The sequence below is a fragment of the Camarhynchus parvulus genome, chromosome 1 (assembly GCF_901933205.1).
Source record: "Camarhynchus parvulus chromosome 1, STF_HiC, whole genome shotgun sequence".
NCBI lineage: Eukaryota > Metazoa > Chordata > Aves > Passeriformes > Thraupidae > Camarhynchus > Camarhynchus parvulus.
In genome coordinates this window covers 29,710,264-29,782,352 of record NC_044571.1, presented here as the reverse complement: position 1 = coordinate 29,782,352, position 72,089 = coordinate 29,710,264, and the positions used below count along the sequence as shown (strand labels likewise).

The 72,089-nt window shown below is 39.9% G+C and overlaps 2 protein-coding genes across 2 annotated transcripts; one reads left to right on the top strand and one right to left on the bottom strand.

Annotated features, from left to right (window-relative positions):
• The first annotated feature begins 17,578 nt into the window (after nt 1–17,578).
• SLC9A2 (solute carrier family 9 member A2) lies at nt 17,579–50,256 on the top strand. The gene is made up of 12 exons (XM_030950458.1): nt 17,579–17,848; nt 23,299–23,762; nt 28,929–29,179; nt 35,738–35,955; nt 37,302–37,504; nt 40,073–40,162; nt 41,449–41,519; nt 42,959–43,120; nt 43,682–43,778; nt 44,675–44,806; nt 46,723–46,813; nt 48,839–50,256. Exons 1-12 carry the CDS (start codon nt 17,707–17,709, stop codon nt 49,207–49,209), a joined length of 2,292 nt encoding a protein of 763 aa, XP_030806318.1. The 5' UTR covers nt 17,579–17,706; the 3' UTR covers nt 49,210–50,256.
• A 5,225-nt stretch (nt 50,257–55,481) lies between these two features.
• MFSD9 (major facilitator superfamily domain containing 9) lies at nt 55,482–64,613 on the bottom strand. Its single transcript, XM_030960351.1, is given in 8 exon segments — nt 55,482–58,367; nt 58,892–59,101; nt 59,495–59,624; nt 60,847–60,890; nt 62,162–62,249; nt 64,157–64,311; nt 64,314–64,431; nt 64,434–64,613. Coding segments are annotated over 8 exon segments (1,713 nt in total). The 3' UTR covers nt 55,482–57,579.
• Nucleotides 64,614–72,089: the final 7,476 nt, after the last annotated feature.

Below are 72,089 nucleotides of genomic sequence, written 5' to 3'. Positions count from 1 at the left end.
CTTAGAGAACTTAGCAAGAAGTTTGCAGCAGCAAGTGGAGTGCCAGCAATCAGACAAGATTGTGCAGGGAGCGTCCAGGTGTGATGGATGTTGGCATCCAAGTTAACGGGGTGCACTGGAAGAAGGCATTGCTGTGGTGTCTCTTCAAGGGACAGTGGTGCCCACCCCTGAGCAGTCAGGGCTGCTGCCATCTGTACAGCACCCACAGGAAAAACGGCTGCTTATAGGATAATGCCAGCAAGCAGGATAGGCTGTGAAAGACCCAAAAGTTTCTGAGTCACACCAGGGGAGGACACTGGCAAAGGATGCAGAGCCAGGGGCTGGGGGAGGCAGCTCCCCTTGTAGCACAGCTCAAAACCCCAGTGCATGGAGCAGGCAGGTGTCTATTGAAGCCAGAGAGAAGAAGCTGCAGAAAGGAAAAGAGCAAATGTCCTGGTGGGAGCTCTGGGTGGACTGATTTAGTGCTGTGCGTGTGCCAAGGAGGTACACTGGCTTAAATGGCAAGAGTTCAGATGTGCTCATAGCAGCAAAGGGAAGCTATACGAGATTCAGGAAAGCAGGTCAGAGTTCAAGGCTGGAGAAGCTTATAGTGATCATGTTTAATGTGAGAAGGATAAAACTCATATTTATGAGAGAGGTAGTCAAAGAAAAAGGACCAGTGATATCTCTAGGGGAAGCCATCAAAGGGCTGTGGATGCAAAACACAACTTTTAAGTAACAGAAGATGAAACAATTGTGAAATGTTCATTTTCTTGCTGGTGTCAGTTTTGAGAACTACCATTTTCAAGGTTTTTTTCTGCAGCCCAAAAACTTAGATCCCAAAACCTCATATTTTATTGTCATATATGAGTGGAAACTACTATTTAAAAGCCTGTGGGTGACTGGAAAATAGCAACAAATATTTTCTGTCTTCCTTCTTTCATATGTAATCTTATAAAATTTTCTATTTACATATGTGCATAAAACACTAACACTGAGAGTGGAAAAGCAGATTACCTTATCTCTATATTTTGTTTGCTTTTTAGGTAGGACAATTGTATTTACTGTTTAGCCAAACTCACTATACTTTAGAACCTTGAAATTAAAGATGTTAGGTTTATGAGTAATATTCAGAACCAGTTAAAATAACTGGAAGTCTATTGCGCTAAGTTGCCTAGTTAATTTTATTTTGAGAATCTGTCTCAGTGTTAATCACAAGTGAAGCTTTCCTTCCTTCTTTGGTTTTCACAGGTGTTACATTTCAAAAGCTAATATTGATTCTTGTTTATTTCTAGTCCACCCATTCTTATGGAAAAATTTGACTACTTTTCAATCATAAGAAAAGTGACATGGACTGAAGAAAACAATGTCAAGTTCTGATTTTCAGAGTTTTCTTTGGCAAGGCAGATTGCAGCCACACCAACAGTGAACATCTGGTCAGAAGTAGACAGCCAATCTGAACATCATACCTTACTTATTTTTCCACCATCCTTCTGGGAGAAACATAGAAAAGAAGAAAGATCTGTCAAGAATAGCCGCAGTGAGCTGTGGGCACAGGTATTGGTCATCTGCAACCTCCCTTTTACATGGGCAAACACAGGTCAGATTATCAGACTATCAGACAAAGCTCAATGCTTTCTCACCAGTAACATATTCGGCTAAATATAAAATTATCATAAAAAATGCTTGAAGTTAAACTGCTGGCACCTGTGTCAGGTATTAATTTAGAGTCATTATTTGGTACTAAGCCTAGGACCATTTGCTCCTTGCTCTAATGAATCATCAGCAGTGATACGGGGTGAAAAAAAATTAAAAAAAGAGACTTTGGTTCCTTGACCCCAAGTCTATCTTTACTTCCCTTTGGTTTTCAGATGACTGAAACCTACAGAACGGAACAAAAGAACAGGCTGAAGCTTTTCATTCATCTCACACCAGAAAAAAGGAAACAATTCACACAGAAATTGTTTGCGCACTGCTTCAAGCCAGACATCAGGACTTGCTGATAACAAACACCCAATGTCCTAAAACATGTCATAAAATTTTGCCGTACTTAAGAATCATGTACAAAATATATGCAATGTAAAAAAATATTTTCCACTCATTTTTCCCTTGTACATTCATTGTTGTTCCTTTCAAAAAACTATGTATGTTCTGTGTTTTTTGCTCAGTTCCAAAAGCTGGTGACAAGGTAGGAAGTGAATATACTATGGCAAACTCACTTTTTTCTTGAAAAATGGAACAGAAACTCTTGGAAGCTGCTCCTCTTCCCTTTTGGTCTGATGGGGATGGGAAACTGGAGATGTTTAGCACAGGTGTTAGAACTAGGACAAATCTCTTCGGGCTAAAGGCACTCAGGGCTAAGGCATATACAGATGCCACAATTCATCTTTGGCCACATTTGGTAGAGGAACCACAGCAGTTCTTTGCTCCCTGGATCAGCAGCCAGAGCTTAGAGAGGCCCCTTGGGGCACCTTAGGGCAGCTGGACAGAACCCCTGGGGCTGAAATTGGAGGGGATCTGCTCAAGGCAGCCAAGGGCATTTAAGGCATAAATTGATTGAACATGTGGATGGCTACCTTGGTCACTACCTGATAAACAGCTCTGCCTCCACTGACTCCAGTGATTGCTTAGACACCTTAGTGGGGAATATATGAATGCAGCTTACTGTGCCTGAATCAGTATTCCACTGACCTGATCCTTTTGGCACTCATGAAAGAAAAGTGTCCTTTCAAAGAAAGGCATTGTGACTGCTTTATCTTTGAGACAAATCTTTTCCTCCTCAATAAATTAACCTATTTCTATATGTACATAGAGCACATATACCCAGATTTAGATATACATATATATATATATATATATATCTTTAAAAATGTCTCACTGTGTGAAACTCCCAGATTCTCTTCATTTCTAAAAGAATCTGCAAGTGTATTTGACTCTGTCAGCTGTAATGCCTTTAGTGATAGAAAATTGCAAGGCTCACATTATTGCAGCCTCAGATGGACCCTTTGGCTTGAACTCCACTTAATGATAAATATTCCAAAATCATTCCTCATCATTTTCATAAGTACACAGACAGATTCAAATGAAAGTGATGACTGCTGACAAAAGTCTTAGCAATGTAAAGGCGCTTTTTTCTTGTTTTTCCATAGTGTAGAAATGCCTGATACTGATTTACCAAGAGCTGCAGAGCAGATTTACATGTCTTGTTCCTGGGTAATGTAAAGAAGGATAGATGTAGTGACCAAGCACAGAACTTCATATAAACAAGTTTGCATGAATTAGGTTAAGTTCCAAAGCTCAAAGGAGCTCATTTTATTATCATTGTTGTTGTTATTGGCGGGGTTTTGTTTTAGTTTGTTTTGATTTCTTGGCCTTTAGCCTTCCACTATGTGCAAATTTTCCTGTAGTAATTTTTCTGTCTCTGAAATAATGGATAAACTAAACTTCTGCTAGATGACAGCATTAATTATGCTTTATCTGCTGGAAGAGGAGCACTTTCACCAGAGAAGAAAGGAGCTGCAGTGACCTCTGTTGATGGAATTAAGCAATGTGTTTAAAGAGCAAAAAAAGGAAAGGCAATGCATTCAAATCCTCTGCTGTAAATCAATAGAACAAAAGGCAACTGTGCTAAGAAGAAACAACTTTCAGGCTGAATATGAAAAAGATTGACATGCACAAGTAACACCCACAGAAGCCAGAAACCCTATCAAAGTATTCTCCTTTTAAAAATTATTTTTAGAAATTTTGTTCAGTGGTTTTTTGTTTTTGTGTGGGATTAAAAACCATTGGCATAAAGACAGAGGGTGTAACACAGAAGGGAGATGTGGGGTTTTTGCAGTGCTATAGTGCATTCCAGGAGTTTATATCACCAAAAGAAAACATTGTGCCTCTATGTATTACGTGATCTTAATTTAGTGACCAGTTCCCCATGCCAGACTGAAACACGGTATTCTTGAAGTTTTGAGGCAAAGAAGCTTCCCAGTTGGCAGGCTGCCTGTGGCAGAAAGAAATATCTAGGAACTGTCATGCCTTTATGACCAAGAATTTGGAACATGTCTTTATGGGCTACTTCTGATACAGGAAAATAATTAAACACGTAAATACCCACAAAGATCTGGACTTTAATGCTTAACTTCAAGGTTTGGACGAGTCTCATCAGAGCCAAACATTTAAGGATTCATCCCATATGAATAAAGTTATTGAAATCAATAAGAAATCTTCCATTAAGAGCTAAGTAGTTTGTGGAAATAGGACTAGTATGTCCTTAATTTTTTCAGACTTGGGCCTTTGCTAAGGACTACTCAGTATTAAACAGAGGCATAATTGAGGGGCAGGGCTTTGTGCTCTTAAAGTTATTTTATGTTTCCAAACTGCCCAGTAAACAATTGGTACCCACACTCTTTGTCTTTTCCAGGAGTCACAGGGATAGAAATTGGTATTGGTTTTCTTCAGTGTCAGGTGTTATGGTAGGTCTGACCCCATCATCATCAAGATGGAATTCTTCCCAGTTCAGGAATTTCAGTTTGATAATGCCTCCACCAGTGCCTGAGAAACTTGTTTTTTTAGCACACTTCACAGAACTACTGCTGTGCCTAAAACATCCTTCTCACAAGAGACAAATGGATATTGCTAATGACTTTTTACTAGTATCTACCATGGTATTCTTGTTCAGGATTTGTAGAGAATGATTTCTTCAAGTGTAAGGAGGGAAAAATACCAAATTCATTCTGGTTTTTATAAAAAAAATACTAGAAAATCTACATAATGAAATATTTTATTTTGGTATAGATAAATATAACCCCCAAAATAATAGATCAGTGCACTATGATAGGATATCATTAACTAGATATTAATTGTGTACTTGGTCTGTCAGTCTAGGAATATCAAGATACACAAAGTGTAAAGAATTAAAACCTATCCCAGTTTGCATATGTTATAGAGGCCATAAATATTATGGTGTCTTTATACAAATTTCAGAGTAAAGTCAAATATTTATAGCTGCTTCTTTGAGACCTACATGCTGCTGGTCATGAAGGAAGTATTGATGTATCTTCTATATATAATTAATTATCCTGGTGAAGATCTTAATTGACTGCTGGGAAATTATGTCTGGATGTTGTCTCTACATGAGTCTGACAAATTTTTGTTCTCAGTGGTCAGGATATGAGGTATAGCTGGGTGGTAGGTTAGATCAAAGATTTATTTTCCTCACTATATTATCATCCTACACAGACCTCTACATGTTAAAGGACACCAAATTCCCACTCAACATGCTAAATATAAACCAAAAGACTATTCCTGGAAGAGTTTATATATATTTGTATTAAGTAAATAAATTCTATGTTAGAATAGCACGTAGAATCATTCTGTATAAAGAATGATTTTTTTCTGCTGATTGGTATCCTACTTTGTGGTGTGAAATTTTTTAATGTTGCTTGACATAATTGTAAAAGGAACTTTCGTAATATTGTACATAGTTACAACTTTTGCACTGAGGCTGAAATCACTGATGTTCTGGCATCTAAGCTAAAACTGAGCTCCATTTCCACACATATTAGTTTTGTGACCTCAGATATCATTTTAGGAAACAGGTTGTGACTTAAAAGGAATCAAAATATCTTATTGCTGCTTTCAACTGTGCATTCTTATTACCCAGCATTCAGGATTTATAATTTAGTTTTTTTCCATTTTAATTTTGTAGTGCATTTATGAACAAGTTTCTGAGCTGTTATTTATGTACCAGTCTTTAGAGGTCATTTCTCTTGGCTTATCTTATAGAAGAGAAAGGAAAAAGTCAGCAGTCATCTTTTTTTATATCTGCAAAAGTATCTTTTTCATACAATTATAACTGTTTGACAGGAATTTGCTCAAAGTTAATGAATATCTTTGGATAGAGATTAAAAATGGAAAATTACATCTTCAGAGATGTACTTTTCTTTAAATTACTAGTATGTGAAAACTGTTTTGGAACTTTAATTGCTGCTACAGGCTTACTACAAAATAAACTTTGCAATAAACCCTGGCTGATCCTTATCTATAACCAAAAAACCTCCACACTGGCAATAGCATAACGTAGGGTGAAATCATATTTGGATTTGGATTTTTTCTTGCAACTGAGTTCAAAAAAGCAGGATTTTCTCTTCAAAAAGCCCCAAACTTCTCCTCTCTGTATGTAGAGATTATCTGGATCCTGCAGTAATTGCTGGTTTGGTCAATTGCTTGATTTTCTGCAGTGAGCAGACTTACATACTTTCTGGTTTTGGCCTTATACAGAAGCATTCGGGTATGATTTCTCAGGGTAAACTGGACAGTTCAAACCCAGAATTTGAGTGACCTTCTGAGTTGGAGGCCAACTTCTCTGCTCAGTGCCAGCTCTGAATCATAACAATTATGTCCGTTTCCAAAAACTGCATCTGAACCTGCCATTCTTTTGACCCTTGTGATTTTGGCAATTTGTATCTCTCTGTTCATCCTATTTTAGTGTGATACAGGTGAGAGAAACCTGAGTCTCAAACCCAGGAGAGAAGGCTTCATCTAATCCTCCCAGAGAGGCAACCACTACAGAGGTGATAAGTAAAATCCCTTATCATCACAGAATCACAGAATGGCTGAGATGGGACCTCTGGAGGTCATCTACTCCAAACCCTCATCCATTACTTCTCTCTAGTAAATTGGAAAATATCTGGAGAATGCACACACCTATGAGTTTCTTAGCAAGGGTCAAAACTCATATTCCATCCCAGCACTCTAAGAAAAACTTCAGGAAAAGAGGTACCTGCAACGAGCCATGAAGGAGGAGGCACCCTGCCTAGGCCAGCCTGTGAGGTTTTGATAGTAGCTGTGGGCAAATGTGGGATTTGAATCCACCACATTTGGCTTCAGATGTGTCCTCAGCTTATCAAGGTGGGGCATCTTCTGTGCTCAGCTCTAGGAGGCAGCATCTGCAGGCAGTGATTGATGGGCCTGGGGAGCAGCAAGCTGGCCTTTCTGAAGTGCCTGCTGCTTTCCAGGAGCCCCAAATAAATCCCAAGGTGCCATTGCTACAGGACAGATGAGGACACCCTAAAAATAAAATTATGATTTTATTTTTTTGAGGAGCTTAAGGGTGTCTAAGAGATTTTGGTCTTTTTTAGACCAGCATCTGAACATATTTTATATGATGCTAGGGCTGAACCTGAGAGCAGTTGTTAAAAAACATGCTGTTACTTTTAATCTAGTTCTATACCAAGATACTTGCATGGGCTCTAAAAAAGCAGCATCTAGAATCAAAGCAGCTGTATCATCATCTGTATCATGAGCTCCAAGCCCAACTATTTTGCCTTAAGAATGCATCTGCTCACAAGTGTGTGGCACTGAGCCAGTCTGGGAATCCTGCTGCTGGGACTGTACTGCATGCAGGATCAAAAATTTGTTAGCTCTTCACTACTGGACTTCATATGGCTTTGAGTTTCAAGGTATTTGACTTCTGCAGTAGAAAACACAGGTCACACAGATTCCTCTTTTCCCTCTCTAAGGTTATTTTGTTAAACTCCTCTGGTTTATTTCAAACACTGTGTTTGCTGCCATTACAGGACTGGCACCAACATGCTGGTCTAGCTGAGATGAGAACCAAATGACAACTTCACCGCAGGACAAGCAGAGGTTAATTGCACAGGACAGATACACAGCCTCTGCTCCTCTCCTCAGAACTGGCATTTCCCAAGGCACCTGCAAATGGAAAAGGGGATTTACTTATTTCTATGTATCAGGAGGTGATAAACCTTGTTGCAAACGATAGAAATTTTGCTAATTCTGTATTTTGGCAGGGTGTTCCTTCCTCAGTAGGTATAGATGGAGTGTCAGGCAGGAGGAGTTAAAAACATACTGGTAGTTAATGACTATGAATATAACTGCTCCACCTTTTTTTTCCATGACGCAATGTTCCAAGAGAGACTGTTGCATAAGAAAGTAATCAGAGGCAGGTTAAATTACAAGGAAATGGATACAATCTTCTCAATAAAGTAATGCTATCCTAACATGGCTTCTGTGAGCAAATTTGTTTGTTGTTGGCATTGGACAAGCTTTACCATTCCTCTGCACTTTTCTGCTAGGGTACTTAGGATGATTTTCTTCAGGGTGTAGGAGTTTCTGTTGTTGTAGTTGTTGGGGGTTTTTTGCTTGTTTTTTTTTTTTTTCTTCCTAGGGTTTTTTGTTTGTTTGTTTGCTGTTTTTTTTTCTCTGTGCAGCCTTTTCTCTGATCAAAAAGTTTTTTTACATTTTGCTGCCCATGTGTAATTAATTGTGGGATCAAATCCCACTGCTTTTTTATCCCTTTTAAATGCTTGCAATTAAGTAGAGAACTCTAACATTGAAGTATCAATGCCTAGCTGAAATGATTTATAAACACAGCAGCAGATTCTACTTGCAAGATTTGCATTCATGGAAAAGGGGAAAAATAATTTCAACCATTAGACTGCTTATTAGAGCTAATTACATGGAAGATATATAAAATATAAATAAAATCATACTCATATATATGTGCAAGTGTATGTGCATGTGTGCTTGTGTGTAAATGTATTGATATAGATACTGAATATATATAAAAGGAAAAGAGGCTGTCTGTTAGTCACTGAAGAGGCAGTAAATTTGTTCTCTACTAAACTATTAGCATTTGAGTATAATCAAAACCAGGGTATAGACAGATGAAGAGGGTATGGGAGACAGTGATACTGTGATTACCAAAGGATTGTCAATACTAAAAATGTTGATCAGATCTTTTCAGTGGTATGCTATGTATATCTTGCATTTTAAAAGTTTGTCAAATGCTGAGAAAGTTAACTGAAATAATTTCAGTGAGACAAAGAAAATCTGGCATCTTCCTCAGTATGCCAATGTATCCAATCTGTTTCTATACCGGTGAGCAACCATTAGTTTGTTAACAAAAATTTCCACTCTTCTCAAAGCTTTCCAAAGAAGTGTCCACATTTTCCATTCCTGAAAGCTCCTGTATGCATCTTCCCAGTTTAAATTGCCATATAAATTCCTTCAGAAATTTTAGAATATCAGCAATTTTTGCTGTTACTTTTCTTTTTTTCATTTGGAAAACTCTGATAATGAAAATGTCGTAACTATTTTGTAATACTCTTTTGGAATGTTAAATGAGTCATAGGGTTCAATAATACCATCTTTGAAATAATGAGAAGGCTCTTTCTAGGAAAAAAAGAGATTTTGATGCCTGGCTGCTGTGTGCTCTAAGCACTGTAGCTTTGCTCTCTTAACGCCACACACTGCTGCTATTCCACTTCACAAGTGCTAAAATCCAGGCTGTAGGCCGGGGAGGGTTTCTTGTGCAGCTGAATGTTGTACCCTTTGTCTCTGGAGTGCAGAGGCAGAATTTAAAAGCTGCAGTTCTTTTCACTCTAAATTTAGGGTGTCTTCAAATCAGAGGCTTTCTTCTAACTCTCACAGACTCACTGGCTATTCTACCAAACACACCTCCTCTTCACAAAGCAATGGGAAGGATGGATTTTCCCATGATATGTCTTGAATGAATGAATTATTTTCTTTAATTTCTTATCTGATTGTTTTGTGCGAACTTTCCCAAGGACAGGATTATGTGAAGAGGTGAAGAAGATTTATTTTTTTCACATGAATCATAGGAACAATGAACTGGACTAATTTTTATTTAAAACAAACCACACATAACATTCTGTATAAAATTTAAAGCCAAACTCCACCAAGTCAAGTGGAAAACCTATGTTCACACCAGCTGCCTATTGGTCATAGAGCCAAGCAGCTGAGATAAGCACTTACAGATTCTGCAAGGGTTTATGAATCTTCTGCAGTGAAAATAGAGTGACATAAGAGATGCAAGCAATGGCTAAATGACTTCAGTGGGTAGGCTGGATAAAGAGAAATAATAAGTAATGGCAAACTAAGTAGAGATAAACAAAACATAAGCCAGTGAAAAGAAGAATTAATCAACTCTTGAAATGCAGCTTTCTGAATCCTAAAATAAAAGTTATATAGAGTCTATAAAATTACCAGCTATTCTAGGTTAATTCTTTTTTCTGGATAACAAATGCTTACTACTAAAGTTTGGCATACACAGTATTAGTGTACAGACACTTAATTCATTGGCAGCCCACTGCAGCAATTCACAAACTACCTTTCAGTGCAATTCAAAATTCAAAACACCTTCTTGATATTGGGGCTACTTCAGCTGTCAGGAACATTTCCCTGGCTCCAGTGGGACACATACATCATCACTAAAGACAGAGTAAGCTTTGAGGTTTGTAGAGAATCTAAGGTAGTTTTTTATGCCTTTGCTAAAGGATGGCTCCTTGTAGCTAGTGACGACGGGAGGGAGCACTGGGTGCATTTATTTGTATATTGCAGGTGGGTTTTTGGGATAAGGAGGAGAAACAAGAGGGTGTCAGAAACGAGATATAGATGAGAAAGGGGCCATGAGATGAACAGCTCCCTACACCACATATTAATGCTGTTCCAGCTACTGTTGTTAACTGACCTTCATCTTTGCTGCAGGGTGGTGTTCTGTAGGCATCCCAGAAGACATTTCTAGATTCCTGCTTAAGATTTGAGTCTTCTTAGAGAAGTCTTTATCAAGGGCCTTAATGTGACCTACTATACCTATTCAAGCCAGCTCATTGTTGGTGAAAGGAAGCGGAGATTAGGCTGTGCTTAGCTGAGAATAAGGTGGTACTTGATTCCCTACAAGACCCAGCACAGTCTGGACACATTTTTTGCGTGCTTTAGAGCCGCTTGGGAAACATTGTAGCATTTATTTTTAAATGAAACTTTTTCAGGGAAGAAATCCTCAACTCCTCAGCATTTTTGAAAGCCACACTTGGCCAACACACTTGTGCCATCAATCTAGTGGCAAAGAGTGAGTCAGAAATGTAGATTAGCAGGACTGGGTCAGTCTTCACCTTGCCCTTTGCAAACAGAGGCTACACCTCTATGCTTCAAAGGTTGTCAGAGTTGTAAATATGGGTTACAGCACTAAAGGAATCACTTTACCCTCCAATTTCTGCCCTCCCAACTTGAACTCATGGGAAAGAGTTAAGAAATATGTTTATCATATCTGTCATAATATATCAAACTCTGTTTTCAAAGGAAAATTCTCATTGTTGTTGATGGCGTTGTAAGGCTAAAACTGGAAGTGTTCTTTTAGTCTTTGCCCCCGAAGTTAAACATTTAAATTAGTATTTCTGTATTCATGGCAGTGACAGGTGCTAAGCTTGAGAACAGTGGCTACTTTTGACAGCCAGCATGGGGACACAGCCTCTGAAATCATTCAATGACTAAGTGTCCTGGAGCAGAGTGAGCTAAAGAGGGGATTTACTGTTTAAACATTAAACATGTTGCTTAGCTATTAAGCAATTAGATTGTTCTAAGACTTAAGAGAAGGAGACCAGCCTGTCATGTTGAATTCTAGACTTTCAGCAAATGTGTCCAACAATGTAATTTTTCAGTGATACCCAGATCACCTCAAACAGAAGTAATAAAAGAAAAAACAGTACAATCACTCTCTGGGTGACTCTTGATTTTGCCTGTCTTATGAACAGAAGGGCACTTCACTTTGAAGCAATAGCAAAAATTAACTTCATGGGTTATTAGTCTTCCTGGGTTATATATGTCCCTCTGGAGCTAGAAACATCACTTAGCCCTCCTGCAGTAGTTTATGACAGGTCTCTTTTTGTTCTTTGGGATGATATTTAATTCTGATGCCCTGCAGTGCTGCTGAAACCTCTCAGTTATTTGGTCTGAGGCACAAAAGGCTCTCCAGAACTTCCTGGCTGAATCTGCTGGAGATGCTTACTCATGGTGAGCAGAGTGGTGTGTACACAGCTGCTGGCTGGGGAAAGCCTTAGGAAAAGTCTTTAGGAGAGCGTTCACATGGATGCAATTACTCTGATGCCCAGATTAGTCCTGGCTTTGGGGAGGTGGTTGCCTGTAATCCACAGAAGCAGCAACATGTTGCTCCCTCAGGGCTTCACACTGGAATAACTGTGCTGTTGCTGTGACTGCTGCTGAGTGTGGCCTAAGGAAACCCCAGAAAAGCAGAGCTCATCACTCTGAATTCAGCACTTCATTTATGGGGCTGCTTTTGAAGGCTAAAAAAATAGTTATGCTCCTTCCCTCACTCATGTTCTGCATCTATTTCCAGGCAATCTGCTGCTTCTACCATTCCTAGAGTCCTGGAATATTAGAAAGCTGATGGTACCTGTCCCCTTTCTTCACTCTTTCCAATTAAATAAAACAAGTTGTGCAGACACAGCTGCTAACAGAACAAGGGCCTTAAAATGGCTAACCAAAGTTCAGACCTGCAGAGCTAAATTGCTGCCATTAAAGTGCCCACATGAGCAAGGTATAATGCCTCTGGTGGACCTGGTTTATGGGGATGGTTGCTAAGCAGTCCTGGAAAGGTCTGTGGAAAAACACATCCTCAATGGAGTGTTGATTTCAGATAATAAATAATTTGATAGTTGAGATATTAATTCATTAATTAATGGATTTAGAGATAGAGTTATTCAGCCAAGGCCCTGATGACACAGCCCTTATAAAAGAGTCTAACCCCTAATGGAATAGGTTTTGAGAAATGATTGTCAACATAACACATGTAGGTGAGTGACCAGCCCCCACTCCTAGAGAAAACTACTCTCAGTCAAGCATGTTTATAATCCTTAAATCTTCAATGAGGCTGCTTCTGAACAAGTGAAAAAAAAATCTATGTTCCCTCTTTGATGTGTATTTTCACTTAACTCCAGGAACATCATGGTTGCATGCACTACGGGCACAGGCTTTCCTTGTGTAATTGTGATTCCCATACAGCTGCAGATGTCAAGATGAGCCACCTCTCTGCCTGATATAGGCCAGAAACTTCCTTCCTTTTTCTAATGGAAATACTAGACTTTTTACAAATTTATTTTAGTAACACACTAATGTATTTCAGAAAGGTGGTCTGTGTTTGTCACCTGTGCATTAGGGGAAAATACTTTTGGGGAAAACTGGAAAAAGTGTTTGGCTGTTTTGGAGAACTTACTAGGAAGAACGATGAAATTTATACTTTTCTTGTGAACAAGGAGAACAGATTTTACAATACTGCTATGTGGGCTGTGTCAGGCAAAATTCAAGAAGTATGCAAGAGTAAAATTCTCTGCACAGGGCTAATTTCCATCAAAATAAAACATCAGCAATAGAATATAACTTTTTAATTTTTTTTTTATCTGCTGAAATTTTCTGTCAAACTAGAACAACAATGAAAAGTACGGACAAATATTTGTTATTATATCTATGATTTCCCCTCCAACCATTTTGATTTTTGATCATGTTTACAAGAGAAGACCTAAATAATTTCTTGTGGAGGATCCAGTTAGTGAAATAGTCACATTAACATTCCAGAATGCTTCTCTGATGACCAAGACAGGTCAGAACATCAAATATGAAAATATCACTTCCTAATTTTTAGGGAATCCCTAAAATATGGAGCTAAATTTATGATACAGTGAAAATTATGATTTTTTTCAAATTACTTATATTTCTTTTTATTGTGAAAGCAAAGTTTTTATAATAGCAATAGACTGATCTTTGCTACTAAAAAGATAAAGCTGGATTAATAAACACAGACCACATACAATCCCATAACTCAAAGCCATGCTTAGAATGACAAAGTCCCAGTGCCTACTCTAGCAAAAGTAAAACTAAACTGTCCTAACACCTGTACAAACCACTCAAGCTACTCCAAACTTGTGTGGTGTATCTGCCAATGCCTCCCTTTCCCAAACAGCGCTCTGTGGGTACCCTGGGCAGTCCCTTGCTCAATAATAATCAATAAAAGGATTAAAAGATAAACAAACTGAATCATGTGAGTTAGCATCTTGATGTATGAAATAACATGCACTTTGTCACGTGAAATGCTGTTAGCACTGTATCTGGTAAACCAGACAATGCCTGCGAGCAGAATTAAGGAGATGAAAGCGCACCGGGCGCAGCGCGGCCAGGGAGGCAGCGCTGGGGGCTCTGTGGGGAGGTCCTCTATGGATCAGCTGGAATCAGGCAAGTGCAGCGTACGTGCTCTCTGTTTGTGCTGTCACTGAAATGGTGCGGAGCGACCTGACAGAAAATTGTTCTGAAGTGGAAGCAGATGCATTGAGCTGTCAGGTGCAGAGCCATGACGAGACACCACGGCGCCAGCAACACACCTTCACGTCTCCCCTGTAGCTCTCCCTGAGCCCCCTCCCTCCCCTTCTTGGGCAGCACTGAAGCTCAGGGATATTTTTCTCTGTATGGAGAGCTCCCCAGTCATGCCTTCAGGAGAAGCTGCTTCTTGCACAGACACCTGCAGGGCTGGGCAGAGTGCGAAGGGCAGTGCAGGGAAGTGAAGCTGTTGGTGCTGTCTCACACAGCCTACCTAGGTAAGGCAAAGGTAATAGGAATATCATACCCCATTCTGCTGTCTTAGGCAAAGGTCTGCTTGGATTCAAAGACCTTCCACTCAGCATCGGTGGGACCAGGGTTGGTGGCAATGAAAAGTGGCATGTGTGAAAATATTGCCAGAATCTTCACAAGCGCCTCAGTACCTCATACCATGCTGAGCTTCACTGCAACCATTTCAGCTGGGTCCAAAGTCAAATAGGGTCCACTCCCCTGCTGCATCATTCTATTCTGTAAGGGCAATTCCTGTTCAAATGGCGGATAGTCTCATTTATACAATCCATCCATAAAATATATTAGTTTGGTTTAATAGACTATCATCTCTAATTAATCTCAATACCCGTTTTCTTTATTGTCTCAAGTGTTTTGGGGTCAGTGTCAATGCATTATTTCCCTTTTTATTACTGGCATGTAAGTCTCCAGGCTCAAGATTAATGACATCTTTCCCTCATTTTTTTATTCCCATTTACCAACTTCTCATTTTCTTAATATAAAAAGAAAGTTAGCCTATTAACCAGACCCACAGCAGTGTCAGAGCTAGAGGGATTTCTGCTGTCTGCGCCCTTTTATTTTTGGAGTTGAGGAGGGTAAGAGGACAAATAATGGCAAATATCTGAATAGTGCCCCAAGGAAGGGTCCGTTTTCCCGTGTGTGAGTGAAACTTTGTGACTAAAAGCACATGACCTGGGTGCTGAGGCATCTCTCTGTCTCTGCCAGCAAGCAGCACTGTGTTCTGTCATCCCTCACTGCCTGTAATGAACAGGGCAGAAATGACAAACATTTTCCATGAGAATGGACCTTCCTCCACTTTTGTATGACTCAGTCTTTTCCCACTTATAGTCTTCCTTCCCCTCTTATGGCAAAGTGAAATTCCTCAGGCCATTCACAAATGTCCAAACATTGGTCTGGTGGCTGGTGCACCAGCAGGGCTGCTGCACAGCAGCTCAGTTCCCCTCTCTACAGCGTATTTTGGCTGTGTTGTTGGATGGGGTATGAATTCCAGCATAGATCAGAATTATGAGGTGATATTAGAGAAAAGGGTCGATGGGACAGCTTGCTCTTGTCAATACTTGACAGCACTGAAGAAAAGTCTTAGTTCAGTGCAGCATCCTGCAGGTAGATAACTAGAAGGGATCCTAGGAAAGCAGGTATTGATGCTTTCATAACCTTATTTTTCAGAAAGGTTTTCTTTATCTGCAGAAAAGGTCATAAAATGAAACATGTGAGTACCGTTACAGATCTTGCAATTTTAGACTAAATTAAATTTATTATTTATAATAGATAGTGCTATCACCTTCACCTGAGGGTTAGACTTCTCTTCTTATGGATGGTCTGACTGGGACAAGGAGATTCAAAAATCAAAGACCATTTTCTTCTTGTATTCCTTTTCCATATAAAGGAAATGCCCTCAGAATTGGCAAGGTTTATGTGTTTCTCTTAGATCAGAAAATCTAATAAAACAAATAAAAGAAGATATGAAGACATTGCATCAAGCTAGAGAGTTAGATGATGTATATACTGGTTTGATATTAAAAGATGTATTCCTGACTGAATTGTAGATAAATAAAGAACAATTTTCTTATTAATATAATGTCTTAAAATTTGTCATTAAAACTCCAGGCTTAGTGTCCCTTTTCTCAGCTTCTGAAGGTAAATGACAATTACAGATATTCAGCTAATTGATTCTGAACTTTAAGACCCTACAGAAACAGTAGCCACTGATAAATTTGTGGAAAAAAAATAACTCCTACTTCCTGCTTTAGTTTTATTGGAAGCCAAGAAAGACATGTTTTGCTATAGAGGCATGCAGAATGGTGTGCTCTAAAGATTTTATGAGTTTGAGCTTTGGAATACTGTCTTACTCATAAGTGGTGAAGTCATGAGTAAATCACGGGTGAGATTCATTCTTTCAGGAAATACAGAAACCTGGTGCTCAGCAGTATCTGATGGAATCAGATCGCAGTGCCTTTAGAAACAGGATTTTGCCAGCCACATGTTCAATATTTAGAACACACACATACATATATTGTCAGTCATATATTTATATACACATATGAGAATATATGTACGAGCAATCATATATGCTTATACAGTGTGTAATTTTAACTGCCTGAATTAATAGAACGTGTATCTCTTAATTAACAGAAATCAGATTGTGCCTATCACATGTTTGAGAGGTGGAAACATATGGACAATATACTATATATTAGTTTATATATTGAATATATAACATACTAATATAATATAATATAATATACTTATATTCTTTATTAGGCATATACATATATATATATCAACCTACATACATATATGTATACAGTGTGCATTCTTTTAACTCTCCAAATTAACAGAGTTTTAATTAGTAATTCTGAACAGTATGCTATCTTTTGTATATGTGGTAGAGGCACCTTTTCTGCATTTGCTAATGGCAAAATACATATGTTTATACACACATACATATGTAAACATTAATGTATATCTAAAAACATTCATATACATATATATATTTGTATATACATATATATACATTTACACGTACGTGTACAGATGTACATGCATACATATAAAGTCCATAAATTGCGTTTAGATACATGTATTTAAAGACGCTATATGTATCCACAGGCGTATCCATACAGAGTGGGTTAACACTTTAGATTAGTTTATGTAACTATATATGTATGTATTTATATGACTGCATATATATCTCAGGGTAACCGGCAGCTAGAGGAACACCCCCGCCTCTGCCTACACCTGCGCAGCCCCGTTCATCCCCGCAGGTGCTGGGGCGCGGGAGCTGCTGCCGGGGTCCCCGCTCACGTCGCAGCGCCAGGCGGCAGCTGGGACCCGGGACACAGGGACAGGCAGTGGCTGGGACCCGGGACGCAGGGCCAGGGTGCCGCCCGGGCGCTGCCCCGCCGGCGGTCAGCCGGACCCGGGGGCGGCGGGGGCGATGGGGCCGCCCCGCAGCTTGGCCCCGCGGGGGCGGCCCCGGGGGCGGCCCGGGGAAGCGGAGCGCCGCGGGCAGCTGGAGGCGCCGGCCGGGACTCGCCCAGTCACCGGGGAGGAGGCGGGGCCGCGGCGGCGGCAGGTGCCCGCGGCGCGGGATGGTGGCGGCGGCCGGCGCGGGGCTCTAGGGCAGCGCAGCGGGGACGCCATGGGCGGCCGCGGCCCCCGCGCCCCGCCGCGCCTCTGCCGCCGCTGCCCGCGCTGCTGCCCGTGCTGGCGGCGCTGGCGGCCGGCGCGGCGGAGGCGCGGGCCACCTCGGAGGGGCAGCTGCCCGGCGCCGCGGCGATGGGCACCGGCACCCCTCCGAGCCCCAGCGGCACCGCTTTCGAGGAGACGCGGCTCCACGTCTTCACCCTGGACTACCCCCACGTGCAAATCCCCTTCGAGATCACCCTCTGGATCCTGCTGGCCTCCCTCGCCAAGATCGGTGAGCGGGGCCGTGGGCGAGCCTCCCTCCGTGCCGGTGCCTGGCCGGGCCGGCGCGCAGAGCTGCGCTGGGGCGGTCCGTGCCCGGGGCGGGGGGCGCGGGGCGGACGGAGGGGCCGATGCTCCTCCGCGGAGCGGGATGCCCAGGCGGGATTTGGCTGGAATAAGTCGGGGTCCTCCCAGTTAGGAAAGGTGCGGAGGAGAAAAGAGTCGAGTAAACCCCGGGCTACGAGGACCGTAAATCCCGGAGTTCACCCGGTGCATGACTGACTTTTGCTTGATCGCTCTGCTGTCATTTGAGCACGGTCTTCTTTTTCTTAAAATAACGCCGGGTATAATGATAGTCTCAAAGCAGAAAAAACGGATCGATGAAAAGCAAATATTTATGAGGGTAGAGTATGCCTCTTCCTTACTCTGCTTTTCCACCATTCACTTACGTCCCGAGAAAAACATAAAAGACAGCACTGTAAGAGTAAGGAAGGCCACCTCTTCCCTCATGTGGAAAACATTTGCACTGCATAGTTTCACTGAGTTTTGTGCAGCTTATATGTCATGTTTTTAGTTAGCTTCTATGTCCCAAACAGAGAAATGAGTACAGCATAATAAGCTAAAAACTGTCAGGTAATGGTGTGCTGGATAGCTATTTGAAATCCAGTAAGTCTCTGTGAATTGTGAACTTTGTATCTTCTTACCTAGAAGATCATGTAAGGAGTAAAGTTCTGGGAACAAAATAAGTAAGTTTATCCACACTACAGTTTCATTCAGAACTCTGACTTTGCAGCACAGATTATCATAAAAAACACCATCATGCTCATTCTGATGAAACATTTTTATCGAAGTTAAAACTTTTAACCTCTGCTTGTGACATTTAAATAGACTGTCACAATTTGGTTAGTGATCAGGTAATTAGGATTCTGAAAAAACAGAAATTTATACTCACCTCTGCCATCTCTAACATTGTAGCTGGGGGCCTGATCCTTGACCCAAGTAACCTGGTCTGCTACCATAACTTGCTGCAGAAATAATGTGCTGCAGCCATTAAGCAGGCATGCATCCCGATGCATGTGTCTTAATGCATTAAAGGTGCATGCTTTGTCTTAAGTATTTAGGTGTTGGCAGAATCAGAACAGAGTTTAAATATGATACACTCAAATATATTGTAGACTGTAATGACCAAGAAATAGGGAGTTTGGTAGAGAATTTCGTCCTGTTGAGTACTGAAAATTGCTCAGGCTTCTGAGTTTAGATAAAGCAAAAACTCTCGTATAAGCTAAAACTATTGAAAAAGTTTCTGTTTTATTAAAGGTTTTTATTAAAAGGGAAGCCATTTCAAACATGTAAATACACATACAGACACAATAATATATAATTTCTGTAAACCTATACCTTCTGACTATAATGGTATTTTGCTATGCATAGGCATCTGAAAAGCTAAAAAAATTGCCTGACTGCTTTAATTTTCCAGTCTGATTCTGGTAAGTAAGCAAGCAAACAGCACAGGTGAAGAAAAACATGTATAATATTAAAATCCTTTCAGTTTCACCACGTGAAAGCAAGTGTGGCTAATCTAGGGCATGCTGTTGTCAGTGCGTGTGCGCAGAGCAATGAGGGCCAGATCCAGGAGTGGCCCTAGGTGTGGCAGTGCTCAGCTTCACCACACCTATCTGCAGGCGCCCTGACTCCAGGACTGGAATTAGGAACATCCAGTTCTTGCTCCTGGAGCTCTGTCTGTGCTTCCTTATCCAGTGAGTGCATCAGGTAAACCTTCCCAGGTCAGGCTCCCATCACTCCTAAGTCACATTCCACATCAAATTTTCACTGGTTTATGGCTTCTTTTCTATTGAAGGTAGCCCAGATAGGCAGTTTTGAACCACCAGTGATGCTCTGCCATGTCCTACTGGTTACTAGGAATGAGCCATGTCTCGATTCAAAAGTATGGAGGTGGGTTTCCCAGCCCATCTCACTGCCTGTGGCCCTAAGAGGGGCCCTCTGGGAGGGGAGGCTCTCTGAAGCATTCCTCTCCTGATCATTTCCTTCTGGGCAGCACGGGCATCTTGCCCCTGCCATGCCAGGCGGCGCGAGATCCACCTCGAACTCCCGCACTGCCCAGGAAACTTTGGTGCTTAATCTGGCATCACAAATTCCTTTCTGGGGCTAGGCACTGACTGCTTACACTTGGCACTGCCAAGTATCAAACGTTTATGAACAGGTCCCTAAGGTCTTGTCAGCTGTGAGGAGCTCAGAAGATAGGGTCCTGTGTAACAACAGCTCTCTCAGTGTGTGAAAGATCCCAAAGAATACTTAAGTTCAGTGCCTGGTTATGAATCTTTTAACAAATGTGTTTTCACAGAAGTGAAGTTTCACCAGGGCTGAAATGTTCCAGAATTTGCTAATTTTTATAGGGAATTTACCTGAAAGGTTTGTCTGATCCTGCTGTGATCATGTCACTGTAAGCTTGGTTTAGAGGGAGCAAGAAAGGCAGCATAAGAAAGGAAAGCCTGAAGTTGTCAAGCAGAACTTGAACATTTTGACAAGGTACATTTTCACAAGGGTATCAGGAACATGGTGCTTTTTATTCCAGTATAGGACATGAGCACAATTTGAAATCTAATAAATTTTCTTGAATGGAATTATTTTATGACTACCTCTACTTATTTCTTGTTTTGTGTGTTGATACCAGAGGTGTTTTACTCACATGCTGATGGACTCCATGAATTGCACCTCAGTATGCTAGAGTCTCTAAGCAGTGAGACTAGTCTACCTGATCCCCAGTTTTGCTTAATTTTTATGCTATTAAACCTACAAAATATTGTGTAACCAATCCACTTTCCCGTTATTTCTATGCTTAATCACAAATGCACATTGAGAAGTGTTTCTTCTGGCAATTGAGCTGATACTCTTCCAAACCTGCTCTCCTGAAAGAAGGTTTATGTTGTTCAGAGGTATTTACCTCAGTGGCATTTCCAGTATCAGAAAGCACTGGAATTGACCCCAAAAAAAGGAAACTGAGATTCTAAGGACTTCTATCTTGAAACATACTGAACTTGCCTCTAGATAAGTATCCTACTGTCATTTTTGCCATGATATATGGAGGATGCTTACTCAATAAACATCTTCCATGCTGTTGAAGCTGAGTCACTGCATAACCTGAAGCCCAAGGACAGGGTCAGAGGAGAAGAAAGGAGCTGTGGTCTTGGATTCAGCATGAAAGTCTGAGTATTCGTGTACTGCGGGGGATCTGCTCCCAGGGTGATCCTGACCCTGTGGCTTTGAATCTATCAGAGCAGGAAAGATGTCCCTCATTGGGCAGAGAATCTCCTACTGACTTGACATGCACTGGACTCTAAATCCTAGCTCTCTGCCTTCAAATCAGGAACCACAGCCTGTCCCTAATCACCCTTGAATACTTTTCATGTAGGCAGAAAGTCTTCCAGGAGTTTTGATGCTGTTTATGTTAGTAAAAAGCATATTTAACTTAGTGGGAGGCTTTCTGTTATCTTTAAGAATGAGGTGGAATCCCAAATCTCTGAGAGGCCATGAACTTTCCAGAGTAATTTGTAAAGAAGGAAAGAAAAGATTTTAATTATTTTTTTTTTCACAGTAGACATTTCACTGCCATTGTATTACAATTGGTGGTATTTTTTGTTTTTGTTTTTGTCAAAAGCTGCATTTACAAAATTTCCCTTCTCTTGAATTTTTATTGAGGAAATGATTTAGAATTTACTTTTGAAGGGTTTAAAAAAACTTCTGGCAAAACCTACTTACTCAGGGGAAACTTCCTGACCATTGTATTGGAATTGTATTTCTGCCAGTACAGAAACAAAGATGAATCATAAAATGTTTATATGTAAGCAGCTGAAAGGTAAAGCGTCAAATCTCCAACTGAAAATTCTTGATTTTTCCAGGATTGTATCCTGTTCTGCCAATATAGGGCATTGGTAATTCTGGTTTTGAAGAATGGCAATGAATTTGGCAGTCCTTCTAAAGAGTCACATAGGCTGTGTTTCTAATTATTTAAAGCAGTCTGTGTTCATTCAAAAAGGAAAAAAAATGCAGCTTGAGCTGCTTGCTTTTAAAAATAGCTCTAATAGTTACAGAATATTGAAGTAAAGAGTCCATAGATTAAAACAACTTTACTCATGCTCCTTCTTAACCATGTGTTTTCCTAATTATAAGTTCAGGCTTTCTTTTAACTGGATAAAAAATCCATGGTGAAAGGAGAGTTAACAAAATAGGTGTTACAAGATATATAACCCTGAAGCTGGGAAACTTGGTGTAAACTGTACCAAGATTGCAGAAATTTAACTGTTTTAACTACAGGTGTGATTTTTACTGAAATAGTTTTACTGAAATAGACGCCCGTTATTACCGCACCCAGTGTTTCCGTGCAGCTCTCATTTAAAATAATTTAAATGCTTTTCAGTTAGGCAGGGATTGTGGGATCTTGTGGGTGTGGATCAATTTCTATATAATTATGTGGGCCAAATATAGATAAGGAGGAGTCTGGAAAAGATTGGCATCGCTGGGACCTGGAATGTGACCTTGGAGCATAAGGTTGATCATTCCATTAGATTGGCCAGAGTAAGTTCCTTCAAAGCTTTTCCCATTCCTTAGCAGAATTATCCTTAAAACAGCCCACTTCTATAAGTAATTGGAATCTTTAAATCAAAAAAGCATGGCTTTGAGAGTATTAGAAGGCTAAGTAACATTCAACCACTAAGTCCTCATTCAGAACCTTTTAAAATTAATTTCTTCAGTACTTTGCACAGATTTTTATGAGAGAATCCCGACTCTACTACAATTCATATGATACAGAAAAATGAACATAATAATACAGGCCACAACTTATTGTCACTTTATGGAAAATCTGTTGACTTTTGTGAAATTAATTTGGAGGCTTCACTAAAAATAATAATTGTATCTGTAAATGCTTCATTCTGGTTGTGGGGGAAGTGATCATGGATGACTGGGTGGAAGTCACATGTGCTGGTTCCCCTCACTAACTTTGAGACTCTAAAACTAAAAAATAAAATTTAAGTACTCTTTAAACTCCTTTGTGAAGCTGTCCAGAGAGAAAGCAGTGGTTAGTATGATATTTTTTTTTCTCTATCTAGGTGTAATTTATCCTAGAGAAGTGTTTGGATTGTGTTTCTGGAGGATTCCACATTTTAAAAAAAACCCCACAGTTTCACAGAGAGTACCCTTGCGCACAGCTGATAAGTGGAGTGTCTAGCTATCAATGTCCACTGAGTCAATTGAATTAACTATGCTAGCCAACATATTTGCCTTGACCCATTGTGGATGTCCAGTTCAGTCTTTGCAATTAAAATGAAATTGCCCTGCAATCACTGTTTGTTTAATATAGAGATGACAATAACAGAATCCAGAATTATCTTATGGATTCTGTACAAGTAACCATCTCCCTTTCTTGTGTTTGAATTTCCTTTGAAGGCTTTCATCTCTATCACAAGTTGCCCTCAATAGTACCTGAAAGCTGTCTCCTTATCCTGGTTGGATTGCTTCTTGGTGGGATTATTTTTGGAGCAGAGGAGAAGTCCCCACCTGTAATGAACAGTGATGTGTTTTTCTTGTATCTGTTACCACCTATTGTACTTGACGCTGGATATTTTATGCCAACTCGTCTTTTCTTTGAGAACTTTGGTACCATATTCTGGTATGCTGTGGTGGGCACGCTCTGGAATGCCATCGGCATTGGAATTTCCCTGTATGGAATTTGCCAGATCAGTGCATTTGGTTTGACTGACATCACTTTGCTGCAGAATTTGCTCTTTGGCAGCCTCATTTCAGCTGTGGATCCTGTGGCGGTGCTGGCTGTCTTTGAAAATATCCATGTCAACGAGCAGCTTTATATCCTGGTCTTTGGAGAGTCTTTGCTAAATGATGCTATAACTGTGGTAAGTTACTTGATAAATGATTAATTGATAAAAATGATGAATGATTGTTTACATGCCGCTCTGTTGTATCTCCTTGTATCTGGTTATTACAATTTGCTACTAGATGGAAGTCAAGGAGTGCTAGTGTGTCTAATTCTTGAAACTTTAGATTTAGAAATCACAGTAGTCTTACTACTTGAGAGTAATGGTAGCATATTTACTGTAGGGATTTTACTACTGATCACTCTAGTTTCAGTATCTTTGCAATTCTATTACTTCTGTAATCTGAAACTGTACATTTTCCTCACCTGCAGAAATGTTGTTGGACAGGAATGGGAAAGGGCCCAGTGTGGGGTGTTGTAGTGTGTTAATGGGGAGGGTGGCAAATTATGGAGATGGCACAGGACCTTGCTGAGGTTAACTTCTTGCATATGCCCATCCACTTGGAACTGCCCTCAAACCAATACATGTATCCCAGGCTACAGATGAGATAAGACAGCCACCTGGAGGCAATAATTTCTAATCATTAACTGGCTGAATTGGGGTTGTGGTGCTGACCTGAGGACAGCAATCTGCAAATTCCATTATCCCCCCTCAGTGTCCCTCATTTGTACCTGATGACACTGTCTGGGCCATTACTCCCATTTATTCATGCCTTGAAATCCTGCCCATGCCAGCCATATCCTAGCATGCGTTCTGTTTTCTGAGACATAGAAGTACAGTTTTTCATATGCTGGAAGGATCAGAAAGATTTATGAATTGGGTCTGCACTTTCCTGTTTCTGTCCCTGACTTCTTATTCCAGTCCCATTCTATGCAAAATTGTCCTGTTTTCCCCTTCTCTCGGACTTTGCCTTACCTGTTTTTCCCTTTTCATGGACTTTCCCTCACCTGCTTAACACATTTATGTGTCATAATTTATTTTGAGCCTTGGTATTGATAAATTCTTGTGTGTCTGTGGGAATACTATATTATTTCTTTACTTAGACTGCGTGCTTTATCTGAATCTGTTGCTATCCAGTCAGCTGAATCACATCTCCTCTTACAGGCTTGCCTTAAAACCTAGTTTTTCTCATTAGCTTACAGTTGGAACTGCCTCCCAATGCTAAGCTGGTACTTTAAGCCAGTCCTGTAAATAATAGGTGCACATACTGAGTTTCAAAAGGCTTAGCAGTTCAGCCATGGCTGGGTCTTTCTCTAGTCACTCTAATGGCCACTTATGCGGTATCTGTTCATACTTTTTTTTTTGAGGGAAAAGAATCTGGTTATTTAAAACTTGTTGTTTGGTGGATTTTTCCGAGCAAAATCACTTTTTTCAATGAAAGTCAGCCACTGAGGCAGCAGTTAATACAGCATGATTTGCTGGGAAATCTCTGCATCCTGATCACTGGCATATTCATATGTGCTATTTCCCAAAGGCAGATTTCTCTAAACCACCATTTTTTATAGGGGCTGGCATGGCAACTTAATGTGTAACTTCTCTGTAGGCATCATTGTTGTCTTTGGAGGTTTCCTTATGGCCTGCCTCCCCAGATGCCCTAACAGAGCGAAGATAATCTGAGGAGTCTGTAGGGGCAGTCCAGTAATGCACTGGCCTTACATATATTTATGAAGGAGTGAAAGGAATGTGGAGTACCTTTGGTCTTACTTCCTATCATGTAAAGGTAGCACTTGGACAGAGATCAAGTTGTTTCCACATGCACAGAAATGGTCTGCTTATGGTTCCTTGTTATATTTTTGCACACCTGCAATCATGTGATTATACCTAAAATGTGACCCAGGCTGTCACACAGATTCCTGGGGCTGTCCTTACAGGACCTTACCTTCCCTGCCCAAGCAGATGCTGCAGGAGCAGCCCTTGCCAGGCTACTCAGCTTGGAGGAGGTGGTGCTTTGTACTCTCCCTTCCTCTGTCCCTATTATATGGGGAGCTGACAAGACCAGCAACCAGCAGAGCTCAGAACTTGTCAGCTTTCATCTTCTGGAGCCCTTGAGTCCCACCTGCCCTGACAGGGGCCTGCAGTGGGATGTGGCGATGAGGTAGGAAGGGAGTTGAATGCAGGTTGGCCATCCATGGAAGCTGCTTTAAAAAACCTGGGGCTATGGAGATAGGCAGTGCAAAACACAGTAGCTAGGTGTGTTTTCTCAGGAGTTATGAGTTCTACTGCGTTTTTCAGGTTGTCTTCCATGCCTAATAGTTTTTGTGATATGTCTGTGCATTTGAATGTTATTTTTCCCCCACTGGTGGAATTTTGGAGCTTGAATTTGACAGAGGACATCGTTTGGCAATTGGATTCTTGATCAGAGCTGGTACTTTATCAAGAAACTGAGTCAGACATAATAAGCAAGGTGATAATAAATTATAAGATCCCAGCTGAGTGTTAGAAGTTCAAGCTCCAATTCTGAGCTTAAAATCAGAAAGAAGGAGCCAATGTCATTATAGTAATATTATTCCCATGTTAGAAAACATTACAGCAGTACTTTGTACTCTGCATCTGCTGACAACATTATTTTAGAGTGCTCTAAAGTAATTTTAGAATTAAAAACTTAATAACTGAGAACTGGTGAAAATAAGCGATTAGTGTTTCAGAGATACTCTGAGACAAGATTAAATAGCGATCAGTGACTAATATTGCTTGGTGTGACCTTCAGTGAGTTCAGATGAAGGCTATTGAGTAAATAAAAATCTTGAACTTCAAAAAATCCCTCTGTTATCACATCAGATGCATTAAAAACATGACCAGAGTTGCTGTTTGATGCACCTGGAAGTTTAGAGAAAGCTCAGTAAAACTGAACTGCTGTAGAGTAAAGGGAAGTGAACCCGATTTTGATCTCATTTGCAACAGTGTAAATAAAAAAACAATAGGAATGAGGTTTAAATCCTGTTCATGACATTCCATAGTTGTAGCAGCTGCTTTAACCATGGATGAGGTACAAAGGAGAAAATGGCTTTTCTTCTTCCAAATAATTTATGGCATTAGACTTGAGATTTATGAGGATATCTCCATGTGGGGCAGCAGGCTCCATTCTATTTGCAGGGTGAATTCTTTGCTGGGAAGTGACATTATGGAAAGGCTTGGATAGATCAGAATTCTCTGCTTCTTTACAAGAACCTTGTAAAGAACCTCTACAAACTAGCCCTGTATATATTTATATAGTTACTTTTTAAAATATAAAAAATACTATTTAAAATGGCAATTTAATAAAAGAATCAGCTTCCCTAATATGTACCAAGACAGTATTTTGCCAGGTCTGATTCTATAGGTGTCTTAGAGAAAAACACAACTCTGGGATCATCCCAAGTTTCAACAGGTGACTCAGGGAAACTCTGCACACAACACAAGTCAACAGTATTCTTCAGACTGTGATTAATGGAGTCCTGGGAGTGTGCGGAATGTGAGGTCCTTGTAAAGTGACCAGGAAAGGCACTCCTCCTGTCAGTAGGTTTAATTCTGGTATACTTTCTCCATGCAAATCCATAGGGTCTGCAAATCAAAACAGATGGAAGAACTGTGGAGCCTATGACATTGTTTCCCTTCCTGCACAGTACATAGTAACAAGGAATGGGAAAAGAAGGCTAGGAGTCTGCCTCAGAGTAGCAAGAGGTTTGTGCAGATGAAAAAGGATGCTTCTCCCAAATGGACTCATCCCGAGAGCATCATTGCTATCTAATAAATAGTTCATGATCCTGCTCTTATTGTATTTGCTTCTTTGTAATGAAAATTACTGGTGACCATTCTAGGTTCGATTTAACCTTCTATTTTCATGCTTGCTCTGGAATATATTTTCTCTTTTCTGTTTCATTTCTTTCCTTTCACTTAGCCCAAAGGACCCATAATAAGCCATGCCTTTGCATTAAACTTTCAGTTCTGTAAGACTTACCCAGTTTTGACTAGGAAGGGCTGAACAGCTTATGTTCTGTCCTGTGAGAGAGAACAAGAGTGCATACATGAAAAATCCTTCCACAGCCACTACTCAAACACCTACTTTGTTGGCACAATGCAAGTACTGATAAAACATTGTGATCTCAAATAGCATTCCTGATAGAGAAACCTGTTTGGTGTACTAAGAAGTCTGGAAAGCAAGCAGAGATTTAACTCCTGCAAGCTGTCTAAGATGACTGGTCTTTGCTGGCTTAGTCTGTGAACCAACTGTGGTAGGAGCAGGTGCCTGTGACCAAAGTTAGCTCTGTACAAGAGGACAGTGTAGCCACCCTGGCACTGCAGGGCTGGGAGCATACATGCAACACCAGGCAAGGGTTAAATCTCCCAAGTGGATTTGCAGATGGGGCAACCCTCTAAAGTTTTTTTAAGAGTAACTGATTCCATTGGTTTCTGTTTTGGAGAAACTAAAACACTGTATATTAGCGAAATGTGGTCTTCAGATTGTTCTGTTTCCTGTATAAAACAAAAAGGGTCTCTGGCTAAGGAAATGTGATAGTCCCATTGACCTAGTTTGTTTCGAAGGATGGTTATAAATGCTTTGAAAATTAAACTGGGCAAACACATGGCAACAGGTTTTTTTAATGGCAACAATATCCAAATCTCTAGAAATACTCAATATTTTGAATATTATTGAACGTCTTTAAAACCACTGAATTCCTAATGGTCAAGAATTTTGAGAAAGAGCACTGACTTAATAAATACCATGTTTCTTTTACTCCTTGAGGTGGTCACTGTCCATCCCCAGCTGCCTCTACATCTACTCCTACCCCCAGTTTAGATGAATCCGTGGCCTAGTTCAGTACTCTACCTCTCAGTGTCATGTAGATCAAACAGATTTGAAATAAGCTGATTTTTCACTGGTTATGAAACTATGGGTTTTTTTCTCCTTCTGTTTTATTTCTTTTAGTCTGGGGAAAATCTGAAATGTACATTAGGAGCTCTGTAAATAAATGATTTTAAAGAAGAATTAGATAGATTTATACTCCTGGCCCCCAGAGTGGCATGGGTGAAGAAATCTGTCCCATTTGCAAAAATGGGAGTAATTATATTTATCTGTCTTTTTTTATCTCCCTGGTATATATGGATGATAAATAATATGCCAGATGTAAATAGCTGTATCTAAAAAAAGCAAATTCCAGGTAGATAGAGAAACTCAAAGTTCAACATTTAAGCAGAGGAACATAATGGCATGAAGGGAAATTAGGAATAGTTCACAAAGATAATGTGCTTTCTTTTTCCTCATAGGTCCTGTACAATTTGTTCAAGTCTTTCTGCCAGATGCGCACAATTAAGGTTATTGACATATTCGCTGGGATTGCTAACTTCTTTATAGTGGGGATCGGTGGAGTATTGATTGGAATCCTTTTGGGATTTGTAGCAGCCTTTACCACCCGTTTCACCCATAAAATCCGAGTGATTGAGCCACTCTTTGTCTTCCTGTACAGTTACTTGTCATACATAACAGCCGAAATGTTTCATCTCTCGGGCATCATGGCGTAAGTACCACAAACTTCAGTACTCATAGCATCCAAGTAAGAATGCCAAAGGGAATTGGAGAGAGGATCAGCTTTTGCAGATCCTGCCATGTGGCATTGCTCCACAGTGCATGGCAGAGTTGCTGGCTTGAGGATTTCCGGCCTCTTCCCTCCTGCTTCCACCCCATTCTCTCAGCTTGCCACCACACCAGCTGTGTCCCTAAAACTGCTCATGGCATCACATCATAAGCTGTATCTTTGAAATGTTCCAAGTTAAAAATATTCACTTGTATTTTCAGTGGGCTTATTTTTAACCCAGGTCACTTTGGTGACCTGTGTCCTAATGTGACCCTTCAACTATTCAAAAGGGCATGGGTGTGGAGTGGCCCATGGTGACGTAGGGGCAATGGTGGCAGGGAGGGAGTGGCAGTGATAGCAGGGAACTTCATGAGCTGCCTTCACTTTCGATGCCAAGATATTGTGAAAGTGTGTTTAACAGTCATGTGAGCAGCCAGTAAGTACCATTCAATGAAGACAATGTATATATCATTACGGCAAACTTCTGCTGGATTACAGGCACAGTAAGGATTGGGTGAATTTGCAGTCCAGTGTGTAAATTGGGTGTAAAATTTGCAGTCCAGTGGTAATATAACCCTATAGTTTAGTATCTTGTACATGTGCCTGTGTATTACAATGTTCTCTGTATAATATATCATTGTGTTTAAAAGAATATTTTTCTTCCCGCTTCCAACAGATTCAAATATTTTCACTTCTGGTTTTTCACTCCTCATCTTCAGTAAAAAAAGAGCACAGCCTTTCGCTTCACTCTGTTTATACTGTAAGAACTTCAACATTAAAAAGAGCCTTTATGACATTTGATATAATTAAATATTTTGCTCTGGTTCCAAGTAATATTTTTAAAGTCAACTTTCTTTAATGACTTTTTATTGTTCTAGTGGCAAATATGAGTCATTCAGGCACGAGGAGCAGAGCTTTTTGTGTAAGCTCAGGTGTTACTGCTGAGTGTCACTAATACTCGATAATACCTCATCTGATTATTATCTTTTAGGCAAGTGAAGATAGGTTTACTATCTCAGTCATGCCAGTATAAGGTTTTCTGGGGCTGGGAAGGGATTTGCAAGGAAACTTATGGGTGATGATTTCAGTAGTATAAAAATAGGAATATGCCATGAAACAACAGGGTTTGGAACTTTAATGTAAGTAAAGAGCTAAAGATTACATGGGTTTCTTTCTCTGATACGAGCCTAAATAAAGCAACATATGCATCCACTTTGACCGAGTTCATAAATGTGCCATCTCTTTCCATAGCTTCTATTCATAGCATTTGTGTGGTTTCTAGTTTCCTCCACCTCTAAAGCCAAATGTCCTTGACATCCTATGATCAAATGCTTAAAGGGTTTCTAAACCAAAAACATGTGGCTAAACTGTACATGGAAAAAATTGAGGCAGTGTTTATGAAAATACTGATTTGGACCTGCTGCATCCAGGACACAATGAATAGGCCATGGTGGGTCTGCTGGTTGGTCAAGGGACCCACCACATGCCAGTGCCTGCTGCCAGCACACCAGTGCTTCCCACAGCACTAACAACCTGTTCATTTTAGTTTCTGCAGTGGCCCCTGAAGGGGTGCAGAACAGAAGAGGAAACACAAAGTATTTTCACCCTCAAACAACACAGTAGAAAATGAGTTATCTTTAAAATGTTCTGTCTGTTTTTGTCTCTAAGCATACTTTGTAATAGCTGACAGAACAGTGTACAGCAGTAACATCCCAGCTGAGACAGAAGGGCTCTCTGCTGCCATGTAGGGTCTCAGCTGCTATAAGCCATAAAGCTTGTCCCCTCCCAGCAGTGCTGCTGACAGCCTTGGAGCTCCTGCAATCTCTGCATCCCCTTGGAGTAAATCTGCCCTCTTCTTGTCACATTTCTTTGGCCTTTGAACTACAGAAAGTAATTTGCTCTGTGTCACATTACAAAAACACACATCAGTGTTAACCAGAGTTCCCCGTAATTTTTTGCAGTGAGTGACTCATATAAGGATTGCTTGGGTCTGATTTAAAAGTCAGCCCTCCTTTGAGCAGGTAGTTGAAGCAAATGACCTTGGAATGTCCCTTACAGCCAAGATTGTTTATTCATTATTTGCTTCTTTGGTCATTTACAGTTCCCTGTGAGGGATCATTACTTGGTCTCCCCTTTTTCACCCACATCCACATGAGCTTGTTAAACTACTGATTCCCACTTCTTTCATAACCAGGTTTATAAAGATACTCAGTGAGACCTTGTGGTTACATGCTGTACCATACTTTAGGGGAAGGACATGAGCAGGAACGTACAGTGTTACCAAATAAATAAGATACTTAGATTGCCTCATTCCTGGGCAAGTAGGAATTCACTGGCAGAGGAATAGAAGGGAATGAAAGGCACTTGTCCCTCTTCTGATAAGTTTGTGTACTCGTTCTAAGGATAAATGATTCTTCAAATGTCCGTGCATAACCCCTGCACCAGGTTACCTGGCTGCAACAGCAAAGGGACTGAACCACGTCCCTGGGAGCTGCAGGGAGAAAATCTCTTCAGAAGGAGGGAAAGAGTTTCTACTGTAATTAGAGCTGGGCATGAATGAGGATCACAGCTGTAAAACATACAGATCCGAATCTGAACTTTATTCACTTGCTTTCATGCTGCATTTTCTGCTTACTAATTTCTCATAAAGGCTGTGAAGCAGCAGAACTTTTAATAACTTTTAATATAGGTTTCTCTTTTTTTCTTTTTCTTTTTTTTTTCTTTTTGCAACAATGAATTAGCAGGCTGAAAGGAGCAAACATTGAAACTACTGTAAATTTAGTAGGTCAAGGAAACTTGAGGATTGAACCCAGTGGCCTAGTTTATTGCAGTCCTGACAGAAACTGTACTGTTTATACAGTGAGACTTTTATTCTTCAGAAGTACAGAATGTTACAGGTTAATTGCAATGAAGTACATTTCCCTTCCCCTTCTTGACCAAGGCAACTACTCAGGTCACAGAATTGGAAGCCAAAATTAATGTATGTGGGTAAAAAACGTAAAATAAAACACATCTAAGCTTTGGCTTTGATCATTGTGACAGTAAAAATTTAGTTTGTGAAGAACTTATTATAATAATGTATATAAAATCTTGCATAAAGACATTGATTTTATATTAAATTTTAACACTGTATCCCCACACAATTTTCAAATGAAGGAGACATCAACATTTTTTCTCATATAAATAAATACTCTAAAGAGATACCTGATTCCAAGTGAGCAGTGATTAGGTGTGGAATATTACTTATCTGAAGAGTAACAAATTGTGTGCAGCTCTATTCCTTGTAGCGTTGAACCAGCTCCTCAATTGTTTGACACTCATTGAATGAATGCAAAATGTGACTGAAAATAAGTGTTGTCCCTTTAAATTCTAGTGGGTAAGCATGGTAGGTGTTTTAAGTTACAGCTTGCAAGGATTCTGATTAATCTGGTGACAGATTCTTATCTTAGACATCCATTTACAGTGTCTCCATTACCTCAGGTTCCAAAAACAAACCATGCCCAGAGTGTGATTCCCTGCTCCCTATGCTGCAGGGCTTTCCTAAATTACTATAATCATGAAAACGATTTATTTTAAGAAGGTAATAAACAGTACTGCATGTTTCGTTGTGCCTTTGATGCAGACCTGACAGTCCTAATGCTTCAGGGCACTAAGCTGCTGCTTTGGGACTCTGAAATGACTGTGGGCCTAGAAATGGCTGTTTTCCAGCCCACCCACTGCCTTCTTGCTCTTTTGCACTTGCTGCCCTGCACTTGCCAGCTCCAGTGAGTGCCATCGGCTGGAGCAGCCGGGCTGCAGCAGACTGGTTACACTTGTGCAGATAAGCACTGTACACACAGGAGAGCTGCCACAACCCAGCACAGCTGACATCTTTGTGGCTGTGGCAGTGCAGTGAAGAGCTGGTTTGCCACTGAGTATGAGGCTTTTGGCAGATCAAAGTGTTAAGTGGATTTGAGAAGATTTCTGCATGTACTTTTGTGGTTGATCATCAGAACTGTGCACAAACTGCTGCTTCTTGTCAGGACAAAATCTATGTGTGTGCCAGGTCCTCTCCCACTTTATTGCTCAGGCACATGATGTGGGATCTGTTTTAAGTCCTCAGTCCTCAGTCTGGGAAAGCTGTGAAAAGCATAATCAGTTTGTCAGTATTGGCACCTCTGTTATCCTAATCATCTGCTCAAACTAGAAATGTTACCTTAACCACTGAGTATTTCAGGGAGAAAACTTGCATGCTTATGAAATCTACATTATATCTTCCACAGTGGAGCCTGTGTAGTCAGGATGAGCTCTGCTTCCCAGGCAGCATGCTACCTGTGGACCACATAGGATATTTCTATTCAGGACTGTGGGGAAATCAGCTGACCATGAGGAGAGGGCTGACAATTATATCAGTACTAAATATAGATGGGGGTCTGGGATAGCCTTAGTGAGGCTTCCTTCTTAGACTTGGATTTTGCTTAGGGATGGAGCTAGTCTTTGCATGTCAATGGGCATTTTATTTTGTGCTGACTAGATCCTTCTCCATCACCAAGTACAGGTGGGCAATAGTGCAGGGTGAAGGGCAGGGTAGGTGCACTGTTCTGCCTGTATTTGTAAGCCACTATCTGCCCCATCAGACTGCATCTGTCCCCATACCACATCCTCTTCCTTGGGTTTTCTTCACTTTGATGTATATTCAGGTACTCTGCTGCCTGGGAGAGGTCAGCAGAGTACACTGTGTCCTCTCCCACTGTCCACATGTCCTCCCAGACTTGTCCTGCAGAAGTATAGTTGCCCAGCCACTTTGGGGATGTAGATGTGTTTCCATGTAAGAGAATGAAACTTCTGGACAAAACTAACTTTAATTAATCAATGTGTCCAGAGTTGTCCAGTGACTACAACCTGAGCAGCTGCTACAGACTCCCTCTTGCAAAATGCAAAGAAATTCACTGTATGGAGGTCCTTTTGAAGTTACTGATGCTTCTAGGATTCCTCCTGCTTTGCAAATTTTTTTTAAATCCCTTATTTAGAAGAAAGAACCTAGGCATGTGTGTTCATAATGTCAGAGGTTTTTTGAGCTCTGTCCCAGTCTGCCTTTCCATTTATATTCACATTCAGAGATGTTTGGTTCAGAGTGGTTCAGACATGGGGTTCTTGGCTTAGTGGCAGAAGAGGCATGCTTAGCAGAAGAGTTTCTGCAGTGAAATCTCCACAAGATTTGGGAGATTTCAACAGAAATTTTCAGAGATGCTAGCAAACCTAACCTCCTGCCCCATAAGAGAGAGAAGTGTAGAGATTTCAGCATGAAGAAATATCCCCTATATTAGCAAATATGAGCTTATATCTGAAAACCTGGTGTAACTTGAATAAATAACCTAGATGAGTTCACTATATTCAGAAAGACAATGTAAATACAGCTCTCTTTCTTTGTTTAGATTTAGTGTGCTAAAACATTTTAGCACAAACTTTGATGGGTTTGACTGAGAATCCATACATGGATGTGTATAATGTTTTTCACTGGGAAATCAGAGCAGATGTTGTTGCCCTAGACAGCTTTTCCTAGTAGAACCAGGAATGACAGTTGTTTCACAATGTATCTTGCCTTAGTTGTCCTCCCTGATAATTATTAGTCAGCTCAGACTGTCTTTCCCTACACTGAGACACCACCTTGGAGTCATCCTCCAGCCAGCTCTGCTAACTACCCTTAAACCTGTAAATGTGCAGCTGAGTGATCCTCAGCCATCCCTGTACTGTGGGCAGCCACACTGAGCAAGTGATGTACAACCAGTAATGTCATTCTTTGCTTTTCGCAAGAATTAACAAACTCTGTTTGCTAACACAGAAAATGGACTTGTGCATACATTTACAGTAAGCCCTTTCTTTTCTCTCATGTATCAGCTGAGATGCCCATTTAATTCGTTTGTAGACGCTTTAAATGTGCACAGCAGCATCAGTGTTATTTCTGCTGATGTTTTTCTCCTATTCAGCCCTATGTGCAGGCAGAGCAGGGCTAAACTGGTGAAGGATGACAAATTGTCTCTAGCTTGGAAAGAGGAGCTGGCTACTGTCACTGCCACTGAGATTGGACAGCTGCTGGTAGGGAAGGAGGGAAGTCCTGCCCTGCCCCAGGATATGCAGTTTCCACCCTGTCTGATGTCCCTCAGCAGCAAGAGATGCAGCAACTCCTGTTTTCCAAGGCTGTTCCTGTTTCTCCTCATCTTTGCCCCTTTCAAAACAGAGTTGGAGTGACCCCTGCACAATTAATGTGCAGTTAGTATGTGAAAAACTCTCCATGCAATGATGTCTGCTCAGAAAACTTCCCATTGCAGAAAAAAAATATTGTGCCCAAAATTGTAGGTTCACCAAGGTTCTGTAGGTTCTGTAAATTTGAGATTGGGTGGTATGAAATAAGTTATGCTTTTCATTTTAAAGAAAACTATGGAAAATGAATAATATTATATAGATATAAGAGGGGCTAAAAAAAAAAAGCCAATGAAATATGGGATAATGTTTGCCTTTCAGGATTACAGCTTGTGCCATGACCATGAATAAATATGTGGAGGAAAATGTTTCTCAGAAATCCTACACAACGATAAAATATTTCATGAAGATGCTGAGCAGTGTCAGTGAGACTTTAATCTTCATCTTCATGGGTGTGTCTACAGTTGGGAAGAACCATGAGTGGAACTGGGCCTTTGTTAGCTTCACCCTCCTCTTCTGTTTAATCTGGAGGGCACTGGGTAAGCAAGTCTCTGACTATGGGTCAGTATTCTTTGCAAGTGAAATGTTTTATTTCTTGTCAAGTAGAAATTGCCAAAAATTAGACAGAGACCCATCCATTTGTAGAATGATTTTTGTATTAGTAACATGCCCTATACCACAGGGTCAGCTTCCACCTTTCCCTAAAATGAAACCTAAAAATCAGTTTTGCCTTGATCCTACTTACCTAAAGTGAGAAGCAGTCTGCCTGTTTATCACAATACATGTATTTAAGTAAACTTTTATTTACAAATGAGCAAATTTTGGTAAAAATAATTAGCAGTCATTTAGGAATTAAAAAGGTTGTGGGTGGCTTTTTTGCTTGTTTGTTTGTTTGTGGGATTTTTGCTTTGTTTTGTTTTGTTTATAATTTATGTTTACTAGCTTTGGATTTTTCACAGTCATTGACAAGAATAGTATCAAACCAGCAAATGCTGTAATTGAAGTGTAAAGAAAAACTGCTGTAAAAAACTGATCCCTCCTGAATTTACAGTACTAGCTCTTTTTCTTTTACCTAGAGTGCAGAGCAGGCTGGTAGGTCTTGAATCTGCTCCTCTCCCCAGCTTCATCTCTAATGATTCCTGCATGTGTAAAGGTGCATCATGCTCTAATCCAGCTCCCAAGTCTCCTTCCAGAGCAGAAACCTGGACTATTTTCCTACTGCACCTGCCACCCCACAATCCATATGCTGAAAAGCAGCCAAACACCCTGATTGCCACTCAGCTCTTGCCCCCCATGCTTGCTCCCTTCACCTGCCTTTATTCCTTTACTCCAATCTGCCGCATCCCTGGAACCTTTTTCCAAGGTACACCAGCATGCACTGGTGTCTTGTCCCCCCATCCCCAGTCCTCCATCCTTCATGTCTGTGTGAGTAAAATTGAGTGAACAAGAATTTTCAGGGTTCAAAGCACAGATTGATGATGGAGACAAACCAGTTTTCAAGATCACCTCAAATGCAGTTAAAAAAGCAATTAGGAGTCTTGGTCTATACTGACACAGAGAATTATTGCTGTTTTAGAGGTGTAGTCTAGCAGGTAGCTTGTCTTGTGGAGATCTATTAGCTGCTTCAGGTCCTAAATCCAGCTGACTCGAGGTGTTTAGCTCACTAAATATGTTCAAAATGATGTTCCTAAGGCTTTTAAATGTAATATTATGGTACTTCAAGCTGCTAAGTAATGTTTCATTTCTTCAATAATATATATTGAAGAAGCAAATGAAAGGTAAGAAGCAAATAGAAGTGTTTTAAAACAAATATTAGCATCATGGGCTAGTTCTGAAGTTCCCTTTTTTCCCCCTTCCTCTCTGTATTTCTGTTTTTTTCCGTCAGGTGTTTTTGTTCTGACTCAGATCATTAATGTATTCCGGACAATACCTCTCACTTTCAAGGACCAATTTATTATTGCCTATGGAGGTCTCCGAGGAGCAATTTGTTTTTCACTTGTATTTCTGCTTCCCCCTGCTGTGTTTCCCAGGAAGAAATTGTTCATCACTGCTGTTATCGTGGTGATATTCTTTACTGTTTTCATTCAGGTAATACCTTTCTTCTCCTGAACTTCTTCTTTCTCAGATGTGTTGTAAATAAGTACCTCTAATGGGTAGAAAATGAAATTTTCTAACTTAATTACTGTAAGGAACATACTTGAAGATACTTGCCATAGTCATAGTAGAAAAAATGCTGCGCATACCACAGGCAGGTAGCAGAAGTATGCCAGATATTAAGTACTTATGCTAGCATGTAAGTAGTACTAAGTATTTAAGACTAGTGAGGTTGGAGTAGAGAGAGAAGATAATCTGGGCACAGCTTCAGCATTAATTCCTTTTCCTAGAATGTTTAAATTTGTGTGTTCACCCAGCAGTTCAGTGTTGGACACAGTGCGCAGTAAGCTAAAGACGCTGAGGGCCCAGACAGGTGAACTGGAGTCTGGGTGTTAGGAAGTGATGCTGCAAACCAGCTGGACAGCCCTAGAAAAGCACCAGGTGTGTGTTAGGACATGATGAACTTTTCTCTGATGACCACCTGGTCATGGAGACCTTGTCAAGGGTGAGCAAGAGACTGAAACCTGCAAAATGTAGAGGAGGCTAAGCCCATCAGATAAACACACCAGACTGGTCATTATCCAGAGCAGTGAGAGAGATGTGAGTGGCTATTAATGAAATTTCAGGTCTGTGGAAAAAAAAAAAGTAGAATTTTGTTACTCTGCCTTTTACATGGAAAAAGGGGGTGTGGGAAGCAAGCATCTGTGCTTATGCTTGGGCAAAGGGGCAAGGTGGAGGTCAGTTAGTTGACTTTAGCTGTGAAAACTAATTTTGAAGGACAGAATAATTTAAAATATGGAGATAAATGGAATATGCTGTGAGATGCAACATGATTTATCAAAGAAAAACCTTGTATCATTTTTTCATAAGGCAGTTTATTTTCTAGAGTAATCTCATTTAACTAGACTATTGTAAAATCTTTGGGGAGGGGGCTACAGAGGAGATTGTTAGTGTAACTACTCATTAAACTGAGGTTTAGATTGACATTAGGATGACTGTAAAATGAAGGAGGAAGGAGCTTACAGTTCCTTCTTTAAATGGAAATAGAAGCAAATTGTCTTTTGGGTCAGAAAGGATCTCTGGGGGTCTCTAGTCCAACCCTGTGCTCAAAGCAAGGTAACCCTCAAGTTAGATCGTGTTCCTCAGGGCCATGTCAATCTGAGTTCTGGATATATTGATGGATGGAGATACCCCAGCCTCTCTGGGCACCTGCTCAAGTGTTCAACCTCCCTGGCCAGATAATAGGCTGATGAGATATTATTAAAGGAATACCTCAAGGATAAGTTAATACTCCTGTTAACTGACCATGGCACATAGATGTAGGAGTTTTTGTTGCTGATGTTTCTTGATGACAGATTTTGAAAAGTGTTCTCAGGGTGACTGTGAGAATAGAGTATCCTGTAGAAAGATCTGAGGGCCAATATGAAAGGAACAGAATGAAATTGAACAGTAATGTGTGCAAATGTTTTCTTGGCAAGGACTTTCTAACTAGGAATTTCTCTGGTGAAATGGGAACCTTTGATTTGGAAAAAAATAGAAAGGGAAAAAGATGCAGATGTACTAGTTGGTAATTGGGTAGATTTTAAATCAATGATACAGTGGGGGCAGAAGAAAGGCAAATGTGATCTTAGGACACACTGAAACAGGTATTTCCATTAGAGCATAGTGGCACATTCTAGAGTGATCTGGGGACTGGTAAGCCTGTCATGGGAAAGGACGCCAGGATTCCTTGGCCTTAGCAGGATGAAGGAGAAGAGGGATTATAATTACTGTTTATATGAGGGAGTGAACACTGTTTAAACTAAAAAGACAAATGTTGGCACAAGAACAAAGTGGCACACAGTGACCATGATGCAATTAAGAAGCAGCTTACTAATTATCAGAACAATAAGATTCAAGATGAGTGTTCCATTATGAGCAATGGGGCAAAGAAACCTAACTACTTTTAAAATAAAGTTCGACTCATTTACGAAAAGAAATGTGACCAGGGTGTCTGGGATAGCAGAGGCTGATTTCAACACCACAGGAGATTCATTCCTCTCCCCTGTGCCAGTGTGTCTGTACAAGTAAACAAATTATCTTAATTCTTCCACAAATATTTGTTGAAAACCATTATATCATTCAGGGAATAGCCAAAACTTTTTGTTCTTTCTCTGAGCATGGTCAGGCAAGGATACATATTTACAAAAATCTATAGTTTCATGATCTTAGATATCCATAATAGTACTGCTTACATATCTTTGAATACCTATTTTGGATGTAAGTACTAAAAAAGAGGACTTTACGTGTTCATTTTGAAATTATAGGGAATCAGTTTATTAATTCATGTTTTTCTAACACATAACAAAACTGAAAGAAAAAGTTTAAAATGACTATGGATGGGATATGTGATGTATTCCTGATAGGTTCTGTTAGGTTGACCCTCTTGGAACACTCAGTTCTAGGGTGCCCCTTTCCTCCTCCTGTTGAATTAATGAAGTCTGAGCTGACAAGGACTTCATAGTGCAAAACCTGCTAATCGAAGGAATTCACTTTTATTTTGTGTTCTGTTTTTCTTCACAGGGAATAACAATCCGCCCACTTGTGGAGTTTCTTGATGTCAAAAGGTCAAATAAAAAGCAGCCTGCTGTCAGTGAGGAGATTTATAACAGGGTATGTTGCAGTTCGGTATCGTAGGTGAAACCCTTGTATAGATGAAATTCCTAGTCATGTTCAGACAGACAAGCATTCAGCATCAGTATTATGGAGAGGGTGTACTAGATTTCTTTTTGATAGCTGTTATAAGCACAATAATTGTAAAGCTTATATTTAACTTTTGGCAATTACACAAATTATTGTTACATATCCTTATTTTGGAATCGCTCTCTTTCTTAATTGTTCAGATCTAGAAGTAAATTAACTTTCTGTAGTTTATTTCACACATGAGATACATGTTATTTTATAATTCGGCTACATCAGGAAACCTTTGGCTTTATTTAATTACATTATTCTGCATTTGATTTAATCTAATTAGACAAATGCAAACTTCTCTTAAACACGCTCTTAAACTTACTAAATCTTACACCATCAGCCTTTTTATGGGTATATGTTTGGTGCATGTGTCTCCAATTGCTGCAGATTATTAGCCATGCATCTTCTTGAACGTATTTCTCCTTGCAGCATACCTGAGGCAAGTGGTTTGAAATTTCAAAAGGGAGGAACAGTAAGGGCCACATTTGGGAAAGAAGCCAATCTAGGCATCTCAAAGTCTCTCCTTTTAGAGCTTATCCTTTGGACATGTCTACCAGGGTTTTTCCCTGAGACTGAGAGACCCCTACGATGGTTCCTGAATTAAAAGCAAACATGCTGCCTCTGGGATCAAGTGAGACCTTAGCTGAACTGATTCAGTTTTTCCTAATTGATAATAGACTCAGGAAGTGTGTGTTTCTAATATTAGGTGGACAGGATGCTTTAAGATGATACAAATTCCTAAAATAGGATCTCAGAACCTAATGCTGGCTCTCAGTTCTGTCTGTGCATCCTGAGGGGCTGGTGCTGATGTAGGGAGCTTCTGTCCACTGAGATTCTCTTCTCCACAAAGTCATACTTGCCTCACTGTCAGGCCTGGGGAAGTTCCAGGCATAGCAGCAAGTGGTTAGGGAATTTCAAGTAAGTGAAAATTGGGAAAAAACCTTTAGTTTCAGGCAGGAGCTAAGCAAGATTGACACTGAGGAAATTAGCAACTAGCTTCTGTCCTTTTGTGAGCTAAGGAAGATTCAGGGGGAAAGAAACAGATTCTGTCTTTGAGCTTGGTTTGGACTGCTTTTGGTAGGACTGAAGCATTGTCCTGAGTTGTGACTAGATGTTTCTGTTTTAAAGTAAGTTGGAAACTAATAAGGTCTAAGGACAAGGCAAGTGATGTCTATAAATTTATGTAATGAACCAATGTTTTCCTTTAGTTCTTTGACCACGTGAAGACTGGAATTGAAGATGTGTGTGGACACTGGGGTCACAACTTTTGGAGAGATAAGTAAGAATGGCATTTGAAACTCTTTATTATACAGGAAAGGCTGAAATGGCTCTGCAGCAACAAACAAAGGCTGCTGGGCATCAAATTTCATTTTCAGCATTTATTCTTGAAAGCATATGGTTGTTTTTAGAACATGTGGGTTTCAAAGGGAAAGTAGCAAAACAATGTCTTTTACTAAACCACAAGCAAGTAGAACAGAATCTCCAGCTGGGAAGAAAGGCAGCCCTCTGATCCCAGGGTGAAGGATGGTACCTTCTGAGGGTGCATGATTCTGACTGTTGCAGAGCATTTCCTGTGTGTCTGCTGAGCCTTTTTTCCCACCCAGCTGTCCTCCTGCAAGCTGTATTTCTTAGGGCAGTTAAGTGATGGGTTAGTTTCCTATTCGACAGTAAACATACAAAAGCTAGTGGATTTCTTCTAGAAAGATCAAGGCAGCAGCTGGCATGAGATACATGAGAGAACATAATAGTAGGCAGCTCCACAGCTCTTGATGGTAGTCCTTTAAGACTTAGTATCAGTTAAGAAGATTACCCTGGCAATACGTGAATAATTCATATTTTTACTTTATCTGCTGAATCATCATCATCATTAGGTTGGATCTAATTCCTTTCACATCCAAATTCTTTACACCCAAAGCATGGGCACTGCTCACCACCCTCTAGTCTCAGCTCCCAGAAGAATTTAAGTCTTTTATATAAGGAGAGAATAGCACCAGCAGGAATGGCTGAGGAGAGCCCTCTCCAAATGACTTGGGGGTGACACAGTGAGGACGCTTTCCTGACGGATGCGTGACATGGGTGCAACTTTTCTTTACTTAGCCTGGTTCTCCTCCAGTCTGTGTGAGATCTTTAATGAAAAGATTGCAGAGCTAAGGAGAGTCCCACCTCTTCATGACCTTCACACCCAAATTCAAGAATAATTTCAGAATGTCTGGAGGGCAAAATGTTTTCTGACAAACAAAATCAACACCAGCTGTAATCAATATTTTTTCACTAAGCATCCAAGAGGGTGCAGTTGCTTTAGAGAAAGGAACAACTTCTAAAGTTTTACAAAAACAGGCTAAAATTTCAAAGAAAAAGCACTTGATGCAAATTTTGGCCTTTTACTTGTTATTACAGTAAATATTTAATGTTCTCTTTGTCTTGATGAAAGCAGAGAATTAAAAATATTTTCTAATAACAGAATACCTAAAAGTTTAAAGTTGCTTCTAAGGAGACTGCCCATTAACATATTAACCTATCTAACCTATTAAGACAATCTATCTGAAGTAAAGTTGAAATTGACCCTTTCTTAAGTTACTCAGCATTAGGTTGTTAACAAGAACAGACACATTCTCAGACAATAAAGTCCTTTAAAATGTCATTAACTGCAATGTATTGGCTTTCCTTAACTATGCACAGTAAGAATTAACTGGTAGGGCTGTTTTGCCTCATGTACAGGTTTAAAAAGTTTGACAATAAATACCTGCGAAGACTTCTAATCCGTGAGAACCAGCCCAAATCCAGCATTGTTTCTTTGTACAAGAAGCTAGAGATCAAGCATGCCATAGAGATGGCAGAGAGTGGGATGATAAGCAAGGTGCCATCATCGGTGTCTCTCAGGTAAGAAAGCAATGCCAGCATGGCCAAGCAGCTCAGCTGGGTCACATAATTTATTTCACAGCCCGGGCTGTGGGCAGGATAAGCACTTTGACTTAGGGTACTTTGTGTCCTAATGTCACCAGAACAGCGAGAGGGTGTGAAACAAGAGCCTTCTGCCTGTAGCTTCAGGTGAAGAGCTGTGTTCTTCCGGCGTGTGTGGTGTTACTGGGCAGCTGCTCACTGGCACATCCTGTAGAGCGGAGGTGGACTTGAACACGTGCCTGCCTGCCTGCTGAGAAGGAGCTACAAGGGAAGCCTGAGGGGCATTTTGAATAGTACCTAAATACAGTGGAGAAATTACTGTAATTTTTATCACATTTTACATCTTACCACAGATTCAAATGAAATCAGGATTTCATTTCTACATGTTACGTTTTCACCTATTACTTGGTCGTTTTGAAATGTTGTTTCCGCCTCTAACAAAGGAAATAATTCAAATGTCATTCTGACCATAAAAATAAAAACACTCTCTCTCTCTCCCTCCCTCTCCTCTATTTTCCATTTTTTTTTATTCTGCCACAGTGACTATCATGAAGGAAAGATAAAGCCCCTTTCTCCCACTGAAATGGAAAACATGCGAGAAATATTAACAAAGAATCTCTACCAAATACGACACCGAGTAAGGATGAACTTTTGCCTACATAAATATCTCACTGCGCTTGTAATATACTGATTATCTTCTTAACACATCTTTGAGCTGGCGCATCTGCTCTATCATATAATAACAAATAATGCTCTTATTTAACTCTGTTGCCTTGAATCCATATCCTGTCATATGTAAAGCAGCATATTCACATTCCTCTGTGTAAATACTTACTTGATCTTATACTATTGATAAGGCTTAATGTTTTTGTCTTATTACCTCTGATGCAACCACAGTATTAAAGTAGGATCATAGGTGCCAGTTCAACCCAACATTGTCTACTTGTATCAGTATATTGGTCACTTCATGATATGGGATTAGATTTCCTATTTGCCTCCAGTTGTAAAATTGTTTGTATTAAGAGCAGAGATGATGAACTGGAAAAATAGTGAAATAAAAGCAAAAGGACATTTCACATTTGTCCTCCTGTGGCTAAGTAGTTTGAATGCCTGAGCCCTTGGAAAACATTCAAAAATTGAGCAAGCTTCAGCTTGCTGGAGGTAAAAATTACTTCCCTGTAGGGGACTCATCACTTTCAAATATGCGTCCTCTGCTGACATACTGACCAAGCTACTACAGTGTGGGGGTAAACATGGTATTAAGCCAGCTTCTTCCATTTTGTCTTATAAATATCAGCAGGTTAAAAAAAATGAACCAAAACCAACAAAAAACCCAGGTGGCTGTGAAGCAGATTAATAAAAACATTCTCGGCATAATTATTGTTCTTGTTTTAATCATCTGCAATACAGTCTTATTCACTAGGATTTATGATGCTTATTAAAGCAAAAAGCCTTGGTTTTCCCTGTTCATATAATCCAGCACATTTGACATCATGCTTTCCAGGCTGTGATCACTGCTTTCACTGCTTTCAGACAATGTCCTACAACCGACATAGCCTGGCTGCAGATGCGAGTGAGAAGCAGGCCAAAGAAATTCTGATCCGTCGCCGGCACAGCCTGCGGGAGAGCCTGAGGAAAACCAACAGCCTGTCAAGGGAAAGACCGGTACTTGCAGTTTGTGGTGTTTTATGGTTTTTTTTTTTTTTGGCTGTTTGTTTTTTTCTTTAATTTTAATTTTTATTGAAAGCAGTTCTTTGTAGCTAACTGTCATGCAGAAAAAGCAATCTTCTGACATGCAGGGAAAAATCCTGAATTTGGAAGACAGCTGCACATGTAATATCACACCTACACCTTGAGTTGCACACATGAGCCCCTTAATTTGTGTTTCAGCAAGGCTTCAGGCTTGTAGAATGTGATATGGGAGTGGGATCTGCTGCCATAATTTTACTTCAGAGAAGCTGGACAGGCTCTGTACACAATGTAGGTATGATCAGTATTCTCCATTAGTATTTTGATGAAGTGTGGATTATTAAAGGTTAAAAATGACTTTGAGATAGAGAAGCTACTTACAATAACCTCTAAAATATAGGAGAGGACTTTTGACCACATCAGTCAGAGCAAGCTCTTCACTTCAAAAATATTGTATGCTCTTTAGTGTTCATAAAATGTAGTCAGGCCTTCAGATTTTGACACTGGTTAGGAAAATTGCTTCCACTTACAAGGATTGCTGTGGCATGATAATATTTGACTCTCTGTGGCAATCCTGCAGTTGTAAACTTCCAACCATATTGGAATGGAGCGCACTAATTAGGCAGGGAAACTGATCCTTTGCGTCATATCAGGTATCAAGGAAATTAGCCATCCCGTGAATATGCATTTTCATGTTACAGGAGTATTTAGTGACTGTTGTCTTCATCGATACAGTTGTCCTTCAGCACTCGAGGCTGGAATAATGTCTCCAAAAGAATGATAATGTCTCACAGGTGATCATTACCAGAGCTACTGTGGTGTTAATTATGACAACAAGACTGTTCCTGAATGATTTTTTTTCTTCTCAACCACAGTTACATATGTTATCTTTTTCATACAATTAAATTATTTACTGTGTGGAGTAGTGAGGAGACTCAGCAGGACTTTTGGGGCAGGGAAAGCAAAAGGATGTCTGATAACTTTTTAAAACACACCAGCTATAATTTTAAGAATAATTATCCTTGGATAAATCCTCCACAGAGGGAAGAGGAGAAAGAGGAAAAGAATAAAAATCCAAAGAGAAAAAATCTCTAAGGGAAAATAAATTTCCTTTCAGGTTCCCTGTGGGTCTGCCACAAGTAATGGTATTCGCATAGGAGAGCTGGCAGACTGTAAAGATTTTAAAAATCTTTGTAGCAAATGTAAGAAAGGATGTCCTTGAGAAACTTTTGAATTTAAAAAAAAAGCAGCTTGTCCTGGAAAGTACCTCTCATGTTCTAGAAGTATGAAGCATGGTCTGTTCCCACAGCCTTTAAATCTTAGTCTGGGGAAAACAAGGATTTTATGCCCTGAACTGGTAAATGATCATGCTGGTGCCTAACTTCCTCATCAACTTCAGTGTGACTAGTCAACTGTATAAAGTCATTTATATGTATAAAGTGCTTGCAGGATCAGAATGCAGATTAGTTCTAGAGCCCAAGCTACAGTCTCACCCAGACTTTTGCAGCTGGCTAATGAAAAGTTTTAAACAAGTTTTAAGCTGCATGAAGTGCCATGCTTGTGGCATTTGCCTTTCTTAGGAAAGCCTGTGCAGGCAAGGCTGAGGTTAGAGACCATACATTTATTAACTCTGATCTCAGAGGGCATTTCACTAGGTTTTCATTTGATTAAACTGCTTGAGATTATTCAGTCTTTACCTTAGTTAGCACAGCCTTCAGCCAGCAATCAGCACTGAGTGTGTAGTAAAAGATCACATATTAGCTAATTCAAAACTACTCTCCAGCCCTTTAGCTACAGAAACCTGTTCAAGCCCCAGTTGTGTATCTTAACATGAATTATGCAGGTGCACTAGGTTGCAGTGACTTAAAATGTTTGGTTTTCTTTGCATGCAGGCTGCAGCAAATACAAAAAGATTCCTTTCGCTTCCTAAAAACACTAAACTCCCAGAGAAACTACGAGTGAGAAACAAAACATCTTCCAGAGGTAATGGAATTTTTATGCTTTTCTTTTGCTGAGCTTCAGTTATTTTGCTTACATAGAAGGAAGGTTTTTTCGAGGGATGATACAGAGAAATAAGCAAACTAGAGCACTTAAAACAGTGGGTCCAAAAGCAGAAATGTGAGTGTAGAGAAATGTCCTGGACAGAAGGGTTTTGTGGGGCATTCTCACTTCCTATCCCATACTGGCATAGTCCTCCCAGCATCTCCTCATGTCAGCAAGCAGCTGCCTGCTGCACTTCTGCACCAGGAACACTGCCATGGCTCATTCTTCTCATCTTTATTCCATAATCCAGATATCCCTCCTGGATTATGAGCCTATTTGGTTCTTTTCTCTCTGGGGTCAGGGTAGAGGACACTGCTCTGAGAAGCAAACCAGAGATGGTAATGAGGACATTAGATGTAGTTTATTGTTCTGATGAAGAACTCAAAATGCTGTGGTTTACAAGGTTTACAACCAAATTGTTAACTTTTTTCCTCTGCGTAAACTCACAAATGTTTTATATTGTGGTTTTTGTGTTCTAACAAAAAAAAAAAATCTGTTGGAGCACAATATTTGATGTGAAAACTTTGCCCAATTCTATATATTACTTTTGATACTGGTTTTATTACCATGCTTATATCATACTCGGGAGCATTTTCTTTCATGACAAGCTGTCATAAGGATCCTTTGCTGGGAAGAAGAAACCTGTGCAGAGTTTCTAAAATTTCCTGATCTCCACCCCAATTAGTTTCCCACTATTCCCAATTAATTTAACAATAGACTGTGCTTTTGTCTGTTAATAATGATATCATTGCTCTCCTGAGTGTAGGATGCCTTTTATTCTGCAGTTAGTCTGCAGAGGTCACCTACTGTCACCTAGAATTAAAGAGAAAATATGCCTCCAGATTATTCAATTGTCAAAAAATATATTATTTGACATACTTAGAAGGGAAAAAGCCTGAAAACACAGTCTGATGAAGACCTGCCTTGATATATAATTATCTGGGTGAATGGGCAATTACATGGTGATATATTTTGTTGACCCCTTCCTCACCTTTTTAAAAGAAATAACATGAAGGCTACTAATCTAATTTGTTTATATGACAGTTGCACAGTTGTTTACTTTGATGTATTTAAAACATCATATCCGATTTAAGTCTAAGAACAAATCTGAGGCATTCATAAACTATTGTTAAAATTATTATCAAATTACTCAAGTGTGCAAGGTTTGATGAAGATATTAATTCTTTTTAAAGAAGTCTGCTGGGGAAAAATATATGCACATGTGCACATGCAGACTACCTCCAGCTTGGTTTACCTGGCAATGATCATTTAAGGGCATTCCCTAAGCAATGATGCCACCTTTCCCTAGAGCATGTTCTACCCTGCTCTGAGTGGGAGGAAGAGTCTGCAGCACTTGCAACCTATAAGATTTGCCCTGTTGATTCTGTTTCATGTCTTACATTCAGCCTTATTAAGGATGGGATATTTCCACCCATCCGTACATTAACCTTGAGAGATCCTTTGCCTGTAAAAGTATTGATGCTTCTTTTCCAAAATCAAGTTTCTAGAGCCCCTGTACATGCTGTGCTCTAGAAACGCCTCTCAGTTTAGATTTTGTGAGATGTGGGGCTGAGAAATTTAATTTTGGTATCCTGCTTGGATGTAAGCAGGGATTAGACCCTAAGCTCAGAGAGATGCAGTTTTTTCTATCCAGAGAACTGGAAATTTTCCAGAACTGGGGAAATGTCACTTCAATCAAGGGACCACTTGGTAATCAAGGAGCAGCTGAGTGAGGCCTTTCTAAAAATCACACTTTTGAGGGTAGGGATATTTTAAAGTCAAATATATCCCCTGTTTTGGCAGAGTTAAGAGGCTGTTACTGAGTCTAATCAGAAAGCACTGAATATAGAAAAATATGGGGAAATCTTATTCTATGGCTGCAAGGGCTCTGTGTGCTGTTACTCAAATATTCCTGAAACATTTATATTCTACACCTAAAACTATACTTTTGTTTTCAATTAACAGTGGGTGACAGCAGTGACTCTGAGCTGGATGCTGCTACCACAGTGCTCAATCTAAGGCCCAGAGCAGGGAAAATCTTGAGAGACCAGAGACTGAGACAACAGAGGCCACTACCTGAGTTTAGGGTGGAGTGGAAGAACGAAGTTGATGGGAGCCAGGACGGACGGGGAGAGCAGCAGGACCCAAGCACCTTGCCTCAGCCATCCATTGGGTTCAGGCAGCCACTGCTGACCAGACCAAGATTTGGCACTTTGAGCAGGGAAGATTTGACTGCAGACCATGGGTCAGCCAGACCTATGCCACCACCACGGTTGGTCAGGCAGGCATCGCAAGGGGACAGGCAGAGAAATAAGCCTGAGAACCAGCTGTACTGAACATAGCCAAAGGAGAACTATTGATAATAAACCATGGACATACTGAATTAGGATTCTAAACGATCTGATCAGACTGTGGGATCCATTAAAATAACAAAACAAGCCTCCATCTGGGTCTAACCACTTCCATTTGAGTTAAGTCAACTACATTAACTAAGCGAAAGGAATACTGCAGCAATTGCAATGTTAAAGATAGAAAAAATAATGTATCTCTTTTACAAATAACTTATGGCAATGCTTTAATTTAATTACATTATTTCCACTGTTAAAATAGTATGGAAATGTGCCTTATCACATCATCTCTCATGGAACCAAGTCACGAAGGTTCAATACCCAGTTTTCCATTGAAATCATTGTTGAAAGTCCAGTGATGAACAGATTCTTAAAAATACCCCCAAACTTTTGTATCATTTCAGATTTTATTTATAGTCAATAATACTTGTTTTAACCAGAGCTTCAACATGAATACCACTGAAAATTGCACAATGCACCTATCATATAGACTTCTAAAGAAGAATAAATATATTCCTGAAGCCTAGTTTGCTCGAAGACCTCTGATGCAGAAAAAGAGAAAGAAGAGAAGAAACAAGCTGTAGGGGAATTGCAAATAAGGCTTATAAAAAGGACTTGCAACAAAGACCTGAATAGCTTGAATTTTTACTTTCTGAATTTTTGGCAATATGTTACCTTTGAAAGGTACTAAGGATCACCAAAGAAAAACTGAATTACCTTGGCTTTCACTTATGTCAGCAAGAACTGAGAGCGCTTAGCAGGACACCAGAAGGCCTAAAACCAGAAAACTTCAAGTGGATAAATAATGTTTTGAATCAAAATTGCTTTTTTGCACCTTAGTTACTTGGTTGCAATGTAATGCAAACACAGCAGTAGAATAGTTGCAGAGCACTGCACGTAGACAAAGCAAGCAGTCTCCTGTTTGAGTCAGGGACCACTGAGACTCAAGAAAGCTCATGCTTGTGACCCTGGTTAATTTGTTTTTCTTGTTGTTTCCTCATCTGTAAGAGGGGAAAGGTAATCTTTTCTTTGTCTGAGCTATGCACTCCAAGGAACAAAAATGTTCCATCTAATTTGTTTTTACAGAAAAGTAGCACAGTGAGGCCCTGGAATCAGCTGAAGTCACTGTGCATCTTAATAACATGGACTTCTTGATCCTAGAATCAATGGCTGCCATTTGAGGGCGTATGGGAAGCATTAAAATAAATGATACTTAACTGTAGCTCTCAGGAATTTGCACTTTCTGTCCCACTTAATCTAAGTACTGAGCTTGCTTTAGCACAGATACACATTTCAGTACAATGCAGAAATAATTTTCTTTCTACTTGTTACAAAATGGATAATTTTCATTGAAGAATGTACACTGTGAAATCATAACTTTTCTCTTTCATTAGCACATTTCTAAATCTGTGGGCAATAAGATTAATTTTTTTTAATTTAAGCTTGTTTTGAAAGAACTATTAAAAATCAGAGTTTCCTTTGAAAACCACAAAGTAGATTTCTTTCAAATGTTCATGGGTGGGGGTTGATAAGTGGGGATGTAAGGCTTTCCTTCTTCTAACAGCATTTCCAAAATACTTATTTCATGTATATATTTGAAATATCAAACCTTCCCAAACTCTTTCCTTAGGTCCTTTAGACTTTTTCCTCTGTTCAAGCTATGGAAAATTCTGCTTTGTGGCAAAAGCAAAGTCTAAGCTGCAGAGGAATAGCTCTGTGAACCCTATAATCCTCAGTCAAATGTTCATGGGTATTCTCAACAAATGATTATCGTGGAAATCAATACTTAGCTGTCCTCTAATGATCATCTCCTGTTTGGAAATAAACTTGGGTTCAAACAAAGCCAGCAAGTTTTGAAAACAAATTTAAATTTGTCTTTCAACAGGAAAGTACTTTCATCTGTAAAACTGTCAGGGAATGCTACGTCACTGCATTATTTGGATCATGTTTGAATAAGAAAAAAGCCTTGAGTTTTGATTTCAGTTTTGAGACAACATCCTCCTTACAGATCAGATTGTTTAAATTAGCTGTTTTATATCAAGCCGATACGAAATCTGACCAAATCAATAAATGTGAAATGTTGCACATCAACATTTAGTTTACTCTCTGTGGAATTTTCTTGTTTGTGTGCTGGTAATGACCAAGCACTTGGCTTCTGTCTGGGGAGAGCTGCCTTTTATTTTTTTTTCAAACAGTTGTTATTTTTTATAGCACAATTTTAAATAATGAATGCAGGTTTCAGGAACCTTGCTGCTATGCTGGTTGCCCATTAATGCAGGGCACGCTCACATTATTTGTGCTTAAAGTGGTGCCCCATAGTACAAGCACATCAATTTGAAGGTCATTTTTATGAAATACAGTCTTAAGCTCTTGGTGCGTCAAAACACGATAGCATGTTTTCACCTTTCCAAAGCACTTGAAATCCACAGAATGCAAGCATCAAGGCATATCTCCAGCATGGTCACACTGTGAAACAGAATTGCAAATCTTCTGGGACTTTGTGTCCTTGCGAGCAACCCTCTGCCTTCCTCACTTCTGGTTTTCCCACTCTTTTCAGGCTCTTTTCCACTACTGCTGAATGCACCCTTGCCATGTCTGGGAACTGATTGCTGGGTACTCTCCTTTTCAGCAGCAATGACAGCAGCAGGTGGCACAGGCATTGTTCCAGTTAGCCCTTGTCAGTCAACTCTCACTCTGGTTTGAGTCAGAGCTTTGCTTTTGCCTTTCTTTTTTTTTTTTTTTCTTTCCTGCAAAGCAAAAACACGTGAGCACTTTTTGTTTGAGCCTGCAGAGGAGACATCCTTCATGTTGTATCAGTTTGTCTGCTGGAGAATGAAATGCCCAATAAATCTGTCCTCGAGCACCATCTGATGGGGAAAATCATGTATTGACGGAGGACAACGTTTCTTGCTTTTTCTAGGAAATCGGATCTTCAGCAGTGACTGGGAAACTTGCCAAAGCCACATACAAATATTTTGTTTCCAGATGGACTCCCCAGTACACTCTGCAGTACAGATATTTTAATGCATTTTTGATGAAGAAAGTTCAGTTTTAGGGACAGTGGGAAAATACAGTTCCATTCTGAATTAGGGTTTTAAGGATTTCCCCTTCAGCTCCTCAAAGGCCTATAAATTAAATTAGGATAAGAAAGTAGGTATAGCAAGGCCTAGAGGAGATAGACGCCCTGTTACCTTTTTTAGGCAGATACTTGAAAAAAAAAACCAAAAATAATTTGCTGGAAGAGCTAAAATTTTAAGGGCTGTCCTACTTTGTACTAAAATAAAATGCAAATTCCACTGAAACCAGTTCAACAAAAGAAAACCTTGCTGCATAACAATTTAAAAATTAGAGAATATCCTTCTCTACTAAAGCCACATAGAAATCACATGGAAAAACAAAGTAAAAATTTTTGCCAAAATAACATGCCTGCTGTTATGAAGGGTATCTTGGGCTCTCTGGAAGCAAACACACTGCACCCTGCACCAACTTTTTCAAGAGCTGCCAAGTCCACCAATTCCAGACATCAGCTGACCCTCCAAGAAATGCTTTAGCTGGTCACCATTTCCAAAATTGTCCAAGTTCTGTCAACATCCCCCAGCCCCTGAAGAAAAGATGAAAGATTTTGAAATTGGATGCTGGAATGCTGTTTGTACCACAAGAGCTCTGGTCCAATAAAAATATCCTTGTTAATGTGCATAAATATGGCACCCTAATTGCCACAGGTTTTGTTTCAAACAGTAATTTTTTGCCACAAAAAGGAAAAGAAATTTTAAATACTTCAGCTTACTTCAATTTTCCTCTGTGAGACCTCCTATTTATCAGATATTTGACAGAATGGAAGACTGGTTCTTATTGTGGAGCACATCTCAAAAATAGTTCCTTGGTGCTGAGATTTAAAATAATTAAAACTTTGAATTAATTTCTCTTTGTAAATTAAAACATTAGTTTTTCAAGACTTCCCTTTATAATAAGCTGTATTCTCTTTCATTTCTAAAAGCAGTTTGACCTCCATTCACAATCACTTGAATGTCACAGTTCAGACTCCAGTACACTCTTACACAATTCATGATCAGCTCTTTGTGAATTAGTCTTCAATATTATAGCAACAACAGCACAGGCAGATCTTGGGTTTTCAAATGCCAAAGTGCCAGGCTGAAAAGGAACATTTACCCAAGGGTATCCTGCAACACCCACAACCAGATTGGCACTGGCAGCACCCACAGAGGTTCCCAGCAGCAGGAATGTTATGGCACTACAGAGAAACTGAAGTAATGAGCAAGCCAGGTCACAAACAGTGCTACTCCTGTTTTGTTGCTGCATTATCCGCTCAATAATCCACTTGTTCGCAGAAGATGAGAATGGTACTGACCTCTGTGATAGTGCTGCAGTGAGTAAATTCAGAAGAAAGAAAATGACAAGAAATGGAAGTCTGAAGTAGTATATTGGGTTTGCATGGCAAGGTTTTGGGAGCAGGGGGGATATAGTGGTGGTTTCTCTGCAAAGCTGCCAGAAGCTTTCCCTTTGTCTGACTGAGCCAATGCCAGCTGGCTCCAAGGTGGACCCACTGCTGGCCAAGGCCAAGACAATCAGTGACTGATAACATATTAAAAAAGGAAAAAAGTTATTTCATAGAAGCAGTTGTAGCCAGAGAAGAGAGGAGTGTGAGAAACAACCCTGCAGACACCAAGGTCAGTGCAGGAGGGAAGAAGGCCCTGGAGCAGATTCCCCTGCAGCCTGTGCTGAATACCATGGTAAGGCAGCTGTGCTCCTGCAGCTCATGAAGGACCACAGGGAGCAGATATTCACCTGCAGCCTCTGGAAGACCCCATGTCACAGCAGGTGGATGCCCAAAAGAAGGCTGTGCCCCCATGGGAACCCCACACAGGAGCAGCTTCTAGCAGGACCTGTGGACCCATGGAGAGAGGAGCCCACAGTAGAGCAGGTTTGCTGGCAGGACTTGTGATTCCATGGGGAGCTCACACTGGAGCAGTCCGTTCCTGAAGGACTGCACCCTGTGGTAAAGGGACCCACACTGGAGTGGTTAGTGAGGAACTGTAGCCTGTGGGAAGGACTCACACTGTAGAAGTCCGTGGAGGACTATCTCCTGTGGGAAGGACACCATGCTGGAGCAGGGGAAGGACTCTTCTCTCTGAGCAGCACCAGAAACAATGTGCGATGAACTGACCATCTCACTCCTCATCTCCCTGCGCTGCAGCAGGGGACGAGGTAGAGCCTGGGAAGGAGGGAGGGGTGGCAGGAAGGTGTTCTTAAGATTTATTTTACTTCTTATTATCCTGCTCTGATTTTGACTGGTAATTCAATTATCTCCCCAGGCTGAGTCTATTTTTCTCATTAAAGTAATCAGTGAGTGATCTCTCCCTGTCCTTAACTCACAAGTCTTTTACTTTCTCTCCTCTCCCCTGTCTGGTTCCAGAGGGGAGTGGCTTTGGTGAGTACCTGGTGTCCAGCCAGGGTCAAACCCCCCCAACTGATATGTTTATAAAGGATCTCTTCAAAAGTACACAGCCTACCCCAACAGGAAAAAAAACCAAAACAAACTTACCTTTGCTTCATCATTTAAAAGCAATAAAATCAATACTTATAAACAGCCTCTTCAACATGAGCTGATCAAAATTGTCAAAAAAGTCACTTAACTTACCAAAGGGAAGGGCAAAGATCAAAAAAACCCAAGGAACCAAACCAAAACCCAACCCTTCCTACAGGCCCAAGAAAACCAACCCAAAATAAAGTAACAGCAAGCAAGAGAAAAATCTTAATTTGCAGTGGTTTGCTGGCAGAAACTGTTTTCCTTTAGTCCATATTCAGATCTGGTTTGTTACAGTCTTCTACAGAAGATCCTACAGCTGGATTCAAGAAACAGCTCAGTAATTCAGTAGTTTGCCCACTAGACTGGAGCCAAAATTAGCTGCAACTGCTCCTTCCTCAACTTAAAACAGGGAATCATATCTCTGTATCTGGAGGAATATCATTGAATCTTTACTCTCTGAACTTGCATGGTTATGGCAACTAAGAGGCAACACAAGGGATGCAAATGTGGCCTCCAGGCACAGGAACAGTAGCTGTAGACTTCATTTCAAAACTGCAGAGTCGCAGAGTTCTCCATTTTATTTCTTCTTTTTCATTCACTGCCAAGCCATTTACTGGTTGAATCCTTGGTTCCTGTGCCCTTTATGAGAAATGTAGACAGATTAAAATGATTTTAACTGCAGCTTGAGGAAAAAAAAATAAAGCATCCACACTTCACATTGACTTGAACACTTCTATTTTGTGCTGTAGCTTCAGCAGAGGAAGATGGGGAAAAAACCCACAGTGACATACTGATGCATATGGAATGTCACTTCATTTTATTTCTTAAAGTCCTTAAAGAAAAAAAACATAGTGCAATTCTTCTGTACCTGTACAGAAAAGAAATGTTTCTGTGGCACTTCAGGGGTAATTTTGGCCTACAAGCAAAAAACTTCTGTAAAATGTGTTGCAACGAGTCCCCAAGACCACAGGCTTCCACAGATTTTTCAAATGTGAGGCTTCTATAACCTCCATTCAGTAGGATATATATTAGGATAGATGAACACAGAAGTCAGATTAAATCAGTGCAGCAATTTAGAAGGGTAAATTTTATGTCATATAATCAACAAGCATTGGAAAAATTACAAAATCATTCATATATGTTAATTTTTGAAGGTTTTTTTTCAACTCTTTTCCTTAACCCCTTGCTAGAGATGCAAAACATCTCTTACTTACAGAATGCTCTTACTTACAGAATGGAGGTTTTAGGTAAAGGAAAAAATAAGAAAATTAAAAGATGGAAAGAAACAAAATAAGAAATTTAGAGCAACAATGTTTTGGGCATCTACCAAGAAAGGCAAGAGAAGATAAGAGACTTGAAAATGCCTCAAGTTCCTAGAGAGAAATGAAACACATGTTACTGTAATAAAGAACTCTGAGGATAGGTACTGAAATCACAGTAGAAATAAGACACTGATTATGTCAATAAATAAAATTAAAACAATTCAGAGTTCCATATATGAATTCCTATGGTGCTGCCACTGAAATCATGGAGGTTTCAGAAAATCTTTGAATGCTAGTAGGCAGCAGAAAAGAAATGAAAATGAAAAATACAAGCACCATCCATGACTGACCTGGAGCAGAAAGAGTGCTTGCACTGATGTGTTCAAGGGATAACTAAATTGCATCAAACTCCCCCAACCAGACACTTAAACAGTTGACTTTGTACTTTCATCAAGTAATGTAATGAAGATCATAGAGAACATTATCAGAGCAAAATACATTTTTTCCATGTTTCATATAAAATACAAACAATGGTAACTTACAAGCAATGAGCTTGAACAGGAAATAGCACAGGAGTGCCACAACTCTGTACAGCTCTGAGAGTAACCTCTTTTCAGTTAAGCCACGCACACAAATGAGGACTAAAATGCTAAGAAAACCGTATTTCTCTTGTCACTGAAATGTCACTTATGCCTGAGATGAGAGGGGATGCATTAATCCAGATCCATGAACTACTGCTAGATGCTCACACCTTTAGTCATTTGAGAGAATTAAGAAGGACATTTATTCCTAAAGTGAAGGTAGAAAAATTGCACAGGAAATGTAAAGAAATTATGACAAAGTTCCTCAGTAGAAGTTATTACTAAACAGAAGCCACCAGCTCAAATTTCAATAAAACTTAAATTCAGCCTCAGTTTCAGTCTGAATGGCCTTGTATTATTCTAAGATTAGGTCTTCTAGTACATGAAGTTAGCATATACCCAATTCTGTTACTTGGGAAAGACCAGGAGTCAGCAGGGGTTGCCTAATTACTCCAAAATGCCTAACCATGGTCCACAGAAAGTTTTCTGGACAAAACATGCTACACAAAAATCACATAAGCAAACAACCTGTTATATAAGCTACTGTCATAACAGACAAAAGGAAACAGACCACAAAATAAGAAATTAAGGCCAAACATACTGCAAATTCTCCTGATTAAATAACAAAAATTCACCTTTGATTCACCCTTTTTAAACAATCTTCCAATCTAAACACTGTTTCAAAAATGAGCTACAAGAAGGATTTGTGCGTTTCCTGACATTCCTTTTTCTCGTCCAAAAAGGTTAAAAATGCATTTAAAAAATCACAGCCAGTACAATATAGCAACATTAGAAATGTCCTGGTGGTACCTGTTGGAATAACATCTGTCTAGACTTAACATCCCTGCAGCAGAAATACATACGTATACTTGTTTCCACAGGAACATAATGTGCTCTCTTTAAAAATCATGTAATTACTGTACAAGCCTGGCAGGTGAAGATACATCTGTGCAATCCAAAATTGTGACTACTGATTCTTTAACTTCACACTTCCATGACTACAGTATTTTTGTTTGTTTGTGTTCATTATAACAATAGCAACTAATGCTAGTCCCACAGCTAGACTTGGAGGGCCACAAGGACTGAACTCTTGAGCAATTCCAGAAAGGAGTGGGGCAATAATACGTCCCACTGATGTCACTGACTGTCCAACACCCAGGAGTGTCCCGCTGGCCTCGTTCCCACCGACGGTCAGCTCCAGGTCAATGATACAGGTACGGCCGATAGTAGTGGAGAAGGCCAAGAACGTGGAGGAGAGAATGACCATCCATATGCTCGGTGCTGAGGCATACAGGAGAATCAGCGTGCAGGTAAAAGTGCTGGAGTGCAACAAAAGTCTGTAAGTGTTGTGCCCATAGAGTCTTGTTATTGGTCCGAGCAAACAACCAGCCAGGACTCCAAGCGCACTGCTATAGCTCAAGAGGTATCCAGAAAACAAGGGTTTCACCCCAAATCTCTCCTCCAAGGCCAGAGTAAAATTACTATAATACAGCAGTATAGTAACAGACATCAGGAACCGCACTAAAAATACATCCCACAAATTAGAGCACGCAATTCCTTTAATTTTCTTCAGCACTGTTGCAACTTGGATCCATGGAGACTGGAAAAAACTACTGTTTGTCACAGCTCTACTAGTTGCTGATTTCACGTGATGTTCATGATTTGATTTTGCTGAGAAACTGTTTGTTTCTTTGTCTTGGTAATGGTTCCTATTGCTAGTGTTTTCTTCACTCCAGGGTAACATCCAGACAAGACCTATATAGATGAAGAAATTAGCTGATTTCATTCAATTGCATCAACTTTACATAGAAGATATTAGTTTGATTGTAACAATTTAAAAAAATACTTCAACAATACTTGTCCTTAAAAAATTTGCAAATATTAAGTCTAGTGTTATTCATAGTATTGGTTCAATTTTAAATGCAGCGAAAGCAAGACAGGAAAGCACTGAAGTGCCACACTCACACAACAGAAACAAATCTAATGGCTAAAGTCAAAATTCTGATTTGTAGTCTTCATCTTTGGACACATCAAAAGCTCCCATTTGTGTCTGAATGTAAAGGAGACATAGGCAGAACAAACGAGAAGCACCTGGAGGATAACTGTTTCAAAATTCCCACCCTTCCACACAAGTTCAAATTCAAACAGTAGTATTGACATACAAAATGATTATGCCATAGATGGTAAACACACTGTGCATTCAAGGTATTACAGATGGCTTAAAAGGACAAAATGAGGAATGAAGGGACCCAAGATGCAGAATGTGACATACAACTTACCACCATTCAGAAGGAAGATAGAAGCACAGATGAAGGACGTCTGGTAAAAGCCACCTTTGAACTCTGCAAGGTAGCCACCAACAACAGGTCCCAGAATGAAGCCCACACTGGAGGCTGCATTGAAGCGCCCCATTACTAAAGGGCGATCCCTCTCCGAGACCAGGTCAGACAGCAGGGCTTTAGAGATGGACAGTGTGTGCTTGAAAATACCTGCAGCAAAATAGAAACAAATTAATAAAATAAAACATGTATCTCTCGGTCCAAAACAAAGACAGAATCTATCTCAAGTCACAATGGTCCAAATTCGTATTTATATTTTTAAAATTCCATTAATCACAAATTTTTCAGTGCTGGAGTAAGCAGCTTTGTGGGGTTTAGATGCCTGGTCGGTTAGGCCTCAACATTTCAAATTATTCTCAGGGAAAAAAAATAATGAGAATTTTTGATTTGTAGAGACTTTTCCAATACGAAGGTTCAGTTGGTGCTACTGAGTGATGATGCTATGCAGCCATCCATACACCATGATTTCTCCTGTAGTAATTCTCACCCTGAGACTACAGGGAATTTAAACTGCAAAACGCAAAATGCCAAGTGTTTACTCACCTACAGGGACTCTAGAAATAGCAAACAGGAACACTGTGGTGGAATTTCCAAGAAGGAAGTAACCCAGTGCACTGAGAAGAATACAAGCAAGCAGGGAATACCGTCTTCCTACTATATCACTCCAGCAGCCCTTACACAAAGCAGGAAAGAAAGATTAGCTTTCTATAACATTGAACTATGTGCAGTGATCAACCAGTACTTCTACATTAAATTGAGAAAAGACATCAAAGGACTGTCAATGAAAGCCTAATAAGCTTATTACACAACATTCCTAAGTGCTCAAAATTTGGAAGTCACAAGGAGAGTTCTGCCCTGCTGGCAGGCTACCTGCCAAAATTATGATTTCATTTAATGTTGTGTATACAGAATTTTTTTATTAAAAAAAATCACCCTTTTAAAAACACAGTCCTGCAATAAATACCACAAAATATTACCAGCCTTCTGAAAATCTTACCATAATCAATCACAAATATTTGCTTGCATTGCTCAGGCACTTGCTGAACATCCTAAAAGCAAATGGCCTTGGCTATGAAGAGTTTGTTATCTGAGAGCAGACAGGTAAGAAGTAGTTTGCAGAGGGCAAACAGAAAACTTGCATTTATCATGCTTTTAAATCATGATAAATTTTAAATCCTCTTGATCCTTTTAAATCCTCTTGATTTCCAAGAGGAAATAGTTTTTTAAGAAAGTAGACAATGGTCTTGCACTTCCAAGAACATGCCACAAAATTACAGCAAGAAATTATCCCAGGTGTCCTGCATAACAAACCCTGAAACAGTTATTTTATGAGACATTCTCATAATCTGTTCTGTTCAAAACTAGAAAACTAGTACCAGGGTAATATTAGGATATAAAAATCGATAGCTAATAGAAAACAAAACCAAACAAATATCAAAGATGGAACGATTAATTTAGACCATACACTGAATTACAAGACACTGCTCATTAAGCAGGGAAAACAAACTAGATCACAGGCTGTGAAAAGCTGACTCATGAGACTGCTTTCTGGACAGGCTACTGCGCTGCAGGAAACTGCTCTACTAGCACCAACACTAGAGGACCTTACTCTGTGTAACTGTGACCTGGTCACTAAGGTATCTGAGCCCAAATCTGTATTCTAGTTTTTGTGTAAAAACTGTATTCTCTTTGGGCCTGAAAAACCTGGCAACTCCCCATAAAGAAAACTGCCATTTCTCATGTAAACTGAAAATTGGTTCCTCCAACCAAAATGCTTGTATGAACACTTTATGCATTTTCAAAATGTCAAGAAATGCTATTATTAACCCCACCCTTTTCTCCCCTACAATCCATAGAAATACCAATATCCTCTGGAATGCAGTGTTAGAACTCACCACAAATGTGCTGGTAAATAGCTGCATTATACCATAGAGAGATCCTAAACCAAAGAAAATACCAGTGTTAAAAATTCTGCTTTTTTTTAATGAAAACTGCACAAAATTTTAAATGATGAAAAATGGGAAATCATGGGAATAGTTTACTAGAAGAATGGGAAGAAGGAGCAGGACAAACCAAGGGTGGAAATTAGCATTTAATAAAGGAAATAGTTCCAGGGAATGACAAAATAAAAAAGTGCTGAAAATTGTAAAACTATGTAAGGTAAAACGATGTTGCTTTGTATGGTGTATTAAATGAAACCAATCTTGGCATTTATAACCGCTTTCTCAGAATCACGGGAGAATTTCTCTACTGGAAAGGACTTTCCACTTGGTGCTTCATTCTACTACAAGGCGCCACAGAAGCCCTGAAGAAAACACAGACCCTACTTTCTCATTTTGGAGGCTAGAAGTTTAGCAGCATTTAGTGACAGAAGAGAAGGAGCAAAGAGAAGCAGAGAGAAACATCTGTTGGACTCTAATTTATAAGAATACACCTCAAACCTACTTTTTTTCTAATGTTAAAAATCAAAGCAGACTGTTGAAATGAAAACATATATCTGACTAGTTTCTGCTTAAAATAATACTTTCAACTCAGTGTAGAAGCAGAATTATTTCAAACAAAGTGTTAAATAAGAATGCAAAATAATAAAACTGAATAACAGGTCCCATGTCTGGGAATAAAGAAAATACTGTATCACTCCAAACCATAAACAATACCATAAAAGGTACTTTAAAGACACAGAACTTACCTAAGCACTAAATACTTTAAGATAAAATTCCAAATCTTCAGAATTTATTTGTAAATATTCGTAAAAGTGAATAAATATCTTGCCAAGACAGCTGTAAGGATTTTAATCAAACTGGGAACAGTCATGGACATTGGAAAGCATTGGAGAACCAGCTGCAGAAGCACCATTTGCAAAGTGTAAATAACAATAAAACTACAAGCAACACCTATGGCTCTCTAAATTGCTAAGCTGTGAATTCTTGGATGCTGGAAAGTAGCTGTACCAATGCCACTGCAAGACGTCCTTGTCCTTTCCAACTGTGCTCCTTCCCAAGCATGTGCTTTTGGCTACTGTCAGTGCATGAGTTTGGACAGGTCTCTGAGTCTAACACAGTATGGCTGCCTTTATAGCTTCATGGGGAAATTGTCTTTATCTCTTATTATGCTATTAGCAAGGAAGAATTGTGTTCCAATGTCCAATTTGCAGCAAGGCAAAATCCAGGCCTTATCTTATTCTTTCATAAATCAAGTACTGCAACTCACCTATGATTCCAGCAACTGTATGACTTGCTCCTAGAGATTTGATATGAAGATTCATTAAAGGAACCACCATGCTCACCCCAAATAAATCCTGAAAAGAAGGCAGGAAAAGTTTTAGTAACTTTCATAAAGACAATAGCAACCTGGCTTAATAACAGTCATCATTAGAAAAATAAATTAAAAAAAAGTAAATTATCTCCATATCAACACAAGCTTAAAAGAAAATTTTTCATATTACAAAACACATAAACTGAAAGATAAAGGATTGCCTCACAGGAGTTAAACCTATGAAAACATCAATTTTCTTCCCCCACTTTAGATGCAATCCTTCTGAAGATATATATTTAAACATTAAATATTCCTTTAAATATATTAAACTTTACCTGTTTAACAAGAAAAGTACTTTGTATTAGCCCTTTAAGTTCAAAGTGGTCTACTTTAAATCACCTAAACATGCTTTTTATTTGTGCAAAGAACGTATATATTGAAAAATGGTACTTTCACCCAACTACAATGGGGAAGAAGCTACAATAGATCTAAACCTACTAATAGACTGCCTTTGTGTATAGCTTAGGAAATGTGACAAGACAGAAACTTGAAAAAAAAAATAAAGGCAAAGCATAATTGAGAAACATTTTGTAAGAGGAGGGTAAAGGACACTGCCCATCCTGAGAAGTACAAGAATCTCCCACTTGTTCCTTTTGCTCTATTACTTTTTGTTAAGCTCACCACTTTGACCCAGTAGTTCTTTCAGTACTACTACAATCTGGCACAGCATCCAGTGTCCCTAGGAGATCTATTGGAGCACAATCACCTTTCATCACTGACTGCTTGAAGTGAACTAGACTACCTCAAGGACTGATTAACTGTAACAATGTGTGTCACTAAGCGAATTCTCACAGTCTGTCATTAATTATTTTTTGATGGTTGAAATTGAGGCTTACAAGGTTAGAATCATTAAACACATTAGCATGAACAGAGCACACCACTTACAAACATCCTCAGTAATACAATCTTAGGTGTCATCTGTGAACCTGAAGAAAGGTTCAGTGACCTTGTCCAGGTCATCAAAGGAGACATTAAGAAGTACAAGTCTCAGACTATGCCCTGGCAGTACTGGACTGTCACAGGCATGCAGGTAGAGCAAGACGCATCAACCACTATCCTTTGATGGGTAGTTACATCTTATTCCACTGTGTAATTCCTTCTGTAGAGTGACAGATATGCTGCGTTTATTTGTCTGCCTACAGGAAGCTTGCAACACCGCATCCTCTAAAAGGACACTCACTTGATTTTCTTGTGTGCCCCAGCTCAGTGTCAATAAGCGATTTCAGGGCTGGAGAGCCACAGCCTTTAAAAGCCAGTAAAAAGGAGCAGAGTTCCCTGCGATATCTGCTCCACGACATAAACCAGCTGGGTCGTTTCTATCGCCCAACCTAACAGCAGGTAAGACAGTTATCTTGACATTTCACAGTGCAAACTCCTACTTATTTTGTATTCATTTTCCAAATCGTCGCTTTTAATTTCAAATTAATTAAACGGCACTTTCCTGAGGCTCAGGAATCACTACAGAGTATGAACCTTTTAAAAAGCCTGTTCTTTCAACAGGGGACTTTTTTTTTTATTTTAAGAGAAACATATTTTTAGCGGTTTTTTTTTTGGGGGGGGGGTGGTGGTGGTGGTAAATTTACAGGAACCACGGCTATTTCAAGAACAGGAAGCAGCTCTTATAAGCACCAAGGGAAGACTCAGCTTTTCGGGTGCTACGCTATTCCATGGCATTCATAGGATAAAAATCCGACCCGTGTGTCGAACTGCGTGGCTGTTTGCAGGGGTAAAAGAGCCCAGCCGCTGCACACCACCAGCGCTACAAGCCCTGGCGTTCCCGAGGGGCCGCAGCAGCGATGCACCCCAGCACCCGGCAGCCACGGCCTGCAGAGGAGCCGATTCCCGCTCCCGGGCGCGGCTACCGCCGCAGGCCCCAGGGCCGCCGCTTACCAGGAATCCCACCACGTAGAGGCACCGCACGAAGCGGGCGGAAGCGGCCGGGCTCGCCGAGGCCGCCCGGCCGCCGCCGCCCTCATCCTCCTCCTCGTCCTCCATGCGGGCGGCGGCGCAGGGCCTGCGCAGTGCCCGCGGCGCGGCGGAAACGAGAGGCGGCGGCACCGGCACCGGCGGGCGAGAGTCTCGCTGTTGTTTCGTTTGGCGCGGTATCCTAAGTGTGTCCGCTTTCTCGGGCGAAGATGTGGAAGAATAAGGCTCCCTGCCGGCCTCAGGAGCCGTCGGGATCCCCGCCTCCCCCCTCCCACACACACCTCTGTAGGACTTTGCCCTTCTTGCCTCCTGCGTGTTTGTACAGGGAACATTTTGCAACCCGGGCCCTCGGGACCTGAGGCTCTGGGGAGGGCAGGAGGAGCTAAGTGGACCCGAGGACCTTTGGAAACAAATACGCCATCGGAGCATGGTAATGGATCCCCTGCACAGTTCTTGTGGTGGCTATAGAAAAATGGCTTTTTGGCCCTTGCACCTCCGATCCATATGGAAAGCGGCCATGTCCCAGCGCTGCTGCTGTTCCTCGGCCACCTCTCGGTCCAGGCACCAGACCGGTGCCTGTGTCAAGTGTTTCTGGCAGCAGAGTGTTTTCCTACCTTGTTAAGTGGCTTATCATGGTGGTCCTGAGCCAAGGAGGAAGGGCATCCCTCTTTCTGCTTAATACGTTCACTGCTGTGCTGTGTTTTTGTTAAAAGTCAGGGATAACTGGAATTGTTGACGACATGTTATGTTACAATGCATTTGCATCCAAACCAGTGAAACTTCATAAATCTCTCAGAAGCACTGGTGGAAGTGATTGTCACATACAAAATGTGACTGCCCAGCTTTATGTTGGAGTCAAAGGTTCGCTCTTTTATATAGTTGCTTGGCCAGGGATCAGTAAAACTGATGCAGTTTTTAATTATTTTAAGAATGCACAAGGGAACAGGAGATGCTTTAACTTGGTTTTAATTATCAGTAAGAAGAAACTTTTGTAAAATGTTGATGAGTTTTACACTTTAAAAGTTAGCATGAGTTATAAAGTTTGAGGAAGATCATTCAATAACTGACAATAGCATAACTTCAATTTTATCTTCATGTTTCCAGAAGAAATAAATATCACAGGGTTGAGGATCTTTTACAGATTTAGGTCACAAAAAAGAAAAGGGGAGGGGAATGTGATTTTCCTATGATTATTAAAAATTAAGCTAAAAAACCCCCAAAATACTAAAACGGTAAAGAAAGACATATTTATATATACGGAGCTTATTTATAAGATACCAAGGCAAAACTTAACTTAGTTTCTGCATAGGGACAAAGATGTTATCGGAGTCCAGAAAATAATAACTCAGTAGTTTAATATCCCAGTGACTGTGATGTTTTTGTGCTGGGTTAACCAATATATCCTATTAATTTATCTCTTTGAGGCCACTTTGAATAACAAATTCTCTCGGTGAGGTTTTTAAAATTCTGGGTACAACACTAACGGAGATCAGTTGCACACAATTTCTCTGAAATCGACAAAATGGTAACAAGATGCTGAAATATTGGAGCATCCTGGGAATTGCTGCTACATTGTCTGCTCAATATTGCGCTAATTCTATCCTTGGTCATTTTAACTGATAGAAGAAATGGAAATTGCCTGAAAATTTATTAGAAGAAAGTATTAAAGAGGTGGATGATTAAAAGATGTTGCAAGGGTTTAGGCACTTTTCCTGGGGTCTAAGGGACAATGACTTCTATGCAAACACTGAGCCCAATTGAGATTTTTAAGGTTTTGTGTTAGTCTCTGCCATAAGTCTCTGAAACCAGTTAGCTATTCTGTATTTTTCTCAGGTTCTGAAGATCAGAATGATCAAATATGATGGGGACAAAGTATTGCAGGCAGAAATATTGAATTCCCTGGCAATGAAAATGCTTAGGTTTTGTATATTGTTTCAAGCTATCTCCATGCACAATGACTTGTAAAGCAGAGAATAACCAAACTTTATGACATCAATGCAAACTGTTCATGGAAAAAACCCCAAGCATTTAGAGAACACATAGGTGTCTCTTCTTCTAACGGATCTCTTACTGCTTTTTTTCCTGGTGAACTTGATCATATTGCTAAAGAATTGTGCATCTTACATGTTTAGATAATTTACATAAAATATTAGAAAAAGGCCTTAATATATGGTAATTGACAAATATCTCTGTTACTTTTGAACTGAAGGCAGATTACTTCAGCTGCCTCAAGGTTCCCATTCATGTTCTGTAATTGCAATTACAAAATTTAAGATAAAGTCTCCCAGATAAATAAATCTTAAGGTAAATGTTCTCAAATAAAGTGGATTTATGACTGATAAGGGAATTGACTAGCAATTAAAGGAATGAAATACAATGAAGACCACTTATCAGAGTCCTAAGGAAAATAGACCTAGTCTACTATATTTGGGAGTGGAATTACATAGTTGGTTGATTAAAATGGTATTATCAATATAGTACACTTCCATTACTTTAAAGTGTTTGACTTGTTACTAAATGATTCTTAAAAACAAGTATGCAATAGATACTCAGAAGTGGCCAGCAGCATGTGTGTTCAGAAATGCCTAGATGATCCTCTTATTTCTATCTTTTTTTCCTGTGACCTGGTAGTAGCAATTGAATGAAAAGAATTGATTTTATGGATAATGCTAGAACTAGGAAGAATATTCAGACTACTGTCACTACACAATCAAAGTACTCTGTTTCCATTATATGTAAGTAATGTGTGAGGTGCATCATGCTAGAAACAAAGCACGAGGAGCTGCACCTCTCTGTTGTGACAGTGATTATGAGATGAACTCGGTAGTCACAGTACTCAGCCAGCAACTGTAAGTTTTTTATTGGTATTTTGTTGCCCCCCAAAAAGTGCTCATCTTTTGACAAGAAATAGAGGAACCAGAAGTAAAAAAGCAGAAAAGCTTACATTTATATCAGTGTTTCAGTTTGTATACTAATGCAACATTGTGTCTAAGTCTGCCGTCCTAATGGATGATCAATTTTGCATAAATAGAGAGGGTTAAAGAAAAAAAACAGGAGAGACGGAGAGAGAGATTTCAACGGCAGAAGGAACATTTCTTCTAGCATTGGGCTGCCAGAGATCAGATTATCCACAGCCTTGTTGGGCTATTCTTGTCTCAAATTTTGAATGAGAGGTGAACTAGTCTGTGGAAGAAAGTCTGAGATTCAATTTGCTCATGAGGAGAAGGGGTGAGGAATCTTCAGCCCTTTAGTGAAAACATCTACTGTAAATATTTGGTGTCACCTGCCAAGCAAGGGGTTGAGGCAGTCTGCAGCTGCCCTTCCTCAGCCAGCTCTGTGGCTATGTGTGCTCCAACCCCTGACAGAGTGAAAGCATTGATGGAAATCATCTGGAATCTAATAAAATAATTTTTAAAAAGATCCTCACATTACTTCAATAGTGGAGAAAATTTTAAACCTTATAAATTCTTAAAAAAGTTTGTAAAATACTGTGAGACAGGTCTAAGACAACTACACTGATTTATTTCAGTAAATGGAATATATTTTGAATTCCTGCATTACAAATAGGTAAGGTCAAGACCCCCAAATGTGCAATTTGTCATCAAATTTAGTGAATCTAACAATGACTTATTTCATCTGATTTACTGCTTCATACTGTTACGGTAACTTCAACAGTCATTTCAACTTTTCATATACAAATTGAGTGAAGTAGAAAAAGTTACAATCCAGTGGCATAGAACATTTTAAGAGGGACTTGTAAATGAACTTGAGTTTGGAATCTGCTGTTAATCTTAAAGACATTTAAAGTGTAATCTGTCTGAAAAGATCTGCAAATTTAAGGAATGTGGAAAGAAACCTTTTAAATGATGCCACCCTCAAAGCTGTAAATGAATCACATTGATATGTCAGAGAGACTTAGAAAGCATTTATAAAACAGCTTGTTAAAAGAAGGAATTATTTCAGGCATTGGGTCTACTTCTTCCCTTCTGGAGTTTTTCATGGCAGCATAACTAAGGCCACATGGCTTTTTGTGTTTCTTTCAATTAATGTTTAACAGATAAAATAAATACATCGGGAATGGTTTAGATGCTATTGATCCTTCTCTGGAGCAGAAGGTGGCCAGGATGACTCCTGTTGACCTCAGTCTCTTTTCTAGTATATTAAAGTGCTCTTACATCACACACAACATTCCCCATTCTCTGTGCTGGACCCCCCAATCCCTCACCGAGTCTATTATTTGATTTATTTAATTATTTATTTTAAGGTCAATGGCTCTGTAGAAGCTGGAAGGGCACAGAAAGACCTAAAGGGTAGTTCCTCAGACTTCCTGAATAAATCCAAAAATATATATATCTGAAGGTGTCTGTGCAGTAAATGGAAGGTGTTATAGCCTCAGAGTGAGATTCATAATGGCATCCTGCTGTGGAAGGACCCATGTAAGGCAGCCACAAGAATGGTGAAGAAGACTCCAGCTTTTAATTTCTGACTATTATGCATAACTACTTTCATAGGAAACTTCCAAGAATACCTCCTTGAATTAGGCAATTCATTAATTTCTCTGAAAATTGCACATGTGATGTGTCATGACTTGAAAGTATTGTGGGAAACATTAATGGCATTGGCCTGGCTTTCCTATAATTGTATGAAATATTCAGAGCACTCACAATGGTTATGTGATAAAGGAAAGCATATTCTTGTACTTCTGGTAATTCTAGTTATCTTGTCCAATTTTCAGGGACATGGATTCATCACATCTTGAATCAGTGTTATGACACAATTAAAAAAGAAATTATGCTTGGCTGTCTTTTTTACCTATTTTATCTAACGTAGATTTAATGCAAGATTAGGGATAGAATGGGATGGGAATGGGATATAGAATAGGATATATGAAACAGAGTGATCCACTCAGTCATACTAAAGTTTTGTCTTCCTTTCTGTGGCTGAATAAATCTGTGATGCTTTGTAGTGTAAAGGCCTGAACACAGAGAGGGTATAAGGCAGGGTCCAAATGGGATGTACACCCTGGAGCTTTGTTCATCAGGGTGATTGCAAATTTGTCAAGTGTTCCTGCAGGTGGCTAACAGTGGGTCCTGGATACACAGAGATGTGTAAAAGTAAAGCCTCATAAAGAAGATTTTTCTTGTTGGAATTCCTGTTGAAGCTTTTGCTGACATACGAGTTGCTTATTTCCCTTTTGTTCTTACTATCATCTCTGTAAACTTACTATAGCTCATGCAGATATAGTGATACCTGTGTTCAGAATGGCTTGATTTCCTCCTTTTGTGGGGGCTTCAGCACAATTTCTACAGTCTCCACTCAGGTTTTACATGACCCAGCCATGTACTCTTGCTGCAAAGAAGGTAGATGGTATCCTGGTCCTCATTAGGCAAAGCATTGCCAGCAAGTTGAGGGAGGTCCTCCTTCCTCTCTACTCAGGACTGGTAAAGCCACACCTGGAATGCTGTGCCCAGTTCTGAGCTTTGCAGTACAAGAGACACATGAATACTCTGGAGGGAGTCAAATGAGGGACAGCTAAGGTGGTGAAGGGATCAGACATTCCTCCCCTCTGAGGAAAAGCTGAAAAAACTGTGACTGTTCTGCCTAGAAAAGAGAAGGTTCAGAGGGAATTTTATATACATAGAGCCAGGCTCTTTACAGTGATGTCCATTGACTGGACCAGAGACATGGACAAGCTGAAACACCAGAGGGTCACTTGGAACCTCAGGAAACACTTTTTATTGAGAAGGTGACCAAACACAGGCAGGTGTTTGGTCACACAAGAAGGTTCTGGAGTATGCAGCCTCAGAGATATTCAAAAGCCACCTGGACATGGTCCTGGGCAATCATTTCAAGCAGGTGGTCCTGCTTGAGCAGGGAGGTTAGACTGGATGACCTCTAGAGGTCCCTTCCAACCTCAGTCACTCTGTGACTGTGGGACTTGTGGTCTGATTTACTATAGTGTTAAGAAAAAAGTGGTCGTATCTCAAACTACTTATTCCAGACGCCCTCTTGGTCAGTGAACAAACCAAACCAATAAACAACCAACCAAAGTAATTGTACTTTTGGGACACAGTTGCTTGCACATTGAGGTGGTCGTCCTAAAAAAGGTCAGACGGACTGTGCCATAAAAGTGATGTATGACTGTAGAGGAAACCTGAAGTGACCATCTTAAAGATGAACTTCAGCCACACATTTAATGGACAAGAGTGTGTCCGGGGTATGCTGTGTAGGTGTCTGGCTGTTTGTCTGTCTAGTACTCTCTTGACAAGTAATCATATCGATGCAGTAGGTAACATCTGCCCAGCTGGGGCACATGGACAGGAGGAGGATTGGAATCAGTGGATGAGATACTCCTATTACTGTTCAGAACAGTAAATGAGCACTGAGGTCTCAGAAGGACTCAGCTCTGAGGCAGTTGCTGAAATTGTTTCTTGGTATATAGTGAGACATGCAGCCAGTTCTAAAAGGCTGTTTTTAGATCTTGGGCATATCTGCCAGCACAGATAAGGAGCTGCCTGCCAATTCCAAACAGACGCACCCGACACTTACTCAATCACACACAAACATAAACAAGCAAATAAACAACATCCCTTTCCCATAAATATCTTTTTTTTCCCCTTCAGATAGAAAAGGAAAAAAAGAAACAGCCTGCTATTGTTTTTTTAATTTTTTTTTTCTTTTCTATTTTAAATGCAAGGAGGGGCTCAGATACTCTGTTGAAGCTGGCACTATTATATGCATAAATAAAATATGCAGATTCAGGACTTAGTTTTGCGCTATCTGGTGAATAAACAGAAATAAAATCAAAAAACTTTTGCAGCTTTGTTAAATGAGACTGGAATCCATCTATTATGTGGGTCCTTCAATCTTCACACTACGAGTCAACAAAATCCAAGAATGTTTGGCTTAGTTAGACAAACTTATTGAATATTAAAGCTGATTTAATTACTTCATTGTCATTATAGTAGGGATAAATTTGGCTAATTTTGGTTTAAAATGACAGTATTTCTACAGAATTTAGGAGTTTTGAAAGGAGTTGGGGAATGACTTTGCTTAAGATTCAAAATAATGATTGTTTTGCCTTGATAAGCTTGGCCCTGTTTTCTCTGCCTTGAAACTTTCCGTCTTCTATTGAGGAACCTTCAGAATTTAATTTAATTAAAGAAAAAGGCCCTGAGACTTTCTTTGAGTATTCAAGTGGTGGATAACATGAATTTTTAAGCTGACATAACAAGTCTTAACATGGCTTCTGCTTCATTCTTGACATAGACGGGCATAATACTGGTGATGTTAGAGTATTTGGAAGATAACACTGCCAGAGAATGTGCCATAAATATAAAAGAGAATAATTAAATTAGATCCTCTCAGGATGAACATGCTAAACTGAGACCAGAGTGCATGTACAGTATATTAAAAATAAATACTTGCACTACACAGGCAGTAATTCAGCTGTCATTTGAATTCAGTGAAACTTTCCATGCAAACTGATTTCAGTGAAGCTACTCACAAGAATAAGTTACTTTCATGCAGAAACAGGCTCACAGAGTCACTGACGTATTTCTGTCCTGAGGACAGGTAGGTGCAACATGACTGGAACTAGCCATTTGATATTTTTTGGTTGTTTTATTAATTGTGGTTCAGTGGCTGAGACAGGGGCCTGGAGTTCTCTTTTTTCTTATGATTTAATGTTGGAAAAGTTCACTGTTGTGACGTTGTAAGACATCCCATTATTTATGATGAGCTAAGTGGCATAGTGTTAAACAGTGCATTAGAATTAATTTTTAATAGCTATCATGAAGAACTTCATAAAATGGATTTTGTTTATGCTATGCCTATCTATATATTTGAATTTCACTGTATGAAGTTCTTGAACTTTGGGCCAATGCTTTCTAAGGCC

What these genes read in the sequence shown, in the direction of transcription:
- SLC9A2 (XM_030950458.1), top strand. Translation starts at nt 17,707, where the DNA reads ATGGGCACCGGCACCCCTCCGAGCCCCAGCGGCACCGCTTTCGAGGAG. An exon ending in GGCCTCCCTCGCCAAGATCG is followed by an intron (nt 17,849 to 23,298) that starts GTGAGCGGGGCC and finishes TTTCCTTTGAAG; the next exon opens with GCTTTCATCTCTATCACAAG. An exon ending in GCCTGTCAAGGGAAAGACCG is followed by an intron (nt 44,807 to 46,722) that starts GTACTTGCAGTT and finishes CTTTGCATGCAG; the next exon opens with GCTGCAGCAAATACAAAAAG.